This window comes from Lontra canadensis, unplaced genomic scaffold (assembly GCF_010015895.1).
Source record: "Lontra canadensis isolate GAN:19392208 unplaced genomic scaffold, GSC_riverotter_1.0 scaffold6, whole genome shotgun sequence".
Classification (NCBI taxonomy): Eukaryota; Metazoa; Chordata; class Mammalia; order Carnivora; family Mustelidae; genus Lontra; species Lontra canadensis.
In genome coordinates, this window is record NW_022631000.1 from 22657665 (window position 1) to 22729753 (window position 72089).

Consider the following 72089-nt stretch of genomic DNA (forward strand, 5'->3'; position numbering starts at 1 on the left):
TTTCTTTTTCTCTCTCTCTCTTCCTTTTTAAAAAGATTTTATTTATTTGAGAGAGAGAGAGAGAAAGAGAGAGAGCAGAAGCAGGTGGAGCAGCAGAGGGAGAGAGAGAAGCAGGCTCCTTGGAGCCTGATTCAGGAATCGGTATCAGAACCCTGGGATCATGACCTGAGCTGAAGGCAGATTCTTAATTGACTGAGCCACCCGGGCATCCCATGGACTTTCCCATTTTTCAAGAAACACTGGAAACCCTGAGCATAAAAACATAAAAATCTCTGAATTTTAAAATGCTAGCTCAAATTTAAAAAATAAAAAACCTTCCTGGTTGAACCAAACAAAAGCCTTTGTGGATCCCACCTGGCACTACTTTGCAATCCCTGTTGAACATAGCTGCAGGGAGAGCCCTTTAAAGCAGATGACAGGGACTAGAGAACCACCAGCACAGTGGGAGGAGAAAAAGAGCATGGTTTTAGTGTGATTGTAAAAAGTAATTCTAATTGTAGTAAATTGTATGATTTTCTTACTACTTATGTGTAGTCCCTTGGCCATAGTAATCGTGAATCTAATTAAAAATTTCAGATTGTGTCATATTCCATTTGGATGATTCATGCTATGCCATCCTCCTTAATTTGTGGTTTGAGTAATAGGGGCAAGATTTCATGACATATATGTGTTGAGGAGAGCTTTGCTTATATTCGTGATTGTGTTTTTAAATGTATACTTAATTAGGCCTTAATAAAAGCCTATGTATTACTTTTTGTCGGTCACATTTGTCCGGCTTTCTTTGGTACTTTACTGTATGAAAAAGAGAAAGAAGTGTGTGTTCCTTTATTCTAACTCTTTAGGGGTAAACATTTGGCGAAAATTATTTTTGTGAGCAGTAGAACTTTGGGGATTTGAATGAAAAGCATGCATTTATTCACTTTGTAGACAAAATCAGCTTGCAGCGTTGCAGGAACATGACGAGGCACAGCCAGTCCCACCCTCCTTCTTCCTTTATCTCAGCTGATGATTTCACTTTCTTTCTTTCTTTCTTTTTTTTTTTAAGATTTTATTTATTTATTTGACAGAGAAACAATGACAGAGGGAACACAGGCAGAGGGAGTGGGACAGGGAGAAGCAGGCTTCCCGCTGAGCAGGAAGCCCAATACAGGGCTCCATCCCAGAACCCTGGGATCTCAACCTGAACCGAAGGCAGACTCTTAACAACTGAACCACTCAGGCACCCCAGTGATTTCACTTTCTCACCCTAGATTGTAAACAATTGAGGTCCAGTCTGATGAGCATTTTGAGTGGGAAAGTGTTAGGTTCCTATGGAAACAGAAGCAGAGTCTCTATCTTAGGCTTGTTGGGGGATCTCCCTCCTGTCAGCTTTAAGGCTTCCTGGAGAAAGTGATATCTTCGGTAAGAACGTAAAATTGATTTACTTTTCAATTAAAGACCAGAATGAGGGTGGGAGAAAAAGCCCGGAAGTGAAAAAGTGTGATAAAACCTGAGACTGGAAATAAATTCAATTGGACTGGAGAATGCAAAGCATCATTCCAATTTAATTTTAATGCATGGCACTTGTCACTTTCTGATCATTTCTTGTTTGCTTATTTGTCTGTTCTTCCATCCCCATTTGCTCACACAGAAGCCTTAAATTGCTGATTCCTCATTGCCAGGTACATATGAGTGTTCACCTTTACTGAGGACCTGCCATGGATCAGATCCTGTAATTAGTGCTTTGCTCATGGCCACCCAAACTCCCTTCCTTCCCCAACACCCCCCCTCCCCACCGGCAGACGACAGTTTATTTCCTCAGAGTTGGCTCAAATGCTCCCCTCTCTGTGAAACCTCCCCATCTCTTTACCCAACGCTTACTCTCAGAATTACTTCTTTCAGGGTCCTCCCCCTCTTTGGTTTCTCTTTGCAGCATCAATTTAATTCTGGTTTTCTTTCCCCCATTCTTAAATTCTAAATCACAGGAAGGCAGTGATTTTTTATTTGTCTCTGTAAGGCTCTCAACACGTTGGACAGGATTTTATACACAAAACAGGGCTCAAAAATATTTTGAATAGATGAATTTTTCTTCCCTTCCTACAGTCCTGAGAGCAATCTTTTAAAACTTCAAGTCTGACATCACAGACCTATTTAACCCTGTTGAAGGCCACTATTCATCTCAGACTAGGATTCTAATTCCTAAGCACCTGCTCACTTCAGGGCCCTATGTGAACTTGCTCCCATCCATCTCTCCAGCCACAACTCTCTCTGTATCTCTTCTAATAAAACTTGTCTGTGTATGGTGACTGCACAAGCAGCCGTACTGATTCATGTTACTAGGCTCCCCCCCACCCCCCAGGCTTTTATTTCAACTACTCCCTCTATCTGGAATGCCCTTTCCACTTTCCTTGCCTGGCTCAGTTCAGGCACGATCTTCTCAAGCAAATTTTCCTTTTTTTTTTTTTTTTTTTTTTTTTTTAAAGTAGGCTTCATGCCCAGTGTGAAGCCCAATGCCAGGCTTGAACCCACAACCATGCGATCAAGACCTATGCTGAGATGGAGTTAGATGCGCTTAACCCATTGGGTCATCCAGGCACCCCAAGCTTTCCTCCTTTGAATACAGATCCCATTAAGAACTTTAAAAAGGTGGTTGGTAAGTAAAGTTTATGGTGCACCTCTCCATTTATGTGATTAAAAATGAAACCACTAAGGCAGGAAATGTAATTTTAAATGGTACACACCTTACTTGTATGCTAGATTTAGAATACGGTCTATGATTTTCTCTCCATCTCCCTCTCTCTGCATGTACCCACTTTGTAGACACCCTAACAGTGTATCGGATAACTCCATGGCCGGATTCTCAGGTTGGGTCAATGCTTATTTTCTCCACTCTCCAGGTACTGGTTTGTCTAAAACTAACTTGAGCAAATTCCAGGTTTGCCTTTCACATTAAGGCGTAAGCCCGGGAGCTGGCGCGAACGCCGTCTTTGGACATGGAGCGCGGGGCCCCCAATCAGCTCCCTAGCCGACCGGTCCGTATTATCTTTAAGGAGTCGTTCACTCCTCACCCAGGTAATTCAACTGGCTCGCACCTATCAACGGCGGGCACTGGGGAAAAAAGTGAAATATCAGCCCGCCCTGAAAGTCAGCACAAGGAGATTCTCCAAATTCTAGGACGTAAGACAGCCAGGTTAAACACCCACTAAACCCTGCGAACTCGTCTAGGTCGGGGAAACTACCGCCACCGGAAGTCACGTGGCACAGCTCCACCCGAATTCCCTATCTCGGCAGTCGACTATTCAGTCTTGCAGGCGCCTCTGGCGGGCTCCACTGAGATCCACTCTTTCGGTGCTCGACTCGCCCGTGCTGCTGCGGCCGCCGAAGGAGGGGCAAAGCTCAAGATGGCGGACAAAACGCCAGGCGGATCTCAGAAGGCCAGTTCGAAGGTAATTTCTTAGAGGACTTCGTAAGTCAGTGAGTTTATCACTGTCATCTGGGGCCTACAGGCGCTTCTGGCCAGCGGGAGGAGGTTGGGGTGGGATTCCATGTTCTGGTCACGACTGTAGGCCCGGGGCCCGACGCACTGTGGTGCGCAGGTTGAGAGGCCTGGTGTCTCCCTTTAGTCCCAGCCTGGATTCGGCTCGAGACTGGCGGACCCGGGGTGGGTGGCCTGATTAGTTCGGCCTGCGTTTGGCATTGGAGTGAAGTCAGGGATTTAGACTGAGGTTTGAAGCCGTGAAAACGCGCCCCTGTATTTGTTGATCTCTGAGGCCGCCGGACAGCACTTGGGAGAGGCGGGAATCGCTTCCCTGTGTTTAAGTGTTTGCCTCTCTTTCCTCGGTTCTTTGGTTTTAGATCTCACACGCTTCCGGTGTCCCTCAGTTTCCTCTTGCCCTCCGGGGAGTAAATAACATCTAGGGCTGCAAGTTGTGAGGGGAGGACCAATGGTGGAGGGACGCGGGGTGGGAAGTGCAGAGGCGGGAGCAGCTCTCCTTTGCAGAGCTGCATCACCAAGGTTATTGCTACGCTCTACACGTGGTCTTACCTCACTTAAGAGGAAGTATAAAATGAGCACTTTTTTTTTTTTTTTTGAGTGTTCGATTTCAAGGACTCAGGGTTTCCTGCATCTCCATGTTGTGTGTTCCACTGAAAAGAGAACTTACAAAGACTTGGAAGCCACTCAAAACTGTTAAATTAATTTTGAGTTAACAGGGAACCGTGTGCACGTAATTGTGAAACCACTGAGCTGTAGAAGTAGTTTAACAGTAGTTAGGTGGTGGTTAGCATCAGGTCTTAGTTGCCATCTCGGGCCGGTCATTTAATCTTTTTTTTTTTTTTTTCTTTTAACTTCTAGTTTCTCATCTTGAACACGATATTAAAAGTAATAGGTATTGCCTGAAGTAGTTATTAAGCTTTTTATGCTAATGCAAGAAGTTGTGTAACACTTAAAGGCTTTAGGGACTGTTAAATCTTGCAGAGTGATTATAAATCGGTTATTAGGAAGTTTAGGGTGGACAGGGCGAGTCCTGCGATTAGTTTGTTCTGAGAAACAACCCATTTTATATTTGTTTTATGTCTAATCACAACCCATTTTATATTTGGTTTATGTCTAATAAATCATAATCTTTATATTTTGTGAATGATGTTCATAATTAGTTTGTAATTAGCAATGTCTTTACCCCTCATCCTTTAATTTTGTAGAAACTGTGGTAGAGGGCCAGTTTTGGCTGTTTTTACATCCTACTTTTACTCCTTGTCAGTTTCTTCCCTCTCCAGTACCTTTCCCTTGGTGTTGAGCGGAATGGTTGGGTACATCGCTCAGGTCACTACCTCACAGAGCCACAAAAACAGCCCTGCTTGCTGCTGTTAGGGAACTGTTGATAATGCTACTACACCCTTAATAATTTGCACAAAAGTTTCACAGCTTTAGTTTCTTTCAAAGTAATATTTTAAGTATCTCCTACTTGACCCCTTGGATACATGGAAAACATTTCAATGTATATGTTCAGGTTTCCTTCTAAAATACTATTTCTCATGGTTTTGTGTGGTTGTTCCTATAAGTAAATTGTTGGATCTTCCAATAATAAATCTTTTCAGTTTATATATTGCTTTAGATTATCATCCGTTCGCGCTATTAAGAGATTGCTTACTGATGTCTGTAAAAGGAATCAGAGTATCTCAGGACTCAAATGATGTTGATGTGATTTTTTCATTAATATGAAGAGCTGCATGATACAGTTGAAGATTATAGATTTTGATGACAAACAAAAGACATTTGGATTCAAATCCTGAATTGGTAATTGACTATATTTGTGGTAATAAGGCAGATTGCTTAAACTCTCAAACCTCAGTTTTCTCATTTGTAATATGGGTGTAATCTCTTTTTTACAGGGTTGATGTAAGGATTAAATGAATAAATGTCTATGAAGTACATAATCTTTGTTCCTTTTCCCTCTACTTTTTGTCCTTACAGGAATTAAAAAGTACTAACTTTTCAAAATTGTGGATAAATTCTAATCCTAAGGTTTAGAATCTAAGTCATCAACTATCATATAATGACTGCCCGCATTGCTGCTTTGTTTCTCACACAAGTCCAGAATTTATTGGAGAGAGTATCAGATCTTTTTGGCTAATACTACAATATTTGGAATTTCTAGCCTTTGATCTTTGTGGTTTGATTTTCTTTCCTCTGGGAGATCAGATGAGTGATGTATTCTATAGTACAGATGGAATGAACAGATTCTTTTGTTTCATGCTCACTCTTCTTTGGTAGTTAAATTCCCATTGATATAGGTTGGGATGCTTTTTAATCATATTTCTGCACATTGAGGAAAATGTTAATTTAAAAATGTACAGGGGAATGTAATGTACAGCATGGTGACTATAGTTAATACTGTATTGCATATTTGAAAGTTACTAAGAGAGTTGATGTTGAAAGCTCTCATCACAAGAAAAAAATTTCTGCATAGTGAAATATGTTAACTAGGCTTACTGTGGTGATCATTTCATAATCTATACAGATACTAAATCATGTTGTGTACCTGAAACTAATATAATTTTGTCGATTGTACTTCAATAAAAATAAATTAAAAATAAAATGTTCAGTATTCAGGATTTCTTTATTGATAATGGCAAAATTATTTGATGTGTCTTAATTGTAATTATTTTCTATTCATTTATTTATTACCAGATTAAAGTATTGCTTTAGAATAGGAGAGGGCTGTTGGTGCCATGTTGTAGCATTGATTTTGGGAGGAGAATAATTGTTTCCTTAGAAAATTGTTAAACATATTTCCTTAGAATTTAATTTATAAAGATTAGTTTATTATTTTGATTTTAAGAATTTTGTTTGCTGGCACAGAAAATGAGGATATGAAGTAAATGTGGTAGTTTCTTTTTACATTTTCTGTATGGGATATACTGTGATCATAATGGAGTTATGTGTCCTGTTATTTCTCTCTGTGACAATATTTCTTTTTTGCCATATTGTCAGAAATTGGGCTAGGTATATGAACAGGTAGAAGATATTGCTGGCTTCCTTAGACATTTAGTGCTGAATTGGTTAGGGAACTGTTTTGATTGCTGATTAATGAAAGTATTTTACTTCTAAGAAACAAGTAAAATGAGGATACATTCAAGGCTTCTGATCCTTAGGTATTTATTACTGCTTGTGTATATTCTTTTGTTGGTACCTAAAGATACGTAAGATTTAAATATCGTAAAATACTCTATTTTTAAATTTTATTTTTATTTTATTTTATTTTGGGGGGGGCAATAAAACAAGGTTTATTGAGTGACAGCAGAGTGATAGTACAGAGCTCCCAAGGAGGGAGGGGACCTGAGATGGTTGTCCTAAATATGATAAAATACTCTAAATGAAACAAATCTTGAAAATTAGGTTCTTCATGGGTTGCTAGTTTTAGTTTAGATTAAAAGTTTGTTATGATATGATTGTAATTTTATCTTAAAATATAAGGTAGATAGTTTTGTGGGTGGAAGTTTGTTTTTTTGGGTGGAGAGTTGAATTATGAACTTCTGTTTTCTTGATTGATACTCTTTTAGAGTATTTACAGCACTGGTGCTTGAATGTAACTTTTTTTTTTTTTTAAGATTTTATTTATTTGATAGAGACACAGCGAGAGAGGGAACACAGCAGAGGTGGTGGGAGAGGGAGTAGCTTCCTGCTGAGCAGGGAGCCCAATGGAGGGCTCCATCCCCAGGACCCTGGGGTCATGACCTGAGCCTAAGGCAAACACTTAAGGACTGAGCCACCCAGGCACCTCTTGAATGTCACACTTGATATGGTTTTTAAAAATTCCCATCTTACTAGATTAATTGTTTTCTGAAAGTCCAGTTTTTCTTTTCTTTTTTTATTCCTGAAGATTTTTTTTCTTCCTGGAAACTAAATCCATGGAACATTCTCCTTTACCTTAGTGGCATATGAAAGAGGGGTTCATTTGGTGTGCAACTTGAAGACTGCTGCCTCTCTACCACTTTTTCACAAAGAGCATTGCTTTTTAAAAATAAAATAAAAACTTGGCTACAGGATATTAAACTCGAAAACATTAATATTACAAATAACTTGCCTCATTCTATTTTTAAGTAGTTTTAATATTGCAGATCAGACATGTGTTAGATATTGTGCTGAAATAATTTTTCAAAAAGCAAGATGCGTTTGCCAGTAGCACTCAAGGCTGTTTGGTACTGTTAGCTGTCTCTTCCTTTAGGAGTTAAATTTTTTCACTAGACTTTCCTCAGTTTATATTAACTATGGGATATTCAAATGTACTTACAACTTTTCGTGTATTGGTTGTGTTTTGAATATAACTTTAAAAGTAATTTCGGGTTTTTATTTAACTTTATGTTACATGGTACATGTCTTAGTGATCTATAAAGTTTTTTTTGAGAGGTGACCCTTGGTTTGCCTTGGAGAGTGATATTAAAGTAGGTGGCTGCCACTTGTTAGTGAGTGGAAAGCAAAGTATGTTGATAGTGGAGTGTAACAATTTTGTTGGGTAGGTACTTGTTCTAGTAGGTAAAGTCAACCAATATATAGAGGCTCCATCACTTGGCAGATCTTGTGCTTGACTTTGAGAAGAAAATATTAAATGAGACTATACAAATTGGGGAGTGTGCTGTCTAGTGGAAGAAAAGTCAACAGATAATAGCATGAAGTAGAGGTATCTAAAAGTTTAGAGAGAAGTGACAGCTGGTTAAATGGAGGGTGGGAAGGAGAAGGCTTTAAGAATAGAGGAATTTGGGTGCCTGGGTGACTCAGTTGGTTAAATGGCTTCCTTCGGCTCCGGTCATGATCCCAGGGTCCTGGGATCCAGCCTCTGCTCAGCAGAGAGCCTGCTTCTCCCTCTTCCTCTGCCTGCCTCTCTGCCTACTTGTACTCTCTATCTCTCCGTCAAAAAAAAAAAAAAAAAAGGAATTTGAGTTCTCAACAATGAGCAGAGGTTTGAAGGATAGAGATAGGGATATAAAAAGAGATGGGTGAGGTAAAGAAAAATAAATCTGGGAAATGGATAGGTAAGTGATCTCATTTAGTCAGTGCATAGATCACTTGCATAGGGAATACAAGTTGCTGAGATGGAAAGATAAGTTTGAGATAAATTGTGGAGATTTTGAATGCTGTGGAGTAAAATTAGAGAGCCATGGAAAATTTGAGGTAGGAAAGTCCTTTAGGAAAGAATTCTTGGGGGTATACTTCAGGAAGAATTTGGGAGTGAGGAGGACCACTTGGAAGATTATTGTAGTGCTCCAGATAGATAGTGCTCCAGATTGAGGATTGTTGCAGAAATCTCACCTCAGATCTTCTCTGGGAAGCTTTCTTAACTTCTTCCCCACTCCCATTAAGATTTGCCTTTCTCCTCTTCTCTAGTGACCATTGTTTTACTTTACTCTATTATTAGCTCTTAAAGGCAGGAGGTATGTCTTATTTTACTTTATATATCTAATGTAAGTCATAGTACCAGTAAATGGTTGAATTAAGGGAAGAGCTGGGCCACAGTTGTGTCTTTAGAAAGGAAGAGAAGAGTCCCCATAGAAGAGCTGTATTAGAGGCAGGATGAACAGAATTTGACTTACGTCATTATGAGGGGATACAGGGGTCCAGGATGATCCTGTTATAAGGCTGTTGCTGGCTAACACTTATTGAGTAGTTATTATGTGCTAGACACTTTTCTAAGTGCTTTACCTGTTTCTGTCCTTCACAATAATCCTATAGGCAGGGTGCTATTCAGCTTTACAGATGAAGGAAATAGGGCCAAGTTTACAAAACTGGTAAGTGCTAAAACCAGGAAGTCTGATTCCAGAATCTGTGCTCTTAAAAACGTTTTACTGCTTCCATATTATGAGTGAGTGAGAGATACAATCCACTGTCAGAAATAAAGTCAATAGGAGAAGCTTTTGGAAGGAGTTTTAAATATGTTGAGTTTGAGGAGCTTGCAGATATTCGGGTGAAGATGTTCAGGAGGTAGTTTGAAAGCAGATTAGAACCTAGGAGAGGGACTAAGGTTGAAAATAAAGAATTAGAAGTCATCTCAGTAAAATAAAGGTGTTGATGTGCTTCCTGTGGGAGAGATTGTTAAACTTGTGGACATGTAAGTTGATGCTTCAGAGGACACTACATCTCTACTGTCTGCTTTTTCTATCCTGAGATAAATTTGTCGTGTGTCTACTTCTTCTTCTTCTTCTTCTTTTTTTTTTTTTTTTAAGATTTTTATTTATTTGAGAGAGAGTGAGAGAGAGCATGAGAGGGGAGAAGGTCAGAGGGAGAAGCAGACTCCCTGCAGAGCTGGGAGCCAGAAGCAGGACTTGATCCCAGGACTCCGAGATCATGACCTGAGCTGAAGGCAGTAGCTTAACTAATTGAGCCATTCAGGTGTCCCTTGTGTCTGCTTCTTATTGTCCTAAGCTTCCCTTAATTCTGCGGATTCATTTCTTTTGGGTCTTTTCTTATGGATGAAGAACTGTGCTCTAGACTTCAAAAGATCTGAAAGCATCATTAATTTGTTGTTCTTTAGTTAAAAAAACGTAAAAACCAAACCCAAGACAAATAATATAGTCAGTTCTAGGTTACGAAGAGGGAGAGGTTCAGCTTCTGAAGTAGTGTTATATTTACTGTTTACTTGGACCATTGGTTTTAGAAGTTGGTTATTTTAAAAATCTTAGTACTATTTTCATCTCTCTAACTCTTAGGCTTAAAGAGTTCCCGTTTTAAACGCTGTGTAATTATAGCTGCTAATCAGTGGAAAACGTCTGGTTTGTAGTAAATGTGACCAGGGTGCCATCTTAGGTTAATTGAAATCAGCTGTGCATCTTCATAAGCTGTTTTTATTGTTATTTATTTTTTTAAAGATTTTATTTATTTGACAGGCAGAGGTCATAAGTAGGGCAGAGAGGCAGGCAGAGGGAGAAGGGGAAGCAGGCTCCCTGCCAAGCAGAGAGACCGATGTGGGGCTCGATCCCAGCACCCTGAAATCATGACCTGAGCTGAAGACAGAGGCTTTAACTCACTGAGCCACCCAGGCGCCCCCTGTTATTTTTAAATCCTAGAGATGATGATTTGGATATGGTGACCTAGAAGAAAGACCAGCACTGTTTTAGCTGCTCTTGCAGGCTTATTCTTCCGGGTGAACTTTAGAATTATTTTTGGCAACCCCTATGCCCCCTTGGAAAGATTTTCCTTTGGGGGGTATCGAGCTGTTGAATGAAATTGCATTAAATATGTAAATAAATTTGGGTATAATTGACATTGTCTTAATAATGGATTTTCCCATCCAGTAGTATGATGGGTCTTTTCAAAAGGTGACTTGAATAACCGAATCCTTCTGTAAAGTTTGTGTTTTCTTCACCCGGGTTGTGTACATTTTTTTTTGTTGTTGGTTTCTAGATGTTTTATACTTCTTGTGACTATTGCAGTTAGGGTATCATTTTTGTAACTTAGCAGGTTTATACTAGTATATTGGCAAGCAGTTGATTTTTTTTTTCTCAATCTGTTCAGTGCCTTGACTGAATTTTTTTTCTTTTTAAGAGTAGTTATTCTCTTTGATTTTCTAATTTCTAAGTGTGTGCAAATAGGCACATTTCAAACTGTTTCACAGTGTGTTTCAGAGAATTAAAGTTAAATATTAAACAATTTCTTCTTGGGTTAGATGTGAGGAGGAAGTAAATGAGGAAGCATACAATAAAGTTGGATATAGAAAAAGATAGAATAGTGATGGAAGGTATGTCAGTGCTTGGTTGTCTTGAGTTTATTTTGCTTAGGGCCCAGCACAGTGGAGTTCAGAGGAACAAATTGATTCAGAGTGAAAATCTGACCAGCTTTTCTTAGCCTTAAGTTTAGAGAAGGTAAGTAAAGCAATAATGTGTAGACTTACATGAGTTTTGCTGTATTTGGTCTTTTATATATCTTACAAATCTTCAATTTTCTTTTAAAAATTAATATAATGTTTTGTGCATTTTACTTGAAATCTAGAACTTGGAGGTAGTGTCAGATATTTGTGGTGTTAAGATTCTTGGTTTCACTTTTAATATTTGACTATACATAAAAATAAGTAAAATCTCACTACCCAATACTTTGCAAAATATAAACAACTCAGTGACAGTTAAATTCTGGGACTGCCAAGTAAAAATTTGGGACAGATGCCACATGTTATTTAGTTAATAGTCTTGCAGCTTGGCTTCTTTGTCTGCATAGTGAAAAAAACAAAATATTGCGTGCCATATGTAATTTGATCTGTAGATCAATTAAGAAAAATAAGATGAGATTTTAACAGTTGACATTGTTGGAAAGTACCATTATTTGAAGACAACTTTTTCTGTGCAACAGTCAGCAGTAATGGCATGCTGAATTAGAAGCAGTCTCCTTAAAACAACTTGTAAATGGTAATCAGCAGTCGATTTGATAAAAGCCTTTTCTTTCTCTTGAACTATTTCTGCAGTAGCATTTGTACCTTTTACATTGACGGTTTACGTGTGGATTTTCTTGTTACTAGAATCGGTTTCTTATATGACTGGGTAGTTGGAAGAAGGAAGGGAAGTTTCTTTGCTGCATAACAAGAGTTGCTGCTCTGTCAGTGTTGTGGCAGTAAACAGTGTATCTTAGGACTTGGAAAGAGCTTTTGCAGGAAAATCTGTCATAAAAATAGTGGTTAAGTTTCCAGATTACAGTTTAAAAAGTTGATTCCTCAAATATCTCCCACTCTCATTTGTATCATATTTTGGCACATAGGCATTCTGAATTTTAAAGAATTGACTTGCACATTTATTTTAGATCACAATTTTTTTTCTAAGTTCTAGATTTCCTTTGTCCGGTTTTATTAGCTGAGGCGAAATTGCTTCGAGTTTGGGAAGATTAAGTTGTGTAACTTGAGACATACTTGTTTTGTTAGCACAATATATTTTCAGATCATTTAAATATTGACTTTTTAATAATTGCAGACCAGATCATCAGATGTTCATTCATCTGGGTCTTCAGATGCACATGTGAGTATAAAAGGCAATCTGTATCTTTCTTCTTTTTTTTAAAAGTAATCTGTACAACCATTGTGGGGCTCCAACTCATGTCTCCCAGATCAAGAGGTGTATGCTACATGGACCGAGCCAGCCAGCTATCTTTCGTTTTTTTCTCTAACATTTAGTTTCTCTCTGTATCTCTACATTTATGATTTTACTTGCTAAATAAATACTATTATATTGTCTCTGTTTTCTACCATGTTTTTAGCTAGGTGCCCTCTTTTTTTGTGTGTGTTCTATTTGTATAAGTTTGCCCCCTCAGACCATATTAGTAACCAAGTATGTATGTATCTTTGTTTTTTTATTGTGCTTATAAAGTTCTGTACATATACAAGTGTTTATACTTGTACATTGGTTATGGTTTGTGTTATATGCACTCATTCTTTTTTCACTGCATGATATACCTGTTGGAAATCCGTCAACAGTTAAGGCTCTAATATAGTCTTTCTGCTGGCATTGTAATATTCCATAGGGAGAAGTACACATGATTTTTTAAGTTGTATCTCTTTTGATGGGCATATACTTGCTTAAAGCTTTTTGACATTTGAACAGTTCTTCAGTAAACATTCCTTTGCATGTTATTAAAGCAGTGCTGAAAGTATGGCTTTCAGACTCTTAGGGGTTACTGAGAATTTTTCCTGGGTTTTGTGAGTTCAGCTATTTTATAATAATAAAAAGACATTTGGCTGTTTGATCAGGTTGACATTTGCATTCGTGGTGAAAAGGCAGTCTATGGGTAAACTGTTAGCATCTAACATGAATCAAGCCAGTGTTGTCAAAATGCATTAGTAGTCATTGTGTTCTTCCCCACCTGGCACAGTAAAAGTAAAAATATGCTAGTTTCACTTAAAACTGTTCTTGATGAAGCAGTAACAGGTATTAATGCTTAATTTTATCCTTGTGTGTGGGTCTTTTTTATGTTTTGTGTGTTGAAATGGGAAGTATGTATAAGGCACTACTTCTCAAAGTATGTTTGTCTTGAGGAAAGGTGCTTGGTGGATTATTTAAGTTGAGAAATGAAAACTGGCCCCTTTTTTGCTGGCATACCATTTTTACTTGAAGAAACAACTGACAGACTGGTAAATCAGACTTGGGTATTTGGCAGATGTTCCTTTAAAAATGAAGAAAACAGACCTGTTACTTCAAAGAAAACAATATTTGTTACTGATATAAAATTCGAGCTTTCAGGTACAAGTTAGAATTATTAAAGACTTTACCTGTACTGAATAACTTTTCTGATGAAATCATTGGTGATATTAAGGGATGAGAGTTTTGATAGTGTATAGTGAAATTTGTCACTATTTGGACATTTGGGTTATTTGTGATTTTAGTACTACGTAAGTGATTTTAAAAACTTGTTTCACTTTTCCTGAAGATGGATGCATCTGGACCCTCAGAGAGTGACATGCCAAGTCGGACACGACCTAAGAGCCCAAGAAAACATAATTATAGAAATGAGAGTACCCGTGAAAGCCTTTGTGATTCTCCTCATCAGAATCTCTCAAGAGTGAGTGTTGATAAAGATAAGAAAGGATTAATGATTTTAATCTGTCCTTGATAGAACTTGGTGATTGGTATTTTGGTTTTGTACTGTTTGTTCCATCATGTACTATTTGAAAATAGCATTCTTTTTTGTATTTGGGTTAATGATGGACTCAAGTTCATGTAAGGAAATTTTTTTTTTTTTTTAAGATTTTATCTATTTATTTGACACAGAGAGAGAGAGATCACAAACAGTCAGAGAGGCAGGCAGAAAGAGAGGGAAACAGGCTCCCTGCTGAGCAGAGAGCCCGATATGGGGCTTGATCCCAGGACTCTGAGATCATGACCTGAGCCGAAGGCAGAGGCTTAACCCACTGAGCCACTCAGGCACACCACCCCCCCCCGCCTTTTTTTGTTTATATATGAGATAGGATTCTTGCAAAATTTAAAATTTTATTTAAAAACCAAGGAGTGGGACGCCTGGGTGGCTCATTCAGTTAGGCCGCTGCCTTCGGCTCAGGCCATGATCCCAGAGTTCCACATCGGTCTCCCTGCTCCTTGGGGAGCCTGCTTCTTCTCTTGGCCTCTGCCTGCCACTGTGCCTGCTGTGTTTATGCACGCTCGCGCGCTCTCTCTATCTCTCTCTCTCTCTCTCTCTCTCTCTCTGTGTCTGGCAAATAAATAAATAAATGAAATCTTGGAAAAAAAAAGTAAAAATATTAAAAAACAACAACAAAAAACCAAGGAGTGTTTTGGATATGAAATGGTTAATGGTCAGATTTATTGTTCCTCCCTTATACCAAACACTTACTGAACCAAGTACCACATGCCAGTCACGAGAAATAAATAGATGGGTAAAACGCAGTTCTTGCTCTTAGAGAGCTTATAGTCTCACTGTGGGATTTAAAGAGGGATAGGTACTATTCAGTATGGTTAGTATGGTGCCCAGGGCAGTATGAGAACCCAGAGAAGGAGCTTCTTTACTACGTGTATCTGCAAAGGGTTCTCATGCTCTTTTAGTCTTTTTTTCTTTTTCATATACTTTTTCTTGTGATTAAATTTGGGGAATTAATAAATTAATAAAAATTAAATTTGGAAATATAAAGAAGGCAGTCATCACCAGCCAGTATTAACATTGATAGCACTTTATTTTTATGGTATAATATTCTAAGCATAAATATATTTTTACTTTACTAAGATCCATTTTACAAGAATACATTTTATTTATCTATTTATTTTTAAAGGATTTTATTTATTTATTTGACAGACAGAGATCACAAGTAGGCAGAGAGGCAGAGGGAGAATCAGGCTCCCTGCTGAGCAGAGAGGCCAATGCAGGGCTCGATCCCAGGATCCTGAAACCATGACCCGAGCCGGAGGCAGAGGCCCAACCCACTGAGCCACACAGGCACCCCAGGAATACATTTTAAAATACTCTTTTCAAAAAACAACAACAACAAAAAAAAACCTCTTTTCAGTTTTTTTTAATTTTAGCAAAAATTCTTTGAAACTTTTTATTTATTTATTTTTTTAAAATTTATTTGACAGACAGAGATCACAAGTAGGCAGAGAGGCAGGCAGAGAGAGAGGGAGGAAGCAGGCTCCTTGCTGAGCAGAGAGCCAGCCCCATGCGGGGCTCAATCCCAGGACCCTGGGATCATGACCTGAGCCGAAGGCAGAGGCTTTAACCCACTGAGCCACCCAGGCGCCCCTCTTTGAAACTTTTTAATGGATGATTGTATTTCTTTATGTAAACATTCTGTAATTTCCTTAACCATTTTTCTCTTTGGTGTGTAAGTTTACCTCTTAGAATATAGATAAATAAAATTTGAACCCTTCTGATTTTGTTTTGTAAAACTATGTTTTTCATTGAATTTATATGTAATATTACCATTTGCTTAAAGATGCTGAATGATGACCAAAGATTTTTCTTTCTACTTTGGGGAAAAAATTTACTTTGACTCTATTTGTAAAACCTCATTTTGGGTTATAAACTTATTTTTTCAAAGTAATTTTCTTTAAAATAATTTGTAGCAGTGTTAGTCTTCTGTTCTGCTTCTCTCTGGGGCAGGCCTATTTAAAAACCAGGGGATTGGGGCACCTGGGTGGCTCAGTGGGTTAAAACCTCTGCCTTTGGCTCAGGTCATGATCCCAGGGTCCTGGGATCGAGCCCCACATCGGGCTCTCTGCTCGGCAGGGAACCTGCTTCCTCCTCTCTCTCTCTGCCTGCCTCTCTGCCTACTTGTGATATCTCTGTCTGTCAAATAAATAAATCTTAAAAAAAAAAACGGGATTGATAAAGCCTGATCTTTAATTGGTTAACTTCTTTTTTTGGTAGGCAAGAGCAAAACCTTCGGATTTCAACTACAGATTAATATTTTAGGGTGTATTTAATAGACATTACTCTCTTAAGTTTATGAATCAAAATCTAACATTTAAATGAATAACTGAACAACTAAAGATCTATGGATGATTTTACTTCTGCTGAAACCTGAAATATTACTATTATGTTCATAAACATCACTATTGTTGATGAAGAATGAGTTAATTTACTGAATTATAGAAGGAAGTGATGTGATTTGTGGTACCTGAAATGGAGGTTATAGATGGCATTTAGATTCCTGCTACTGAACTTGGAAATAAATGCTGCCTTTTCCCTATTTGAATGTCTGTTTTCCACCACTGCTTCTTTTGCCCAGAACCATCTTTACTTTTTCTCAAGTGCTTTTATTCTTGCTGCCGGCACGTTGGTTGAATGAGTTCTAAACCTTGGCATCTCTCTCTCTGGTTTTTAACCTTTTTTATAAAGATAATGGTTTTTGTATGTTACCGGCCTTGAGCTAGCAAATGAAGACATTCTTTAAGGAAGATTTAGAATCAAGCCCAAGGTAGGCACTTGATGCTTAAGAGTAGTCTCAGTTTCTCTGCTTTACAGTGAAATTTCTTTTAAAAAGTCATCTAATCTGAATACTTGGTTATCATTTGAGCTGTACCAGTTAATAGATAGTATTAAGTATAATAGATATTAAGTATTAATAGATAGTATTAAGAATGTGTTTGTAAAGGTATGCTTTTTATTTCTTTTCATAGCCTCTTCTAGAAAACAAACTTAAAGCCTTCAGTATTGGAAAAATGAGTACGGCTAAGCGAACTTTAAGTAAGAAGGAGCAAGAAGAATTAAAGAAAAAGGTAATGTTTAAATTGTATTTTCAGTTATCCTTGGAAATGTGTTCTCTGCTGCACGGACAGTAGAGAAATGGCTTTTTGTTCTTTTTTTTTTTTTTTTTAAAGATTTTATTTATTTATTTGAAAGAGAGAGAGATCACAAGTAGGCAGAGAGGCAGGCAGAGAGAGGGGATAAGCAGGCTCCCCGCTGAGCAGTGAGCCCGATGTGGGTCTCTATCCCAGGACCCTGAGATCATGACCTGAGCCACCCAGGTGCCCATTTTCAAAGGTTCTTGACCAGGGTATTCTCAGCTCCCAACACTAAGTCAAATCTGTAACACAAGGTACATTTCGAGGAGTTCAGTTTGTATCCCTGTCTCCTCCACTGTCTCTTCTGTGTAAGATTTGGCTCTTTTCTGGTCTGTTCTTTTTGTATAAGCAAATGTGTGTAAATAGATATTATACTCCTCTTTCTTAGGTGATCAGTAATATGCTATATCCACTGTACTTTTCTCCATCTTTCTTTTTACACTTAACATTGTATCTCAGAGATTACTGCAGGTATAATGAAATATTCCTTGTGTTTTTAAATAGCTGTGTAGACATAGTAATTTTTCACTAAAATTCTATTAAGGGCATTTTTGTTTTGGTCTTTTGCCATTACGGATAGTGTTGTTAATGGATAGTGTTAATGGATAGTGTTATGCACATGGTTTTTTTTTTTTTTTTTTTTTTTTTTTTTGCTAATTTGTCTTTGGGATATATTCCTGTAAGTGAGATTATGGGGTTGAATGGTAAATGTATAAATGTAGCTCTGTTAGATATTGTCAAATTGCTCTCTATAAGGGCAGGGACATTTTGCATCTCTCTCAGTAATGTATGAGAGGTTGTTTCCATATAGCTTTGCCACAGAGGATGTTTTTGAAGTTTTGGCAGTCTGCTCAGTGAAAAATGGTATCTCAGTGCAGTTTTAAATTTGCATTTCTTTTGTAAGTAAGGTTGAACAGCCTTTATGTTTGTTTCTGTGAGCTGTCTGCTTTTATGTAAACCATTTTTTCTAGAATTTAGTAGTACTATTTTTTAAAGAAACTTTGTATATTAAGTATATTAATACTTTGTCTTTGTATGACGCAAGGTGCAGTGTTTTTTCCCAGTCTGTCAGTTGTCTTTTTATTTGCTTATGGTGTTTTTTCCCATGCAGAAACTGTTTATTGTTATGTAATCATATTTATCAGTTTTCCCTTATGATTTCTAGTTTTCAGTGTTTTTCTTACTCCTAGCTTATAAAGGAATTTCCTTATGTTTTTTCTAATACTTCAGTAGTTTCTTTTTTTTTTTTTTTTTAAGATTTTTATTTATTTATTTGACAGAGAGATCACAAGTAGGCAGAGAGGCAGGCAGAGAGAGAGGAAGGGAAGCAGGCTCCCTGCCAAGCAGAGAGCCCGATGTGGGGCTCGATCCCAGGACCCCAGGATCATGACCTGAGCCGAAGGCAGAAGCTTAACCCACTGAGCCTCCCAGGCGCCCCTGTAGTTTCTTTTTTTTAAGATTTTTATTTATTTATTTGTCAGAGAGAGTGTGTGCAAGAAAGAGAGCACAGGCAGGGAGAATGGCAGGCAGAGGGAGAAGCGGGCTCCTAGCTGAGCAAGGAGCCTGATGTGGGACTCGATCCCAGGACTCTGGTCATCACCCCAGCCAAAGGCAGATAGATGCTTAACCAATTGAGCCACCCAGGCGTCCCTTAAAGAGTTTCAGGTTAAAAAATTAAATTTGATTCATTTGCTGTTTCTCTTGGTATGTGATGTGAAGAATTGGTTCATTTTTATCTTTTTTTCAAATAGTCATCCTGACATCATTCATTGAAAAGTCGTTCTATTCTCCATTGATTTGAGATGCTTCTGTTATTGAATACTGAATTTCCAAGTGTTTTTGGATTTACGTCTCTATTTTCTGTCTGTTCCATTGGCCTTTTATGCATACATGTTTTGGGGACATTGTGAAGAGTTAACAATGAAATTGTTAAGGTTCTTTTGAGCTTTTTTCCTAATGCAAACTGTGGAATTAATTGCTGCTCAACTTCTGATATTCATGTCTTTGGTTTGTGAAGGAAATCTTTATTATCACTGAATTAAATCATCATGCTTTGGAAACATCAAAAACCTTAAAAGAGTAATGTATTACATAGTTGTCCTGTAGTTTGATTCTTGATGTCTCTAAACAAATTTACTTGGTGGTTCCTTTTCTAGTTCCATAAATTGCCAATAGAGGATCAAAGTGTCTCTTAGTTTCAAGGTTAATTAGTATCTAACATCTGCTAAAGATTAGATATTACCTATTAGGACTGCCTAACCTGCTTTTCCCAGTGAAGGGAAAGATTTTGTTTATTTATTCCTTAATGAGTTTTGCCTTGTTTACAATAATATTTTTCGTACGAAGGGTATTAATATTTTCATATGTTTTTAGGAAGATGAAAAGGCAGCTGCTGAGATTTATGAGGAATTTCTTGCCGCTTTTGAAGGAAGTGATGGTAATAAAGTGAAGACATTTGTGCGTGGAGGTGTTGTTAATGCAGCTAAAGGTTAGTGTGACTATCATAGTCCTTGAGCAAACCCAAAATGTCTTAGTAGAATGATTGTAGGTAATTATGAAAGATGTTTGTTGTCTTTTGAATTTCACATTTCCTTTCTATCAGCACCCTCTAGTGTTGATACTAATTATTAATTAGTAGGATAAGTAGCCAGATGTATATTAATGAGAAATTCGAACCAGATAAGTTTTGAAGATAGTACCTTTCATTGTTGAATACAGCAAAACACTTTGCAAAAATTTTAATATATTTCATAGTTTTATTAGTATTTTTGAGAGTTAAGGTGGTAATATGAATTTAACTTTATATTTTGTCAGTAGTGATATAGCTTAGTGCTTAAAGCATTTTACTAATTTCTGTTTATTTTTAAATAAAAATGATAAATAATAGGAAATTATTTTTGAAAATTAGTCTTGAAACTTAACTATTTTAAATTTCAGAAGAACATGAAACAGATGAAAAAAGAGGTAAAATTTATAAGCCCTCTTCAAGATTTGCAGATCAAAAAAATCCTCCAAATCAGTCATCCAATGAAAGACCACCATCTCTTCTTGTGATAGAAACCAAAAAACCTGTAAGTCATACCCAGATAAGTGACTTTTTATGTTCAGAGATGATAGTGCCAATGATTTTTTAGTACTTCACTGTAAGCAGGACTTTGGTTTCTTGTTTTAATTATTTTGGGAGTAGATGTTGAGTTTTGGTATTTAATCTTCCTAGAGAATTGATAATAAGTTAGAGTACAGCATGTAGACAGTATTCTTTTCATGTTCTTTGAACAGTGAACTACTGGTGTTTTAGTCATAATAAGTAAAATGTTGATTATATTTTAGGTATAAATATAATGGGATTGTCTTTTTAAGCAATTCTGAACTGAGGTATTTAAATAATATCAACATGTGTAGTGGCAGTTATCTTGGAAGACTATATGTATTCCAATAATGTATCTTTTGCCTACAACATTTTTGGAATTAGTGTCAACTAGTGGTACTTTCTTTTAAATATTCTCAGTGTCAGAAAATGGTGGGGATTTTTCATGGGGGTTAGAAGGTAGATGTGAGTCATCTCATTTGGATCCACACTCGGTGAAGAAATATGATTACACTGAATGGTGAGACTGACTTTTCTTTTTGTGACTTTTAAAATAGCTCTGAAAGCAGTGGAAAAAAGCAGTTTTATTGGGATGTAATTCACATACCATAAAATTTACTCTTTTAAAATACAGTTTTATTTTAAGGTGTGTTCACAGTTGTGCAACAATCACTAATCTCTAATTTCAGAATGTTTTTATTTTCCCAGAAAGAAACGTTACAACTATTTTTAGTCATCCCCTACCTCTGACAACCACTAATCTACTTTTTGTCTGTTTGGATATGCATATTTGGGACATTTCATGCAGATGGAATCATATAACATGTGGCCTTCTGTTTCTGACTTCTTAGCATAATATTTCAAGGTTCATCTGTATTCTAGCATATAGTAGTATTTCGTTCCTTTTTTAGATGCATAATACTCTGTTTTATGGGTATAGCACATACTGTTTATCCATTTATCACTTGACATTTGGGTTGTCTCCACTTTTTAGCCATTATGAGTAATGTTGCTATAAACATTTGTGCGTAGGCCTTTTTTGTGGACTTATGTATTCAGTTCTCTTACATATACCTAGAAGTGGAATTGCTGGGTCAAATGGTCGACTATTTGTTGAACCTTTTGAGAAACTGCCAAAACTCATTTCCAGATTAGCTGTACCATTTTACAGTCCCATCAGCATCCTTACGAGGGTTCTAATTTTTACATGTCTTTACCAACACTTGTTAAAATTGTCTGTTTTTAAAATTTTAGTTATCTTAGTGAGTATGAATTTGTACCTAATTGTGGTCTTGATTTGCAGTTCCCTAATGATGTCAGACATCTTTTTATGTGTTTATCATCCATTTGTAGTCTTCTGTGGAGAAATGTCTTTCAGATCCTTGGCCCATTTTTTAGTTGGGCTATTTGTTGTCTTTTCTGTTGCATTTTACACTTCCTAGAGTCAAGTCTCTTATCAACTATATGATTTGCACATGTTTTCTCCCATTCTGTGAGTTGTCTTTGTCCTTTATTGATAGTATCCTTTGAAACACAAAAGTTTTTAATTGTGATGCAGTTGAGTTTATCAGTTTTTTTCTTATGTCAGGTGTGCTTTTGATGTCATATCTAAGAAACCATGCCTCTTTCAAAGTCAGGAAGAGTTATTCTTATGTTTTTCTCCTAGAGTTTTATAGTTTTTGTGCTTAAATTTAGGTGTATGAATCATTTGAGTTAATTTTTTATGTGTGGTGTGGAGAAGAGTACCAACTTCAGTTATTCTTGCATGTGGATATTCGATTGTTCTCACATTGTCCCTGGAAAAGGCTGTTTTTCCCCATTGAATTATTTTGGCACTTCTAAGAAAGGGATCTCAAAAGCAGTTTTAAAAGAGGCGTTCCAAGATGTTATTGATTATTTTAATAATTCATAGTCCTCCTAAGGTGACTGTTTTGAAGAAGTGCATATTTTTGATGGTTGCTCATGGCAGTCACTTGTCAGTTCAGTTACTTTATGTTCTTTAGTTTTGCTCCCTCTAACAGTGTTGAGGCCTAAGTATCACAGGCGTTTGGGAGATAGTTTGTGGCTCCTTTACTTTAAGACTACTGGTTGTCATTTTCTTTAATTGCCTTAATAATTGAATTGTTAAATTCTTAATTGAAGAGAAAAGGAAGTACAGTGAGAACAGAGACATTCTTTTTAATTTAAATAATTAGAACATAATTGGTACTCAAAAATTATTTAAAATGATCTGATTATTGAACCATTAGTTTTGTTTGACCATGTTTTGTTTGGAGTATAACTTGTCATATCCTTCATAGCCACTGAAGAAAGGGGAGAAGGAAAAGAAAAAAAGCAATTTGGAACTCTTCAAAGAAGAATTGAAACAGTAAGTTTTATAGTGCGGAGAATGGCTGTCATAGGTATATTGAGCTGATACTTAGAGATGCAGGTATGAAGAATGTAGAGTACCAGTTAGTTATCACTAAAGGCCTTAACCTATGATGAGGTTGTTTTAGAAATTGTAGTGATTTCTTTTTGTAGGGTATGTTTGAAAATGAATTAGCATTCCATTCAGCATCTAGGTTGGTAGCATAATATGGATGCAATTCAGTTGATTTATCTAATGTCCGGAGTCCTGTTTGCAGTGGAAACAATGTGGTTACTGAGGAGTGAGCAGACTTAACCAAGAAAGAACAAATTTTGTTTTAATGTTTTATTGTTGAATTTTCTTCTCACCTTAGAAGTGAGCTTTGTATTCTAATGCTTGCATGACATACCAAAAATTTGCTTATGATTGTTATAGCTGAGGGACTCTTTCATCTTGGTTATTGGTACTGGCATTTAATTACTCAAAAGTATTTCAAGTTATATGAACATAGTACCTGGATAAATTGTATTCTTAATAAATGTGAATGAATAACTTTTGCCTCATTATTAGTGATTATAAATGTTTTCAACAGAATTCAGGAAGAGCGTGATGAGAGACATAAAACAAAAGGCAGGTTAAGCCGATTTGAGCCACCTCAGTCAGATTCTGATGGTCAGCGTCGTTCTAGTAAGTGGCATTTATTTTAATGTTTATATTTGTGATTAACTATTCTAAACACTAAGACTTGTTTGCTTTTCCCTCTTTTAAAGTGGATGCGCCTTCAAGAAGAAATAGATCATCTGGTGGTAATACAGTTTTTTGCTTTTTTAATTAATAGAAATTGTCCAAACCTTGTATTTTGCAGGTTATAATTTTTTTATCCCTCTTTGTCCTAGTTCTTGATGATTATGCACCTGGCTCACATGATGTAGGAGATCCAAGCACTACTAATTTATATCTTGGAAACATTAATCCACAGGTAATATTAGAAAAGTTAGATGAATGTTGGCTCATATTCTTTATAATTATGGAAGAAAACTACTTTGTCAGTAAAAAAATAAAGTCAAGAATCTGAAGTAAGCAAGTTTGGTGAAACCTAAAGGCTACTGAAGTCTCAAAAATTATCTTACAAAATTGAGCCTTAGTGGTATGGACTGGTATTGTTTTGCTACAATTCTTAAGGGCTTATCTCCCCTTTCTGTAACTAGACTATCTGAATTTGAAATGTCTTACTGTATACTGATTTTATTTATCAAATCAGGATGTGACCAGTGGTGGACAGTGTTCTTTTGAGACTACCCTCTTATGCATAGCTTGCTTCCTTAATGGACGTCTTTTTTCTAGTTTTCTCTTCATCGTAGCAGACTAGTATTTTGTACTTCTTTTATATTTGAATTCTTTTTTCCTTACTTCAGTGTTGCTTGTGTTATGGGGAAAGTGGTGGTTGTTATACATAGTATGCTCTTTTTTAAAAATTTCGGGTTCCCCCTCCCCGCAAAGATTTGAGAGAGAGTATGTGTGTGCACACATGCAGTGGGGAGGGTCAGAGGCAGAGGGGGAAGCAGGCTCCCTGGTGAGCAAGAAGTCCGACATGGGGCTCCATCCCAGGACCCTGGGATCGTGACCTGAGGCTGAAGGCAGATGCCCAACTACTGAGCTACCCAGGCACCCATAATTGTACATGTTTTGGACCTCATTGGGTATTTACTGTTTTCTCTTTTCTCTCTTCTTAATTATGTTGGGTGCTGGGGGGAAAAAAGTGATTAGGTGCTTTTTTTTTTTTTTTTTACTTTCATCAGCAACATATACTTTCTCTTTGCTTTAATTGGGATAATCAGAGCTGACTGAAACAAACCACTGGTGAAGAACAGCTTATTTTAGATGCAGGATCTCAGAAGGAGCAGGAGGGGATATAGAGGTGTACTTTTTCTTTTGCCACCCAGCCTCTTCACCTTGAACACTTACTTGTGTTTCTAGTATGAAAATATTTGTTAATGTCCCCTGAGGGCAAGGTTTTTACCTATATAGGGTCCTAGTACTTGAATGGAAAATTGTAGCATTAATATATCTCACTCTTCATTTTGTAAAAATTTGCTTTCTGTTGCATAGATTTTCCCCTTTTTTTCTGCATATCAAAAAACCTCTTATGCCTTTTATTTTTATTTATGTATTTTTTTTTTAATGCCTTTAAATAGATGAATGAAGAAATGCTTTGTCAAGAATTTGGAAGATTTGGACCATTAGCCAGTGTGAAAATTATGTGGCCTAGAACTGATGAAGAAAGAGCAAGAGAGAGAAATTGTGGCTTTGTGGCTTTTATGAATAGAAGAGATGCTGAAAGAGCTTTAAAAAATTTAAATGGTAAGAAAGTTTCTGTTTCTTTACTATAGAATTCAGACTTTTTTTCTGGTTCTGAAAAGTATAAAAACTCTAGGGAAAAAATGGACCAAAAATGGAAAGGTTAAACATGGGAATTAATTCAAGTTAACAGAAGTCTTATATTTTCTTTTGAGAATTACCAGGGTGACCTTTCTTTTCTTTTTTGCAGGAAAGATGATTATGTCATTTGAAATGAAGTTAGGTTGGGGTAAAGCTGTGCCTATTCCTCCACATCCGATATACATTCCGCCTTCTATGATGGAACATACGCTTCCCCCACCTCCATCAGGACTGCCTTTTAATGCGCAGCCTAGAGAGAGGTTAAAAAACCCCAATGCTCCAATGTTACCGCCACCTAAAAACAAGGAGGATTTTGAGAAGGTAATTAAAAAAATGTACATAGGGCCGCATCTAATTTGTAAATACTAAATCTGTGGTAGTATTTCTTTTCAATAATTTTATAGAAAATGTGTGTGTAATTCTGTTTGACAACTCTTAAAGAAATAAGTAGATGTGTTCCCTGCCTTAGCCCATGGAAACCCTGTATCGAAATACTAGGTCATATTTTTATTTGTGGCTACCATTCCTTTTTTGACCACTTAAGTTTTTTTTCTCTTTGTCCACTATTGTATCCAGGTTTGCTTAAGTGCAGTATCTAAATTTACTTTGTTCTGAGAAAGTGTTACTTTGTATTTGGTTAAGTGACTTTTCATTTAGAAAGACCTAAATAGTTAAACTGTTTGGATGGCTGCTAGCTAACTTAGTTCTCAAGATCTGAGGTATTAGAGTATTTGAGAGCATATGTGGTTTTTTTAAAAAGCAGTTAACTACTCTAGTAAAAGCAAAGGGTGAGTATTTTCTTTTTATTAAACACAAAACCAACTTAATTTCAAGTTTGTAAGAATTTGTTGGTTCTGTTATGAAATAATTACACTTAAAATGACAGGGCTGGTTTTAAAGGCTTGGGAACAAAGTAGCAAACTGTATGGTCAGAGGCAAACAGTTAATTATTTCACAAATTAAAATCTTTATCTGATAATTCTCAGTGTAGTACCTATTTCAGTGCATTGATGTGCATTCTGGCAGGAATGTTCTGATTCTTTGCATTTGGTGAACATTTATTGTTCACTGAACACATCCATTTGCATTTATGTAATTGCTTAGTGTATAATTACTTCAAATGCAGTGATTGCCTGCAAAACTTGTGATTAGATGTGTAGTGTTTTCAATGCATTATGTATATTTTTGCTTGTTACTTGTTAACAATACTCACATATTCTATGTTTATTATCTGATGTGACTTCATATACAGACTCTGTCGCAAGCCATAGTCAAAGTGGTTATCCCAACAGAAAGGTACATGTTTTTCTTTATTATTACTGATCTAAATATAGACAATATCCCCTTCTGAATTAAAAAAAAAAATGGTGTTGAGGAAAAGGTAATATCTTGACTGAGCAATGGTTCCTTCCCAGTACTTTTTGGGGGGGATATTTGACTAACTCTAGTATATTGCAATTTTATGTCATTATCTTTTTGTTTTTATTGTTACCAAAGTAGGGATTTTTATAGCAAGTTAGTAGTTAGAATGTGTTTGATAGATTTAATCTGGAGTTGTTAGTCTAATAATATTAGACTATTGTGCTGGGAAAATAGGTGTTTTAAATGTATCTTAAATTGTATGTAATGTTGCAATTTGACCCAGTCTTTTTTTTTTTTTTTTTTTTTTGGTGTGTGTGTCTTGGTTCCTGAATGATCTGTGTTTAATATGCAACCTTAGTTTGAGTTCTCCTTACTGAAGGGCATAGCTTTGTTTTTTTTCTAATTGATTAGGAATTCTTATTATCCTTATGAACACTGAACATGGCTAGAAATTTTTTTTCATGGTAACAAAAGGTATTTGGAATTCTTTTATTTTCCTTTTTTTTCTTTTTCAACGTAATGATAAAGCAGAAGAATTCATGCTCTAGGTATGCTCTTGCTCAGTCAAGCTAAGCCTTTTCCCAAACACAGGAACACAACACTGGTTGAATAATAAATGAACACAAAAGAATACCAAATTCTCTTTGACATTGGCCTTGGTGAACAACACCAGCTGAACTGTCTGCGGCAGCGGGGGACCAGGAAAACATCATGGGATGGATTGGGAAAGTATACAGTTTTTGACCAGACATTGGTACGATCGACTCCAATAAATGTGGTTTATTATAACTGAGAGACAATTTTTTGGTTTTTTTTTTTTTTTTTTTGTTATTGTTGCCCAGAGTAAGATAATTGCCATTTTAAAATAAAATAATGCACTTTAAAATATATCATCTTTTTGTACTACACTGTTTCATTCTGGTAGAAAAGTCACCCTTTTAAGAATGATGTTAAATACACAATCTTTAGGAAAAAATTGTGATTACAATTCTTTTAATAATCTTGAATTCAGGTTAGCAACAACTAATTGTCAGATTTTGATTTTAAATAATCACATGAAAAACTTTAAATATTCTAAAAATACATTTTATCAGTTTACAAGCCTGTTTAAAACTATAGTGGGTTATTTTTCCACTGATAAAGCCTTCACAGGAAAGTATTTTTGTAGTATTCAAAAAGCATATTCCATAGTAGCTTTACATGTGGCTCAGCTTATTTCTAAACTATTGAAAAGTCTTAACTCACCATTACAGTGAATCCTTTGTTTTAAACTTGCTAAACCATTTTTAATTTATAATATTCAAGTCAAGTTGCATTTGACTTAATTCATACAAGTTTCTGGATGATAGTATTTGTTCTCCAGTAATTCATTTTATATATTACGATATTTATATAAAATTTCCCTTCACTTTAATTTGACACATACCAGTGGGAGTTTTGGAACTGAATCATAACTTACCTTTATCTCCCTTCCCTCAAAATAGTATCATTAACTATATGGATGCTCAGAATACATTGTCATTTGGTAACAAGAACTGCATATTTGCAGAATAATTAGTACTTCTGTGAAAGAAAAGTAATTTTTAGGTATAAAATTAAGTGTTGCTTTTGGTTTTTTGTCTTAAAAATTTGAGGTTGAATTAATAATTTTAAATATATAGTTTCCCCTATATTAAAGATTTAAACTTTCATATAATTTTTTTGACCTAAAGAAGGTCAAAAAAATTAATTTTTTTCACTAGAGATTTTTGTGTCCATTTAAGTAGGTTTGTTTGAAATGGGAGAAAACTACAATGACCATGAAATAAATTATTTTATTGTTTATGTACTCTGAAGCAGGGCATTATAGAGCCAAAACAATGTCTTATTCTATAACTATATATTTATTTATATTCTAGCAATTACATGAACTTAATTTGAGCTGGGAATGCTAAAGGTGTAATTTAGTGTGTGCCTTGTACCAAGAGCCAATATCCTTTTGCTTTTCCCAATTGCTATTTGCCTAGTCTATATGCTGGGGGACTGGTGAAGTGAGAAATCAAAAGCAGCTTATAATAAGCTGAGTCATTTTTGCTTGATATTGTAATCAGTATCTAAAATAGTGTTTAAATCACATGATTTTAGGACCTAGATTTTAAAAATAAAGATTTTCTATGAGCCCAACCAATAAAATGACTGTACTAAAAAGTTACAGGTTTCTTCTTGGCTTAAATATTGGAAAGTAATTGTTATGGAAAATGGGAGAGGCATCTCACCATGTCCCTTATTTTGGAATATTTTGGAAAGAGGACTCCATTTAAGGCCTTGGCAATATAATTGCTTCATTGAGTCATAGTATGCAGGCAGAATTATACATGTGATGAGTTGTGTGAACCAGTTTGAAGTGTGATCCAAAGGGATGTTGCCTCATTAAAGGTCAGATTCAATAAAAACTCCATCTGCTGTATGTGTACCAGAAAAGCACAAGAGTTGGATGGATTTTTTATTAAATCAGGCCTTAAACTTGTTAAATAGTTTTGCATTTTTTCTAAATTATAGTAATGTATATAACATTTCAATACCACCACAAAAGTGCTTGGTTTAGGAATATTTTCTTTTAAAACTGAGATAGTGTGTATGTTTTTAGATGGCTTTGATAACATGTAAGCTCTAAGTTTACTCATTTTATATATTTGCAGCTTTCCAATTAGTTGTGATTCATAATTTAATGTTTTGCATTTGGAAAATAAAATTAAGTGGCATTTAGAAAAAAATCTTTATTGCTATGAAGCTGTGTTGTGGTTTCCCTCCCTCCCTTCATTTTCCCTTCCCCTCCCACTACCTTATCCCCATTGACCCACTCCCTTTTAATGCACAAGGCATTAACATATGCTCCAGGTATAAAACTTTGTATTAGTCAGCAGAATAATCTTTTTCTGCACAATTATAGTAATTTAGGTCAAGTATAGTTGTATATAGTGGTAGGTCTGAATCCATTTTCTTTAACTGTGTTGTTGTTGTAGGAATTTGCTCGCCCTGATACACCGAATGATAGAGTTTGTTGTACGTGAAGGGCCAATGTTTGAAGCTATGATTATGAACAGAGAAATCAACAATCCTATGTTCAGGTGTGCATTTTTTTATTGTGGTAAAATATACATGTAATAGAAAATGTACTGTTTTTGCCATTTTAACAGGTATCGTTGAGTGGCATCAAGTGCATTCACATTTTTGTGAAAATCACCACCATTGTCTATCTCCAGAAATTTTCTCATCTCCCTTAACTGAAATTGTACCCCTTGAACAATAACTCACCATTCCCTGGGTCCTCCAGCTTCTGGTAGCCCCCATTCTACTTTCTGTCTCTTGTAATTTGTTTACTCTAGTTACCTCATATAAGTGAAATCATTTAGTACTTTGAGACTTGTTTATTTCAATTAACATAATATCTTCAATGTTCGTCCATGTTGAAGAGTGTGTCAGAATTTCCTTACCTTTTAAAGCTGAATAATAGTCCATTACATGTATTTACCACAATTTTTTTATCCTCAGGTTTGCATTTAAGAAATACTTTTTACTTATTTTTTGGAGCTGAAAATATTTCGGAGAATAAAGTTCTAAAAGTATGGAGTTGTTTTTGCAATGGAATGAGAAGGAAGTTTTAGTAATTAGACTAGGATGTACTTGGGTCAGTTTTCTGTCCGATTTTGATTTAGGCTACTTAAATAACATTGTTTTTAGCAGTCTCTAGGAGGAAGACACTACTCTTCATGTTTTTCACTGACTCATTCTTAGTAGAACAATAGAGCTTTGTAGAAAATTGGTTATCTTCTGAACAGATACGGTGTCTAAGACATTCATTTAGCACTACTAAGTCATTTAAAAACCACTGCTTTTGAAATGTCTATCTTGGGAAAATCTATTGCCAGGTATAATATCTGACTTATAAGCATTCAATAAAATTGATTTAAGACTCAATAAGATGCATACATACCTTCTGAGTGTTAATGTCAGTCACAAAGGCAGTGTAGGGGCTAGGGTGAGGAAGAGGATTGATGGCAGAAGGCAGTGGATGAGGATTTTTCTTCAGTGATCTTTGCTTTTGGTTTTATTTCAAATGAGGTAGGCAAATAGTATTTCTTATTTGTTTATGTTTAATTGAAGACACTTCTTTGTTAAAGAATATATTTATTTTTTGTTTGTTTTGTTTTAGGTTCTTATTTGAAAACCAGACACCAGCCCATGTTTACTATAGGTGGAAGCTTTATTCTATTCTGCAGGCAAGTGGAATCAATTACTTTGTTAATTTTGACTCTGAGGTATTTTGCCTAATAACATTCTGGACATTTATTAGGGAGATTCTCCAACTAAGTGGCGGACAGAAGATTTTCGTATGTTCAAAAATGGATCTTTTTGGAGGCCACCACCATTAAATCCATACCTGCATGGGATGTCAGAAGAGCAAGAAACAGAAGCTTTTGTAGAGGAGCCAAGTAAAAAGGGAGCACTTAAGGAAGAGTAAGAATTTTTTTCTTTTCCTGTTACATATTAAGAAAAGTTGCTTTAAAAATTGTGTTAATTAGTGATCTTATTACTAAGATGTTAACCCTAAAATAAAATGTTTTTTCTTGTGACTGTTTTTAAAATACATGTGTTTAGTTATTTTAAACATCTTGGCAAGTGTAAGTATGTGTCCTATTGACCTCTGTCTCTTCCTGCAGATAAAAGACCCTGATAATCTCTTAAGTAGTGATTCTCTAGCAGTAGAATACTTGTGACTCTTACAGAAATTATCTTGGGATCTTTAGAATTCTGGCCTCCCTGAATGCAACATTAAAGAGGAAAAAATTACCGTGGAGCTTTGTGAAGTCAGATGGTTGATTATGCAGTCTTTCCCCAAGTTGGCCACCATGCGAACATACTTACTAGTGTTCAGTCAGTATGGGTACAGTGAAGTTAGTCTGGTTTAAGAAGCAGAAATGGATATAACTATTAAATATTAAAAGGAAGTTCTGTATACCTCATGGGGAGAAATTGGCTAAAAGATCATGGCATGTAGGATTATGTACTCCACTTCGTAGTCTAAATTTAGTATTAGTTTCACTGGTGCATTGTTTGTGAGAGCCTTTGCTAATGGAGAGCTGTATATATTTGAAGCATATTTGCTTCTGAAGATGTATTTTCATCATTACTTTTGCCCAGGTCTTCAAGCTCAGTCTGTAGGCTAAATCTGGCTGCCTCCTGTTTTTGTAGTTTTATTGGATCACAGTCATGCTCTACACTTCTTGCGTCCCCCCGCCAGCCCCCCCAACTGCCTTTTATATGTGGTTTATGGCTGCTTTGGTGTTAATAGCAGTGGAGTCAAGTAACTACGAGTCAGTATGACCTGCAAAGCCTAAAATATTTACTGTTTGATTCTTTGCAAAGTTTGCCACCACTGGCTTTAGCCTGTTTCTGATCTGATGCAGAAGTGCTAAAGTAACTGACTTCCTTCAAAAGAGAGTAAAAAACATGAAGGCTTCCCCTCCGCCCCCACTGTAATGGGATAATAGGACTAGGACACTCAAATACTCTTGAAAATCAGACTTCATACAATTTAGTCTTCAGAATTTTATCCAAGTGGGTTTTAAGGAAATTAGTTTGTGAGCAGAAACTATAATGACATTTGAAGTTTCTATCTGTAAATGTTTGTAAGTTAAAAACATTTGTATTCAGACAGAGGGACAAATTAGAAGAAATCCTGCGGGGGTTAACTCCAAGGAAAAATGATATTGGAGATGCAATGGTTTTCTGTCTTAATAATGCTGAAGCTGCCGAAGAAATAGTGGATTGCATTACTGAGTCATTGTCCATCTTAAAGACACCCCTCCCCAAAAAGGTATGGGAATGATTTCTCTTTCTGGAACATTTATTTAAGTAAAAGAGAGATAACAGTTGACTTCTTTTTTATTGAAATTGGTGTTTTTTAATTTTGTTTTTGCATGAAGAACTTGACTGAAGAGATCTTTCCCATGTGGTCTAATTTTCCTCCGTCTGGGGAAACTTGTTATGTTAATCAGTACACAGGTTATCAACAGGTTGAAACATATTTTATCCTTGTCAAAGTAGTGGCTTTGGTAATGTTGAATTTCTTAACTCTTGTAATTAACTGTTATTATTATAGCTAAACATTAGCTGTATGCCACTGATTGCAAAATATTTCAATATGGAATTTTTTCTAGATACATTATTTGCTACTGGTTTTTATTTTTAATCTCTTATGTTATCTTTTGGTATTCTAGATTGCCAGATTATATTTGGTTTCTGATGTTTTGTATAATTCTTCAGCCAAAGTTGCCAATGCTTCATATTATAGAAAATTGTAAGTATAACGGTGTAAGATGATATTCCTGAAATAAAACATTAAGGGTAAGGAATTCAGAGAAGAGGATTTTTTTGGTTAATTGATAGTTTCAATGATAAGAAATAATTTGTGTTTCTTCTTAGTTTAATAGAATTTTCTGAAAAATGGGGTTGCATTCATTGAACCACTTTAAGCTAAATGTTTAGAAAGTTTTCATACCAGTTTCTTGATAAATTACAACAAATAAGGGTTAAAAAACTTTATTTTTATTGCATATTTAGCCACTTGTGTAGTAAATAAACTGAAACAATAGAAATAATGGCAAGCATAAGGGAAGAGACCAAAGATAGAATATAAACCGTTTATAGAATCTGTGTTCTCTTTTGATCATTTTGTAGTTCACAGTGATTGTTTTCCTAGTCAATAGGAAATTATGTTGCTGTATTGTAATTAATATATAATTCTTCTTCAGAGTTTGTTTTTGGTTTTTATTTTATGAATCTGGGAAACCTTCCTCTAAGCTGATTCTGAAATGAAATTTGGAGATCTGGATCCTAAGCTTAGCTGTTATTAGGTTTTTGTTTTTTTTTGTTTGTTTGTTTGTTTGTTTTTTCTTTTTCTTTTGCCTTGGACAAGTCACTTTTCCTAGCATAAAGAGATCAGTTTAGGTCGCATAAAGTATCCAAAATGTAGTTTCTTGTTAATCGAGGAAACTAATTCTTTGCAGGAGAATAACTCAGAATAAAGAGTTCAGTTACAATTTTAAGAGTTTAGGTACCTAGTTCTTTATTTTTAAAGAATTACTTGATTAATTTATTTATACTTTTTTAAGTTCAGGAGAGGTTTTCATTGGATAGCATGCTGAAGTAGATAGAGGTTTTTAAATAAACTCTGTTAAATATGTATTATTTGAATTTCAGTTTTGAAACAAAGCTATGTCAGATATTTTCAGACCTCAATGCTACCTATCGTACAATTCAAGGCCATTTACAGTCTGAAAACTTTAAGGTATGTTTATTGTTTTTTTTCCCTAGTGTGAAATGTGGTAGGGGCTGGCAAGCATATTGGAGGGCTAGAAAAGTACATAGGACAAGTATAAGACATAACATGAATCTTTCAGAAATTACTGCTTTAAAATTTACTGCCATTTCATCTTCAGTACCAAAAAGCCTGAAAGCTTGAAATATGTTATGTAGTGTTATTTTGTTGGGTGTTTTAGTTTGAAGTCTTATATTTAAATGTTTTACATACTAGTTTTTTCACAAAAAACCATTCAGAACATCACTTGTTTTGTAATGGTATGTATAATTAGGCTGGAGTAGAAACACAATTTTAGTTATTCATGTTTAGAAGATACCTTCAGTTACTTTTTATAATCTCTTAGCTGTGGACCAACGTTAAGAAAAGCTAAACAAAGTACCTTGCATATAATGGAATAAATAGATACTACTTTCATGAGAGGAAGAATTCTATTAATGAAATTTTTAGACTGGGAAGATGCCTAATGACCCCACCATTTAGAGAATTTCAACAACTCCTTTTAAAAATTTTTTGACCTTAAATTTTGACCATAAATCAGAGCTTATAGAAAAGTTTAGGGATGGGACAGAGAAAAAGTCTTAGCCAGAATCAGGAAAGTACATCATTGGACCATAAAAGAATTTGGGTCAGAACTACCTTAGTACCAATTTTAATAAATTTCTAAGTTATTATTCCCAGATGGGGCCTCTTGTACCACTAGTGGTAGGGGACATTGATCTTAGGTGGTTAGGAGCAAAACAGTTATTGTTGCTTTCTTGTTATATTTATTTCTGATTTTATTCCCATTTAGTTAGAAGGTGACTTTGTGATTTTTTTTAAAATATGATAGTTATTTTCTATCAAGAATTTGGTTTAAAGGAAAATTCAGCAAATTGTCATGGCTCTTCTCATGAGATGAAGTTTGAGACGTGTTTTCCTAATTAATATTTGTTGTCTCTTTCCTACTTATTTAGCAACGGGTAATGACCTGCTTCAGAGCATGGGAGGATTGGGCAATTTATCCAGAACCATTTTTGATCAAACTACAAAATATTTTCTTAGGACTTGTAAATATTATTGAAGAAAAGGAAACAGAGGTATGTACTCAGTGTCTTTGTGTGATTATTTTAGAATTTATTTCTGGAGATGCTATGGGGGTGTGGTATGTTATGGATGTAACATTTCTTTATGAAAAATACCTACTGTTTATCACTAACTTGTGGATTTTTGTTTCTGGAATTGCTAGAGCCCGGGAGATAGAATGATGTATAATAGGAATTCTGTTTTGTGACCTTATGTGAAAACTGGGTGACTGGGTTTCTTTCCCCTAATACCTGCATTTTTTTTTTTTTTAAATTGAAGTATAGTTGACATTCAGTGTTCTGTTAGTTTCAGGTGTATAGCATAGTGATTCAGCAGTTCTGTGCATTATTTGATGCTCACCATGATAAGTATAGTTACCATACAGTGTTATTACAGTATTGTTGACTATGTTCCTCATGCTGTTTTTTTTTTAATCTCTGTGATTTATTTGCTTTGTAACAGGAGTTTGTACATCTTAATCCTCTTCACCTATTTTGCTCCCTTCTGACAACTACCAGTTCTCTGTGTTTAAGAGTCGGGGTTTTTTTTTTTTTTTTTTTTTTTTTGGTCTGTTTGTTTTGGTTTTTAGATTCCATGTATAAGGGAAATCATACTGTCTTTCTCTGATATATTTCATTTAGCATAATACTCTCTAGATCCATCTCTGTTGTCATAAATGGCAAGAATCCATTCTTTTTGATGACAACGATTTGTGTATGTGTGTGTACATCACATCTGATCCATTCATCTATCAGTAGACACTCGGGTTATCTTCATATCTTGGCTATTATTATAAATAATGCTGAAATAAAAATCAGGGTGCATGTATTTTTTTGAATTAGTGTTTTTGTTTTATTTGGGTAGATACCCACCAGTGGAATTATTGGGCCATATAGTATTTCTGTTTTTAGTTTTTTGAGGAATCTGCATACTGTCTTCCATAGTGGTTGCATCAGTTTACATTCTCACCAACAAACAGTACATGCTGGTTCCCTTTTCTCCACATCCTTGCCAACACTTGTTATTTCTTCTCTTTCTGATACTAGCCATTCTGGTTTGAGGTGATACATCTTCTTGTGGTTTTGATATGCATTTCCCTGATAATTAGTGATTTTGAGTCTCTTTTCATGTGTCTGTTGGCAATCTCTGTTGTCTTTTGAAAAAATGTGTGCTCAGCTTCTTCACCCATTTGTTTATCAGATTATTTGTTTTATTTTGGTGTTGAGTTGTATAAGTTCTTTATATATTTTGGATATTAACCCCTTACTGGGTATATCATTCGCAAACATCATCTCCCTTTGGTAGCTTGCCTCTTTGTTTTGTTGATAGTTTCCTTTTCTGTGCAAAAGCTTTATTTTGGTATAGTCCCAGTAGTTGATTTTCACTTTTGTTTCCCTTGCGTGGGAAGACATATCCATAAATACATTGCTAAGGCTGGTGCCCCAGAGATTACTGCCTGTGTTCCATGGTTTCAGGTCTTAAATTTAGGTATTTAATCCACTTTGAGTTGACTTTTGTGTATGGTGTACTAAAGCAGTTCGGTTTTGTTTTGTTGTGTTTTTGCATTGTAGCTATTCAGTTTTCTCAGGTTCATTTGTTGAAGAGACTGTCTTTTCCTCATTATATGTTCTTGCCTCCTTTGTGGTTGATTAATTGACCATATAAGTGTGGGTTTACTTCTGGGTATTTATCCTGTTCTATTGATCTGTGCATCTGTTTTTGTGCCAGTACCATCTTCCTTTTTTTTAAATAAATTTTTAAAAATTTATTTCAGAGAGCAAAGAGCATGAGCAGGGGGAGGAGCAAAGGGAGAGGGACAAACAGACTCCCTGCTGAGCATGGAGCCTGATGCCAGGCTCAGTCCCACAATCACAACCTGAACTCAAACCTAGAGTCAGATGCTTAACTGCCTGAGCAACCCAGGCACCCCAGTACCATCTTGATTTGATTACTATAGCTTTGTATATCTTGAAATCTGGGATTGTGATACCTCCACCTTGTTCTTATATTGCTGTGGCTATTTGAGGTCTTTTGTGGTTCCATAAGAATTTTAGGATTATTCTAGTTCTGTGAAAAATGCTATTGTTTTTTTTTTTTTTTTAAAGATTTTATTTATTTATTTGACACAGAGAGCACAAGCAGGGGGAGCAGCAGGCAGAGGGAGAGGGAGAAGCAGGCTCCCAGCTGAGCAAGGAGCCGGATGTGGGACTCAATCCCAGGACTTAGGGATCATGACCCGAGACGAAGGCAGCAGCCCAATCAATTGAGCCACCCAGGCGTCCCGATGCTATTGGTTTTCTGATAGAGATTACATTGCATCTGTAGATTAAAATCACCTAGAAAGCCACCTGGCCCTAGACTTTTGTTTATTTGGAGGCTTTTGATTGCTGATTCCAGTTTTGGAAGGTTGTATGTTTCTAGGAAGTTATCCATTTCTTCTCTGTTGTCCAGTTTGTTGGCAGATGATTTTTCATCTTATAATGCTTTGATTATAATGCTTTGATTTCTTTGGTGTTGGTTGTTACTTCTCTTTTTTGATTTTATTTATTTGAATCCTTTCTTTTTTCTAGATGAGTAGCTAAAGGTTTATCAGTTCTGTTTATCTTTTCTAAGAACTGGCACTTGGTTTAATTGATTTTTTTAATTTTTCTTTTTGTTTCTGTTTTATTTCTACTTGTCTTTATTATTCCTTCTGCTAGCTTTGGGCTTTGTTTTTCTTTTTCCAATTCTTTCACATGTAAGGTTAGATAGTATATTTGAGACTTTTCTTGTTTTTTTTTGAGGTAGGCCTGTATTGATACAAACTTCCCTCTTCAAACTGCCTTTGCTATGTCCTAAAGATTTTGGACTTTTTTTTTTTTTTAATTTTCATTTGGTCTCCATGTATTGATTTCTAACAACTGGTGTTTTATTTAATGACATGAAAAGATAGATAATGTATTAGTAGAAAAAAGAAGTGGTAGAGCATTGTATACAGCACAATTTAATTTTATTAAAGTAGCTATATAAATAAATATGTACATGAAGAGATGTACCACAATGGTAGCAGATTCTGTTCATTGTGATTCTGTTGGCTTTCCATGTCCTCAGTATTTCGTGAATCCTTTATATTCATTTCTATCATCCTAATCCAATTGTATTTTCACTTTCACTCCTGTAAGATCCTCCTAATTGGCCCCCCTATTCCAAGCACATGGTCCTCATTTCAGTTTCTTATATATGTTTCCTTCTACCATAGACCTTTGTAAATTTTCCTCCCTTTCTCTAAAATATCTCCTGTTTATCTGAGATCCTTCAGATGTCAGTTAAGCATAACCTCATTGAGCCTTCTCAGACCTCTTTAGGTGAAACATACTTATCACACACTTGAATACTATGATATACTTCTTTGTTGTAGCAGTCACCATAGTGGTTCTTTGCATATTGTGATTATATATATACCTGCTTCTCCCCGCCCGCCCCCGCAAAAAATATTCTAGTAAGCCCTATTATAGGAACAACCAAGGGAACAAACTCATTTTTGTTTATCATTGTATGTCAGTCCCTTACATGGTATACCTGGTTTCGGTAAACACTTGATAGATATTTCATAAATAATGAAAGAATGACTGCTTCTTTGTCAGGAGGATAAATCATATCCTAGATATGTCCTCACTTTGTACCTGGGAATGTTGGTATCCAGCTGGTTGGTTTGTATTGGATTGCAAATTAATCTTTTTAAAAAAAATTTTTTATTAACATATAATGTATTATTAGCCCCAGGGGTACAGGTCTGTGAATTGCCAGGTTTGCACACTTCACAGCACTCACCATAGCACATACCTTCCCCAATGTCCATAACCCAACCACCCTCTCCCTACCCCCCTACCACAACCCTCAGTTTGTTTTGTGAGATTAAGAGTCTGTTATGGTTTGTCTCCCTCCCGATCCCATCTTGTTTCATTTATTCTTTTCCTACCTCCCAAAACCCCCATGTTGCCTCTCAGCTTCCTTATATTGCAAATTAATCTTATAGCATTATGACTAGTAAGCAAAGGAAAATGTTATAATAGTGTGTATGTTTCTGTAGGATGTACCAGATGACCTTGATGGTGCCCCCATTGAGGAAGAGCTTGATGGTGCACCTCTAGAAGATGTGGATGGAATTCCTATTGATGCTACTCCCATTGATGATCTTGATGGGGTCCCTATAAAGAGCCTTGATGATGATCTTGATGGAGTGCCTTGTAAGTTCAGATTTCAAACTGATGATCTAATAAGTTGGATTCCAAAACTCTTTAATTTCCACACATGTCGATGAAGTTTAAGTTGCCATTTTTTTCTGTCTCTTATTTCTGACTTTTCAAAATTCAAATACCCAATAATACATTTGACCCTGTCAAGAAAAGAAATTTTCTTGTCACATTTCTTTTTGTTGGGATAGTCAACATCGTATAGTATTAGTAAGTTTCTCTTTTTATCTTAACTGTCAGGAAAACTGTAGGCAAAATATTGTGCTCAGTTTTATTTATCATCCCAGATTCCTTGTTTCTTCAGTTCTCTTTTTGTTCATAGTTTATGGGTTCAGTTTTCCTAGTTGCCTAAAAGCATTTTTGGAAATAGGAAGTGTACATAATCTTTAGTACATTTGAATTACATGAAAAGATTGAACAGTGTAGGAATTGTATAGTTTAAACAGTAATTAGGTAGAGATAATAAAGATTTTTTTATGCCACAACTTCCCCATTTGCTTGAAATCATAATAACTTGTATATTCTGAATTGACACATAACATGTTCAAAATTTGGACCTCAGGTGCAGAGGTCATTAGTCATAATTCTTGACACTAGCATTATTAGTCCATGTGTGGCCTTATTTTACTTTCCAGTAATATAGTGAATGCTCATGAACTACTTAGTCATCCCCTAGTTGTCAGGGTTAATGGCTTATCTTTCCTCAATAGTGGATGCAACTGAGGACTCAAAGAAGAATGAGCCCATATTTAAAGTTGCCCCATCAAAATGGGAAGCTGTAGATGAATCTGAATTGGAAGCACAAGGTGAGTAAAAGTACAATAAATATTAGGTTTAAAAAATGGAGTGCTTAAAATTATTGGTGTGTGGGTTTTTGGTTTTGTTTTGTCTTTTGTATTTTATAATGTTTCAACCTTAAGACCCACAGTTATTTATTTTATGTCTAGTGGCCTAGTTTTCATTATGGTTGCTGTTACAATTTTCTTAGATCTTTTAGTTTGGATGCTTTGGGAGTAATCAGAGAAATCACTAAAACCTTTCAGTTAAGGCATTTCAATAGAAAATATAGATGGGAGGTAATACCTACTTAGAAATCTATTTAGAGGTCACTTTAGAGAAACCAGGCTTTGATCTTCCTATAATGCTTGACTTACTAGTTGCAGTTTAGACCTGCTTTTCATACTTACTTTGGACATGTGTCCTTAGTATTTATATCTGTAATTGTTAACATTTGTAGGTTCTAATGAAATAAATGTTACCACCTAGCACAGTAATAAGAATGATAACCTTATTTGTCACTTCATGAATTTGAATAAAATTATAGCCTGGGTGTGAGGAAAGAAATAAATTTAGCACATAGAAGAGGCTATTCAAAGAATAGATAATTGTAAATAACTTTTTACAAACTTATATAAACTTCCAATTCTAATGCTTCTGTAATATAAATTTTCAATTCTAAAGTTTCAATTCTAAAACTTTTCAATTTTGGCCTTCTGTGCTACTGCAAAAATGCTAATTTACCTTTTGGAATTACACCCTTTTTTTTTTTTTCCTTCCACTCAGCTGTAACAACTTCTAAGTGGGAGTTATTTGACCAGCATGAAGAATCAGAAGAAGAAGAAAATCAAAAGTAAGAATCTAAGTTTCAAACATACTTAGTTTCTTATTGCACATATGCTCCCTTTTTAATTAAGAGATATGCTTGAAATAATAGTGAAGAGGACAACTTCACTCTTAAACTTGTTGAAAGGATCATTTTTAGTTGTCATTGTTTTTCCAGTGAGCGAAGAGCTTTTGGCTTCTGGTCTTGATGGATCTGGTTTCACTTTGTTTCTGAGTTGATTTTTCTATGGTAGGTATATATATATTCTCAGTTGGTAGTTACTAAATTGTCAACTGCATTTATTTCAAATCTTTGTCATCAGGTATTGTTTTGACTCCACAAAAAGTGATTTTTAAAATGTGAATGGGAAAGTTATGCTGCTTTTTATTTGAATTGTACATTGCTAAGCATTGCATTATGGCCATTCTGTTATTTATATGTAAACATGTCAAAAGAACTAAGAATAAATAACAGAAAAAAAGCTTTCCTTTAACATGTAGAGAAATTTTGCTCTTGGGTGATCACCCCAGGATTGTTTTTGCATTAACATTGAATGTGACTCTAGGAATACTGCTCCCAGTTTCTCCTGGCATGTTTGTCTTGGTAGTTTTTAGGTAGAACTTGACACCTTTTTAAATCATTGCAAGGAAGTTGATTTTATTAAATAGAACAGATGACCTCAAGAACACAAAGCAGAGGTTTCTATTTTAAAAAACAAAACAAAACATTTTTTAATGATTCTCAAATTGAAGAGTGAACTAAGGAGAAAATCTGTTTTGTGTCCCAGCACAGTTTAGGTATTTGTATGGATTCAGAAAGTGGGTATTAGTAGCATTTAGATTGTTAAGGAAATATGATTGATCAGCATATGTGGGAGCACAGTTGATATGCTGAGGAAAACTTGGCAACAGTGATGTCTTTCCAGAAATATTGGGATGATCAGAACTAGTCAGCAGTGATTGTGACAAAATACTTACAAAATGTAGATGTGGTTTCTTGGTGGAAATACCTTTCTAGGGCTGTTTAGTAGGAGTACAGGAATTGAGACAGTCCAGTTTGCTTTAAAATAATGCTTTAACCTTTTTTTTTAATGTCTGTAATACATCATTATTAACATCTCACCATTGTAACATCACTGGTGTAAAATAATTATGTGTATTCATGAGATAATTATTTAATTTAGGGGGAAGGAAGGGTAGAAAAGGCCATTGGATATTTCTTCAGTTTGTTTTGTTTCTAAAAGTATTAACTTTTTTTTGCATAAATTTGATATTTAAAGTTTGGAATGTGACTGCATTTTAGTGTTGACAGTAGAATAATCATGTTTATACAGCGAGGCCTGGATCACAGGAAATAAAATTTTTATTTTTGGTTTTTCTTAAGAGCTCCAAATAAATCACAATAACATAAAAATAACTTTATGAAAGTACAAAGCAAGGAAAAGATATTTTTTTTGCATACAACTTTTTGGTCCTTGAAATTTTCTTATGCATCACTACTGCTCTCTAGTGGCTGAATCCAAAATGCCATTTTGAAACTAGTAATTTTTTATGGCAGAAAGGTGATTAAAAGAAAATATAGCCCTACTGTTGTTTTGTAGAAAACTTCCAAGTAGTAACTTAATTTCATTTATAGTGAATTATGTATGGTTTTATAGACTTGAATTTTCATTTCTTTAAAAGAGTAAGATGAAACTATGATGAGATCTGAACCAAGCACTGGTAACTAAGAGCTAAAGTCAAAGCCAATGAGAACAGACTGCTTGGGCCCTGAAAAATTAAAATAGTAATTGTAAAATGAATATGTATTTCAGGTTGTCAAGTGTAGCTTACTTTGAAAGTAAGTAATGTGGTTAATGTGTGGTGCCTTGCCATCTAGATCCTTTCTCTGTATACATAAAACATGTATAACTATTTTATTTATTTATTTATATTTTTAAGGATTTTATTTATTTTTTTGACAGAGATACAGGGAGAGAGAGGGAACACAAGCAGGGGGAGTGGGAGAGGGAGAAGCAGGCTCCTCGCTGAGCAGGAAGCCCAATATGGGGCTCGATCCCAGGACCCTGGGATCATCATGACCTTAGCCAAAGGCATACGCTTAATGACAGAGCCACCCAGGCGCCCCCATGTATATCTATTTTAAGCATGAATTATATAATAACATACTGCACATACTATTCTCTGACCCCATTTTTCACTTAAGTGTCATGGGCATTTTTCTTTGTCAATCCATATAGTTATCTGCTCTGTATTTGTCTTTAATTGAAAGCATTCAGATAAATGTTAAAGGATGTTTAAGGAATATTTGAATTTGCAAAAAAATTACTGAAAATTTGTAAATAACAGGCTGGAATTGGCTAAGTAATTTCCATTGCTTAGATACCACAATTTAATTGTGTCTCGTCCTTTTTGAGTGACCCTTTCTGGAATAATCACAGCAAACCTCTGTATTTACACATACTCAGGCCTATAGTTTAACCATTTAAAAGCATCTGAAACACTTGTAAAGCATTTATGCACCATAAAACAAGAAATTCTTATGTTTAAAAAAACATTTTTTTTTTAAGATTTTTATTAATTTATTTGACAGAGGTCACATGTAGGCAGAGAGGCAGACAGAGACAGAGGAAGGGAAGCAGACTCCCTGCCGAGCAGAGAGCCCAGCATGGGGCTCGATCCCAGGACCCCGAGATCATGACCTGAGCTGAAGACAGAGGCTTTAACCCACTGAGCCACCCAGGCGCCCCTTTATGTTTAAAAAAAATTAACTAAAAACTGCATTTAGGAAGTTTCTGACAAATGAATGAGAAGTGTTAAGTTAAAGATTTATTTCCAAAAAGAATATTGTTTTTTTAGAAATAGTTTCCTTTTACTGTCTTCTTTAAGTATTGTAGTGAGTTGTATCTTTATGTGGTACTAATGATTTGTGGGGCTCTTAGAGTATAAAGTTTGTAAAACATTTTAGTAATGTTCAGGAAAGGACATTTGGGTAAGGTATTACAAAGCTAGTAGCATAGTCTTAATACCAGATTTCTGATTCTGAATTGCGAACACTTTCTTTTTATCTGCCTTCCTTACATTTTCCTTGTCATTCTGTGAGTTCTGTTATCAGTCTCTCACATTATTTTTATTTAGAACAAATTTGGTTGTAACTACTTTCATATTATTATGAATAGCTTTAAATATATACTGAAAGGACTCCTGCTTATATGTCGTAATCAATATTGTTTATAAAAGGAATTTTGTTTGTATATACATAAACATTCTGAGTTTGTGTGTGGATGACATGTTTTGCCCAGATTTGACATATATGTACACAACAAAGCCCTGTCCCAGAGCATACAGCTTTTTTGGGGGGCCCCTTCAGTTGTGTTTCAAGAACATTTTTGTCAGTCTCCGTCCAGCAGTGAGGACCAACTTTGCACATAGTTGCTTGCCTATCTGTTTCCACTATATTGTTTGTGAAGGGTAGATTATATTCTTCTTTGTATCTTTACCCTTAGCAATCACTTAGTTTTTCATTTTCTTCTTGGCTGACGTAGAACCAGTATAGTTTTCAAAATCAACTCTGACATGAGTACTAATGTGTGATAATACTTAAAATTTATACTTTGCTTTATTTCTAGGGTTATGTGCTAATCAGATAAGGTCTTTACATGGTACATTATTTTATAGTTAACTGTGTGACACAAACTCATGTATTTTCCAATGTATAGCCTCTGCTGAAGAAAAGGTAAATACATTTGGCTTTTTTAACGTTAGGCTTCCCAAACTCATGCTTAACTGGAAAACTTGGGGAATCATTGCCTGATTATTCATTTCACTTAACACTGCAAGAAAAGTTTGTTGCAGAATGAAAGGCACACAGATAACATTTAACACACACAGAATTTCTTAAAGTGATTATGCTGAAGCTAAAAATTTTTATGTGGAAGAAACGTAAGTTTTATAAAATTGTAGTATTTGGTAAAATATTTTCTAGAAATGTTTTAGTAATGAATTGGCCTCTTACAGAGGTTTTGTTAACATTATTTACAGGTTGAGACAGTGAAAAATAAAAAAGCCAGACTGTAAAATTTAACATTTTTTTTCCTGCCTTGACATATGATATATTCTGCTTATTTCCAGTCAAGAAGAAGAAAGTGAAGATGAAGAAGATACTCAGAGTTCCAAATCAGAAGAACATCATTTGTACTCTAATCCAATCAAAGAAGAAATGACCGAGTCCAAGTTCTCTAAGTACTCTGAAATGAGTGAGGAAAAACGAGCTAAACTTCGTGAAATTGAAGTTAGTATGGCAATGAGGTTGAAACTATGCTTCACTGGCCTTCTTTCTCTTTTCCACCGACCTAGGTTCCCTCTTGGCATCATTCCTTTGTATACTATGTTCTCTGTGCCTGGAAACCTTCATACCACCTGACTTACTGTAGGCCTCTTGGTTCAAGCATCCCTTCTCTCCTGCTATCCTTTTTTTTACACTTCAGCATTTGCTTACTTCTCCCTATTTATTTCTCTTGTGATTTTACATGTGTTGTGGTATGTGTTTTATTTAATTTTGTTTTCTTAGCTTGCTTGTTTAATGTCTCTATTCCCGACGAGGCTGTGATTTACGTGAGGGGAAAGGGCTGTGGCTCTTGTCTGTTCATCATCTTAAAATCTAGTGCCTGGCACAGAGGAGATCCTTTTAAGATACTGATTCTTCCAATGAGTACATTACATTTGGCATTATGAAGTCCATAACGTTTGAGTGCACATAGTATATAACAAGGAAAAGAGAGATTTTCTGGCACATTCAAGTTATGTGATCATTTTAAGTATCTGCATCCTTTTGTGGTGGGGAGAGTAGACATTAAGTGGGACTTAACAGTAAGAAGGGGGAAAACTTAAGACAATGAGTCCGAACAATCTCAAGCAGATTTTTCCCTCCCTCAATACCCTCTCCTTTTTTAATGCCTTTTTTATTACCAAAACTAGTAAGACATATCAGAGAAGGAAGGGTGTTGTAATGGGAACCTTTCCTCATTCCTTGCCCCAAGGAGATGAAACATTCCCAGTAAACTCTTGTGTAGCACTCAGCCGAGGCTCAGAAGTGTATATGAAAGTGTATTTTTAATTCTTTATCCGTTAATTTAACTAACAGTATCTTGCATGCCTACTGTGTGTCAGCACTGTTCCTCTTACTACTTTATAATATCTGCCATAGTGGTTTCCTTGTTTCCAGTTCTCTAATCACTGTTGCACTGGTACAAGTTTTTGCCAAACTCTTTCTTGGATATCACCAAGCCAGAATGTTAACAGGGAAAGTATTTTGTTTTAACCTTACACGGAATCAGTATATTGTATTATAAGTGAAGAGGAGAGATTTTCAGAGTTAACATGTTGATTTATTTTTCCTGGGATGTATTTATATACATTCCTTATAAATTTTTTAGGGGCAGAAATGTATCAGTGAATATATTCCATCTGTGGTTTTTTCCAAGTTGCACATGCCCCTTCTTAACTCTCAGAATTCTTCCCAACCTTACTGAACTCTGCCTTGCTGGGGTTGAATAAAAATACATTTTCTTGATAGTGAAGTTATCCCTTATAAATGCCAAAACTGACTGTTGGATAGTTTTTAAACACTCTATTTCCTTATTGGCTTAAATTGGAGAAGAAAACCACATAATTTACTTTTTGGTAACTTGGATGGTTTTTATGAACATTTTTATTTCCACACTGTATCTGTCTCTATGTTTGTGTGTGTGTGTGTGGTTACATACATCCATTTCCATACTTCCTGTGTTCTTTGATTGTCTGGCCTTTCCGTTGTTAATATACTCTCATTGTTTCTCCTGTTCATGTAGTGCCTACTTCTCACAACTTACTACCCTTTTGAGATTTAACTTGTGAACCACATTCCTAATTTTAAAATAATTCTTCTCCATTGTTTAAGATTTAGTTGTATGGAATAAAGATTCACAATTGGTGGCAAATTTGAACTAGAACTCAGGGCTCATGAGATTTATTCCTGTCCTCTTTTCTGCCCCTAAATTTGATCCAGGTTCTGTGTGCTTTCCACCTCCACCTCCAGCATTCTCTAAGTTCTTATGCTTTTCAACTTTTATGTCCTTCCTTAGTTCAATAGGGATATATATATATATATATATATATATATATATAGCGCCATTATTATAGTGTTCTGTGTTGTTATATTACTATATATTATTATAACAAAATTATTTTTTTTGAAAACTTTTCAAATATATTGTAATAAAGATATCTATAGCTGAACATTTTTTAAGTTTTTATTTAAATTCCAGTTAGATAACACACAGTGTAATATTTGTTTCAGGCATACAGTGCAGTAATTCAGCAGTGCCATACCAGCTGGTGCTCATCATAGGTGTACTCCTTAATCCCCATCACCTATTTCACCTATCCCTCCCTTCCACCTCCCCTCTGATAACTGTCGGTTTGTCAGTTTGTTCTCTATGGTTAAGAGTCTTTTTTAGTTTGCGTCTCTTTCCCTTCCTCCTGGCTTTGTTCATTTGTTTTGTTTCTTAGATTCCACGTATGAGTGAAAACATATGGTATTTGTCTTTGACTGGTTTCGCTTATATAGCTGAACATTTTTTAGTATGGGATTAATAAAACCAAAGAATTTGTGTTATAAAATACTGACATTCTTCACAAAGCACTTAGAAAACATGCAGGCATAGAGTATTACTGGTGTTGGCTGGAAGGAAGTTCTTAATCTTTCAGATAACTGCTTAGAGCCTGACCTGTGTTGGAGTTGTCTTTTCTTATTCTGTTTGCATCCCCCCTTCTACCAACAAGGTTGGAGGTGTGGAACGCATGGGTTGGTTGGTGGTGTGTGGGGGGGTGTCTTCTTTGTTGTTGGAGCAGAAAGGCCTTTTTTTGCCTTGGTCCCAGAGGAAAAAGTAGGGTAGTTGAGTTGGAAGGTGATTGTCCCAGGGCAACAGGGAGATAGCTAGCTGGCAATCAAGCCATTACCTGGGCTGTTCTCGTTTGAGTTGGGACCTTTTGTCACCTGTTTTCTGGGTGCCCTGGACTTGTGTTTTTCCTGAGTTAGGCCACATGAGCGGGTACTATAAGGATTTTATAATGATTTTTAAAAAGATTTTTAAGGAATGCCTTTCATTCTCCAAAGTAGCACTGGGGTCTGTTTGACCTTTGGGTGCTTAGCTCTTAAACTGATTTGCTGCAAATGCATTCTGTAGAACGGAGTCACTTTAGTCATAGGAGGCTACACGCAGTGGTGAGGTGAGACATTTACATTTCTTCCCCCCCTTTCCCCTCTCTCTTACCCTTATGTCTTTGTTTTAAAATGTAGTCCTCATTAAAACAACAAAATGGAAAGATTTTTTAAGCATTTTGAAGGAGGCAGGAACTTCAAATCTCTGATTATAAATGACCCTGATTATAGAAGTGGAAGGAGAAAAAGGGCAAAAATTGGGAAATGTATGAGAAATGTTCATGAAGTCAAAAATAGTGAAAGTAACACTTTGAATGGAAGAAAGTTTTTGTAACTTGTTGCCATTCTGTTGGAAAATCTCATTTGTAGTGGGGGGGGAGGGACCTAAAACAAATGAGGTCTTGTTTCCAAATAAAAATGAAACATTTATAGTAACATTTAGTCCATTTAAAGGACCTATCAGTGCTTAATAAAATAGGTTAAGATGTTTGCATATACAATAATTCTGTTAGACGAGAGTGTTTTCTTCCCCTCTTTGAGTGAAACAAGGTGGACAGGTTTGGCACTATAATTCAGTGGATCTGTATGTGCTTTCTGTGTCCACCTCCAACATCCTCTGAGTTCTCATGCATTTCATCTTACTTGTTCTCCCTTAGTTCAGTAAAGATGCATATGTATCTTTAGATTATAATTTAAATATATATTTTTATAATATGTATTATATAATTATGTTTATATTAATATAACAGATAATAAAGTATATATTTATATATGTAACATAAGTGAACCTATAGAGAATATGTATTAACATAACAATATGTATTAAAATAATCAAAATATATAATACATGTGCAAACAGTGGTGAATTGAATAGTTTTGAGCTCATATGGATAAATGACAAGAAACAGAATTGGAAGGTTTTCTAATCTTTTTTTTTTATTAGTATGTACTCTATATTTCTACTGTGGTTTAACCTTTTCTTAACGTCTTGATGTTCAGTGATTGCACTATACTGTAAATAGAGTGAAACCTTCAAACTCTACAGCTCTGTGTTTGGTCCTACATGAACTGTAAAGAATGCTTCTTTTAAAAAAAATGGTTATGTATCTTGTGTTGTGCCTGCTGTCCTATCTTGTAGAAAGTAGGTTGTGCTGAGCCTTGCCTTTCACATTTGGGGAGCCAGATAGCAAATTCATTATCTTTGTGCTGAGATAATAAGTAGATTCTTAAGGGCATGAACTATAGTAGTTCATGGGTTTTTGAGTCATCTCATGTGGCTGTATAGAGAGCATGTGGGCCCACATGTGATCACTTGAATTCTGCATGGTTGAGCTCTCTAACAAGTGGCTTTCAGATAAGGGAGCTTTATGTTGATGTTATATTTTTTACTGAGTTCTAATCAGTTACTACTTTGTGCTGTGTTTCTGTTTTTTTCTTTTTACACACTTATTTCAAAGGAAAAACATTTTTTTAAGAAGTAAAGCACTACTTAAAAAACTATAGTGATGAAAAGATTTATTTTTAAAACATCTTCTTTCACAGCTCAAAGTTATGAAGTTTCAGGATGAATTGGAATCTGGAAAAAGACCTAAAAAACCAGGCCAAAGCTTTCAGGAGCAAGTAGAACATTACAGAGATAAACTTCTTCAACGAGTAAGGAATAAGTATATTCAATAATATGCATTTTCCAAAGTTATTTGTTTGACTACTAGGATATTGGTATATTGGTATACTTAAGGAAATGTATATCTCAAATTACATCATTTCATGTGTAAATGCTGAATACTGGTAGACAGGAACATTTGAAATTTGATGTTTTGCAATTATTTCAACTTGGAAAAAAGTCTCAGGGCAACAGCACACTACTTTATTATTCTGGATATGCTACCTGTGAACTAGAAAATCTGCGAAGAGCATGCTTTTAAAACTGGAAGACTGTATATTATGAAACTTCAACATTTGTGACAGTGAAATGCCAGCAACCCTCAGCAGTGGCACAAAGACAAAGATGGAATTAGTTTGGGAAGTTGATTTAGGACTCCTTTTCCATTGTTTCCAAAGAGGGACACCAAGTAGTAGAATACCTCATCAGTGAATTGTAAGCCTTGAATTCTTTTTTTTTTTTTAAGATTTTATTTATTTATTTGACAGACAGAGATCACCAGTAGGCAGACAGGCAGGCAGAGAGAGAGAGAGGAAGAAGCAGGCTCCCCGCTAAGCAGAGAGCCCGATGTGGGGCTCGATCCCAGGACCCTGGGATCATGACCCGAGACGAAGGCAGAGGCTTTAACCCACTGAGCCACCCAGGCGCCCCAAGCCTTGAATTCTTTATGCGTAAAAAATATGTGGCTATATACAGAGAATTTTAGAATGCATGTTAATTGTTGAAAGAACCCTGGAATTTTATTGGGACTGCTATTAATTTTTACCCATATCTTGACTATCATTGCAAAAAGACTAGAGAGAGAGAGAGAGAGAGAAATAAGAACAAGCTAGAACAGAGTTAGACTCACTAAAGCTATTGATGGCAGAGTACTGGTGATGGGAGCAGCAGTGTAGTCAGATAGCTTTAGTGCTGCACACACCTGTGTGGTCTTGGTGCCCCCCTTCCCTGTGTGCCTTCACTATGTGCTCCTAGGCAAGTTGCTGAGGCCTGCTGTTCTCTGTGAAACTAGATCAATAGCCCCAATTTTGTAGGACTGTGAGATAATAGCTAATGTTACTCTTTTATAGGATTAAATTGTTTAAAATATTTTAAGTATTTTACCTAGTTTGATTCCTATAAAATTATCAATTAGGAAAATAGTTCCTACAGATCACCAGAGGAAGATGGCATCCCCTGCATTACTTTTAAATCTGTACTTTAAATCTTGTATTTCAAAAAAAGAAAAATCACATTTTTAAAAAGGTGTATCTGTACTCCCTGAGTCTTTTTGGAGTTGGTGGCAGGTGCCTGATCTGCATGGAAGACTAAACCTTGAGATACTCACTGGTCCTGATGATTGTAATGCATGTAATGTCATTTTAATCTCTTTGCATTCCATGGTTGTAACTGGAGAGGAGGATGTGTTTCTTGAAGGTATATACCAAGGGTCAGGAGACTCATCACTTCACAGACCATCACCTCATTTTAAATAAGCTTATTAGAACATAGCCATGTGCCTTCACTTACGTATTATCGATAGTGGCTTTTGGACTGTTATGAGAGAGTTGAATCCTGGGACAGAAAATGTATGTGGCCCACAGAGCAGAAAGTATTTACTATCTGGTTGTTGTTAAGAGTATTTCTGTTTGCAGTGTCTGCTATAGGCTGTTTATCAGCAACCAGATAGCTTTCTTGATGCATATAAATCATAGAGAAATTAAATTCCTATTAATGAAGAGCTAAGTTGGCTTTATGGGTTTATTTTCTGTAGCCACTCCCTTAATTATATTATCAACAAATAATTTCAACTGAGAAGTGGCGATTGTAGCAGTGGGAAAAAGCAGATAGGTCATCTTTCTGGTTTACATAATTGTATAGTCATGTAGTCAGTTTGCACTTTTATAAATTAGGATATAAAATTTCCATTAAAAATGGTACTTGTTATTAAGATTTTCTGAAGGGCGATTATTGGGAATAACTTTTTCTTTTCAGCCTGTTGCTTTGGAAAGAGCTCTCTTAGATTAAATCAACTTGTTAAAGAATCACAACTGACTTTTATGGTAGTTTAAGATAGAAGGGGCAGTGTATTGTTGGCATTTTCCTTTTTTTTTTTTAAGTGGAGGGACAGAGGAAGTAGTTAAGAATCCTGCTCTAGAGCTTGGACTCAAATCCTGACTTCACCATCCAGTGTGACTATGAAATGGTACTTAACCTTTCTGAGTCTCATTTTTCATCTCTTGAATGAGGATATTAGTAATATTCCTAAGGATGTTTTGAAGTATTACATGCAATGGTATATGGAAAGTTGTTTAGTAATTATTTGGTCTATGGTAGGGACTCAGTAACTGGTCAGCATAAGTAGAAAAAATAACTAGTTTTCCTGGAAGAGTAGGTATTTTTTTTAAAAAAATGGCATTATACCTTCAGTAGTGATTTAAAAAGTAAAACATTATTGCATAAATGAGATTAACCCAGATTGGTATTTTTTAATGACTAAATATTCTTTCTTTAAAAAAATAAAACAGGAGAAAGAGAAAGAATTAGAAAGAGAACGAGAAAGAGATAAAAAGGATAAAGAAAAATTGGAATCTCGATCCAAAGACAAGAAGGAAAAAGATGAATGTACTCCAACAAGGAAAGAAAGGTATACATTTCTCATTTAATGCCTGTATTGCTTTTTGAACACTACATCAAAAACTAATAATATATACTATATGTTGGCTAATTGAACATAAGAAAAAAAATAAATGACATTACTACGTGCCTTCTCTCCCCCCTGCCCCCCAAATAAATTAAGTTCTGGGATGATGTTTCATTTTGTAATGTTTTCATCACTGATGCCAACAAACTTGAAAAGTATTTTTTTTCATGATAAATAGGTTTGGCTCCTACCTGTAGGAGGCAGAATTAACTGAGAAATGGGGCAGTTGGTTGGCACTTGGCTTGGTTAATTAGGACATAATCCCATTGCATGGTTCAAATGGTACCTTAGCCTTAGTTAAGTACAAGAATTCAGTTACCATATTAGGTATCAACCCTAAGGTTTAAATAACTAAACAGGCTTGCTACATCTTCCTTGTTGCCTCTAGTATAAGCTTTTCTTCTGTGCTGTGCTGAGGCTGCTACCTTTGTAGCAGAAACTTGAGTCTCCCAGTCCTGTGTAAATGGAGTTTGTGTACATAGGCCATAGGGACCCACTCCTCACTTTGTCTTCATTCTAATCAAAATCATTTTCTCTTTTAGTTTTTATTTTACTTTCACAGTTCCTAAATCTCTCATTTAATAGAGAAAATTGCTTTAGTTAACTGAGATTTTTCTAATATCCCAGTGAACGCAAATAAATTAATTCTGGCTTAGTTACTTTATAGATAATTACAAATAACATAGTATTTGTAAAATACTGTAATACTATTATACTATAATACTGTTGTAAAATTAAGTACAAATAAAATAGTACATTGACTGGCTAAATGCTAAATTTACCACTTGTTTATCTGGTTTTTATTATTTTGATATACTTTCAGATTTATAGAAAAGTTACAAAGATAATGTAAAGAATTCCCCGATATCCTTCACCCATATTCTCCAACAAATGTTGAAATAGTTCTACTTTTGCATAAATTTTTCTCCCTTCCTTTCCCTCCTCCCAGCCATTTAAGAGCAAACTTGCCAACATGATGCCCCATTTTCTTACATAAGCACAATAAAAGTTTCAAGTTTGGAGGATTAACATTAAAAAAAAAATACTGTTATCTAACCAGAGACTTTAATGAAATTTTATCCATTGTCCCAGTCTTGTATAGCAAAAGAAACTCCAATTTAGTTGATTCAGTTTTTGTTTTGATCAAAATGTCTTTGAGACTTTCTTGTTCTTTATAAAGGGCTTTGGATGTTGTTGGAAAATAACATTAACAAGGTTAGTGAAAATAGTTAGTGTAAACTGATAGGAATTAATAGCTAATTCAGTAGAAGGAAAATGAATACCTGATCCTTTACTCACTTATGGAATATTTTGGGGGCTTTGTTCCTTAGGAAGAGGCGACACAGCACATCCCCTAGCCCATCTCGCAGTAGCAGTGGTAGACGAGTGAAATCCCCTTCACCCAAATCGGAGCGATCAGAGCGTTCAGAAAGATCTCATAAAGAGAGCTCACGATCCAGGTCATCTCACAAAGATTCTCCTAGAGATGTTAGCAAAAAGGCCAAAAGGTAAATGCAAGTTATTTTTTTGTAATATTTCAAATGCCAGTTTCCTTGTCATTTTTACCAGTTTTTGAAAATAATTTGGCTGGCAGCCATTTTAAAAGGGCTTTAGAAAACCAGAGAAGTACACTTCCATTTTAGATTATTCCTTCCCACCTCCCCACCCCAGTCTCCTCATGACTAAAGCACAAGAAGGCTTCCAACAAGTAAAGACCAGCCAAGAATTTTAAACATTATATCCAGTGTTTTCTGTGGACTAAGGGGAGCTGCTTTACTTTTCATTCTGTTCTTCAGTTTCTATAGAATATTCTTCGGTTTTGTCAAGGTTGAAAGGAAAATACGTTACCCCCTCCCTCCTGCCCCTGCATCTTATTAGCAAGTTCTTGGGTAGAGATTTGTGGAAATAAATACCCTTCTTCAGTGGGTACTTTAAATGTGTGTTACGTACTTTTTTTTTTTTTCCTTATAGTTCCAGAAAAGTGGTTAAGAAATGTTTTATTCATTTGGTGCTATATATTGGAATTTTCCTGAGAACTAAAACTGCTTTATAGCCTAAAAATTTATTTTTGTGACCATTTTTAGTAAAATTTTTATGAAAGATAAGTTTTTCCTTTTCTAAATGGCACTTGCACATATATAAAAAGCGTATTTATTTGTGTTGGTAATCTTCATGAACTGCACTTAACAGAATTATGGTATCTTAAAAGATTCCCTTGAAAGATACGTAGTAGTTGGTGCTTTTTCCTTCAGGAAGATAGGCTGCAACACTGTTGTGTTGAAAAAAATTTTGTGAATGATCTCAGATGCCGTTTTGAACTTTACCTTGTAGAAGAGGTTTGGACTTCGGGGTTTATCAATAACCTGTGGAGCTTGTTAAAAATGCAAATTCCCAGTCCTTACTTCTTGGGATTTTGATTAAATAGAGCAGTGGTAGGGCTCAGGAATGAGTCTTTTTTAAGCAAGCACACCACTGATTGATGCAGTGCACAGAAGGTATAAAATTGTGTGTGTGTGTATGTATAAAGTAGGCAAAGTATAAATTTGGGAAATTTACAGCCTTTTTTATTTCTGACTTTCATTTTGCTCTGTTCAGGATTATTTTAGACAATTGAAGGATGGTCCATTTTGATCATATGAGTACTTTGATAAATTGTTTCTGTTTGTTTCCTCAGATCACCATCTGGTTCGAGGACACCTAAAAGGTCTAGGCGATCACGGTCTAGATCCCCTAAAAAGTCAGGGAAGAAATCCAGATCCCAGTCCCGATCTCCACACAGGTCTCATAAAAAGTCAAAGAAAAACAAACACTGACATAAATTTTTAAGATGCTGTCACTTATTGGAAATGCAATTTTGTTTTGTGCCTGAATGGTCTGTTTTTTTAAAAAAAAAAAATAACAAAAAATCAAATGAAAGAGCATTCCTGGATTTTTTGTTTATTTGTTTGTGAATGCATGTGTAAACTCATGAGTAACTGCATCTGTAGACCTGTCCTTGTTTTATATTGTATAAATTACTTTCATTGTGGCTGTTTCTCAAGATGAAATTTTTATTGTGCTAATGAATTTCATCAGAAATGTGTATAATGGATCTGCTGGCAGTAGTAGTATTTTGTTTTAGGATGTTGTGACTTAGCAAAAATAATACAGATGTCTTCCCCCCTTTTGTAGCTTTGACAATTTGAATTAGATTTCAAATAAAATCTGAACAGAAAACTATAATGTTGTTTTTTTGCCCTATTGGTGACATCAAGGCCCTTAAAGTCCTACTAAGTGAGTTTAGCACTTCTGTTGTGTTTCTTATACTTAATGCACTTTATAAGCTCCATTGTTCAAGTAGCTAAAGTTTTATATTTACTAAGATGACTATCAAAATTAAGGGACCTGAGATTCCTATTTGGTAGGTTTGCCAACCAACTTCTTCAATAAGGCTATCTTGGGTAATACTAGTACCCAGAGATCAAAAATCTAAGGAAAGGTGGCATGGTCTTTTTGTTAATGGAATGCCTGGCTAAAATATTTTTTCTTTTATCAAAGAAGTACTATGATTTCAGTGTACTCAGCCTGTGTCCTGAGCAACTGTTTATTTTTAGGGAAAAATTAACTCTCCATCTTTTGGTTTCATCTTCTATCATGAAAGAAGTTTATTTATAAAATAAATTTTCTAACAAGAGTTGGCCGTAGAAGTTTTTTGTATGATAATTGCCCTTTTATAGCCCTGTGTAGGTTATCTTTCAAACACTGGTATCAGTATATTTCTACAAAGTTCTATTTAAAGCAGCTTAGTTGGTTTTTTTTTGTTTGTTTTTTAAGAATTGAGTTTTAGCTTTACCTTTAAGTAAAGCTTAAAAGTAAAATAGTTTTCAGGAAACTTAACATCCAGTGGTTTGTAAATTCAAGGTGCAAAAAGTTGATTTAAACAATTTGCAGAGTTAAAATCTGTTACACAATGGGAATAAAATTGCTGCAGTATGAGGAAGAAATAAGAAAACTTGTATAATGTTGATCATAATATTGCTACAATATAATGTAATAAAGGGTTATGTAGTCTTGAACTGACACTACTACTATTTGTGAATCTTTCAGTTTTTTTGGACACGTTATGCAGTGGCTTTGATGTTTTGGTTTTTCCCCCCTTAATAGCATAGAAAACCATTCTAATAATGGATTGTTTTGAGTTACCTTTTTAAAAACTATATTTTCAAGTTGCTTTATTTAATGTTGCCTAGTTATAAAATAAAATAAGCTGCACAGATGATGTGGGAAGTAGGTATATTAGCTGGTGGTGAGGTGTGCTATTTCCAAACTGGGCAAACCTACAGCAGCTTTATAAATGAGCCAATCCGGTTATTGGACTGAATGGTTCTTACCAACATGCAATATTGCTTCAAGGTTATTCCCTTATTGTTCACTCTTTTGTTTGTTCATAATGTTAGGGAATGTTAATTCCTAAATGTTGCTTAGAATAATTAAATGTGAACATTTGGTGCTGGTTTTTAAAAACCTACAGATACAGCCATTTTTAAAGGTTTTTAAAAACCTACAGATATAGCCATTTTTCAAGTGTTTTTTCTCCCCTGTTGCTAGCCTGGGGGGAGGAAATTTTATATATACCTTTCTTTGCAAAAAAAAAAAAAATAAAAAATAACAATAATGTTGAGTTCCTGGTGATTTGGGCATTCCATAATTAGTTGGTATCTAGTATAGGCTTAGACACAATATGGCAGGTCATGATTTTTGCAGTCAAATTACAAGGAATGCTTATTTCTCTCTCTCAAAAAAAAATATCCTGAAGAAGGAGGAGTGAGTAGAAATTCTTAGGTCAGTTTTGGGTGCTTATTTGTAGTATTTTTCCTACTGCAGTGGAATTAGCAGTTCTTTTAATGTGGATCCAGGTACAGCGAATATTTTAAGGAGGATTAGATTGGCTTCCTTTGGGGGGGGTGGGTGGGGATTGCTTAGGCTTGATAGAGTATGTGTTCTGTAAAGTTTACTAATGTGTGTATTAGATTGTATTGGATTTTTTTTTTCTGGAATTGCAAATGGTTACTTCCAATTTTACTTAGAAAATATCTAGAATAAGCCTGTTTAATTCTTCATGGATGAAAGTTTAACAAGATCAGAAATTGGTGAATTCTAAGGAGAGAGATACTTTACCATTTTTTTAAAAAATAGCGTATTATTCATGTTTCACATCTAAAGAGCACTCTTCATTAGATAGCAGAATTTCTTCAGGTTGACTAAAACGTTTATAGGATAACTTTCTAGTCACAGGAAATAACCTGGTCCAGCTCTGTAGTAGACGGTTTTGCTCTATCATAGCTACGAGTAAGAGGAAATCCTCGGTTACCTACTCTTTTCACAAAGAGTGTGGCTTAAACTCTTTACCCTCTAACATTTATACACAGGGATTTCTTACCAGGTTAATACCATTTAATCTCCTCCTACACTGAGAGAAAGTAAATAAATGGTGGTCTATTTCTTACCAAAGAGAGACCTATGATTGAAAAGGATCATGTTTGTGGATCTTTTCTGTGACATTGTATTTCCTTATTCCCATTAGTTAAGCATATGGGCATTTCTAAACTGTAACATGTTGAGAAGTTAAAAGATTAAAGAACTAAAACAACAAAAAGCCCTGACCCAAAAGAATGCTTTTATGATGCTCAGAATGTTCTTGGCTTTTCTGCTAAAGTTTGCAGAAATTATTAGATTTTGATGACCTAATTTTTCTTTATTGCAGACCATTCCTATGAGCTAACCCTGAGACTTTTATCCCAATTAAAGAATCTTAGAAGAAATACTTGCTTATGACTTCTGTATTTTCCCCCCAGATTTTAATAGTCTTGAAAATATTTTTAAGAGGTTCCAACCATGATTTAATTTATTAGCTGTGTTCTACTCATTTGCCTTTGCAATCACATAATTCTGAATTTATGTGGCCCTGATAATAGCCTATCATTATGATTATTAAAAAATAAGAGCAAATAAATCCCTGTATTGCCAAAGTGGCTTAAGCTATTCTGATGACCCCAACAGTGTGATCTCTTCAACAGAGAAGGTTGTTTTGTTTTTTTGTTTTTTTTTTTAATAAATAGTACCACTTTTCTAAGACAGTACATTTATGAAATTTGGGCTTTTTTCTTTGTCGTTTTCCTTTTATACTTTGATGGAAAAGCAAATTACAGAAAATTCAGATAGTAATGAAGACACTAGTCTTAAGTTGAAAAGAACACATGACTGTAAAAGCTCTCAAAGTGCTTGGTTTCTTCCTATTTCACATGCAGGTTTTAGACAGATTGTAGGGGGTATTTAATTTGTTGCCTTTTGGCTTTCTTTCTTCATTTTTGTTATCAACTTCCCAGGATTTAGATAATCCCCAAATGCAGATCCCAGGGGAAGTGTTGTGACAATAGACTAAAAGGTGGGAATGTGCTGCTGTTCAGAGTGAGCCATGTTCCATTGTTGAAAATTCAATGCCTCAGTGTTTACTCAGTACCACCTCATGGAGCTTTGGTGTAAATGGATTATGTGTATCATTGGTTATTTATATAGTTTTGTAGCTCTATAGATAAAATGCCCTCATTCATTTTCACATGTAATTGTGCTTGGAGTATTTGTTTTCTCCTTTTACTTCAACAGGCTCTTGTACGTTACATCTCTGGTGATTCGAAATATCAGGAAAGACAATTTTTCAGGAATGAGAATAATATAGTTGAAATCAGCTCAGCTGAAATATTTTACAGCAAGACAGTTTCTTTTGGGTGAACGGATTCCATAATTTAGTTACTCTTGATGTAAGGATTAAGTTTATTGTGGAGCTGCTTTCCAGACTGTCACTTTATAGTTTTTCTACATAAAGATTATATAGTTGCAAAGGTTGTGGAATTTCCCTTTTGTTGTTGTTTTTTGACTTTTAATTACTTTAATAAAAATACATTGTTTTCATAGCAAACTAGCCTGTTCATGTAATTTTCTCCATGTAGTTTTTCGTGAGCCCAGTAAACCATGTCTGGTTTTCAGCAGCTTTCTGTCAAGTCAAATAAGTTATGTGTCACATTTATCAGTTCTAGCTAAAATGTTACATTTTATATGTTTAAACTCTAATAAAATATTTTCATGATAGATGATTCTCTTGATTAGGAAATTTTATTATTGGTTCCCCCTTCTATGAAGGGTCATTTTGTTCCTTTTTATTTCACTGGGCAAGATTAGGACAAACATCCCAAATACCAATCAACTTGCATATATGTATCTCTAAATGTTTTCTTTTTAAAATCTGCCATAACCACAATATCATTATTACATTAAAAATAATCCATTGGTTTCTTTTAAAATTAAATTTTTAATTATGGTAGAATAGTCATAACAAAATATACCATCTTAGCCATTTTTAGGTGAATAATCCAGGAAGATTAAGTGTGTGTACATTGTGCAGTCTCCAGACCTTTTCATTTTACAAAATTGAAACTATAACAATTAAGCAACTCCTCATCCCCACCCCGTAAATATTTTACTTTTTATTTCTGGGAGTTTGACTACTCCAGATAAACAAGTGGACTCAGGCAGTATTCATCTTTTTGTGACTGGCATAATTCACTTAGCGTAATGTCCTCAAGGTTCATCCATGTGGTAGCATGTGCCTTGGTCCTTTTTTAAAACTTTTTCTTTAAAGTTTCTCTATCTCCTTAGAGAATTTGAAAAGGATTTTCCCCAAATGGCACATTAGCATTTTCTATTTTGAGCAAAAACTTCAAAAGAAAACAAAGTAATACCAAGTATATGGGCCAGCTACTCCACACCACTTTCTTTACCATTTTTGCAACTTTTTATGCTGTGTCCTCTTTTAATGGTTATGGGTAATTTTACATCAGCACTTAATAGCATGGGGCACAAAGTATACTTTCAAAGCAAGCTATGTAATTTTGGAATTGTATTAATATTAATGACTATATTCAAGCCTTTTTTTTTCCTAGTTACCACCTGATGAAAAGGAAACAAACTTTGGCACTTAGTAAATGTAGTATTTGGATTAGGTATTCATTTGCCACGAAGAAAAGAAGAAAAGCCCCATTCTCTCTTATTTTACCCTAAGAAAACATAGAATTTCAGTTTAGCGTAAGAAACTTGCTTTTTGATTTTTTTAATTTTTTTTTTAATTTTTTAATTTTTTAAAAATTTTATTTATTTGACAGAGATCACAAGTAGGCAGAGAGGCAGGCAGAGAGAAAGGGGGAAGCAGGCTCCCTGCTGAGCAGAGAGCCCAATGTGGTGCTTGATCCCAGGACCCTGAGATCATGACCTGAGCCAAAGGCAGAGAAGGCTTAACCCACTGAGCCACCCAGGCGCCCTGATGTTTTTTAATGTTCAGTGATTTGTTAGTTGCATGTATGCTTTTTGATTTTGATTTTTTTATCTTAAAGATTTTATTGATTTACCAATGAGAGAGAGAGAGCCAGCACATAAGCCAAGCCTCTCCGTGTAGCAGCGAACTCAATGTGGGACTTGATTCCAGGACTCTGGAATCATGACCTGAACCAAAGGGAGACGTTTAACCAACTGAGCCACTCAGACATCCCTGCATTTTGATTTTGAAATGAGACTGAGCCACCTGGGCGTCCCTGCATTTTGAGTTTTAAATGAGATGTGGTATAGCCTAGTGTGGAGGGAGAGGAAGAGCCTGGGCTCTGGAGTCCTACTTGGACTGGAATACCAGCGCTTCTCTACTACTAGCTGTGTCATGTTTCAGAATCTAATTTTCTGAAAATCATATGTGAGTATATAAAATGGGTAATAACCTTGGGTGTTTATCATAAGGGTGAGATCACTTGTAAATCATGGACACATAGTTGTCAGCAGTATTTAATGACAGTATTCCTGAAAGCAAGCTTAACTAAAAACAGTAACACAACAATTACATAGCACTGTAATAGAATTTATAAACTCACATTGGGGTTATGTTGGTTTATTGCACGCTGAATATCAGTACATATTCTGCTGTCCCAGTCATACATACGACTTTCAATTGTTAATCTCCTTTAAGAAAATTTTTTTTATTAACCAGATTTTTAAGAACACTTATCTGTTGCCATTTATTATTGTAGAACCCCATGATCAGATTTTCTAAAAGGAAGCCCATAAAGGAAAATCTGAGTGAACAACTTGAATAGAGTATATGGGGAAGGAGCCTGGAGAATAGTATGGAGTATGATGAGCACTGGATTTTTTGCTTAAGTTCAAAGTAAAAACAGAAATAACAAATCACAAATTACTAGAACTGAGCATCCAGCTGTGAAAATTGGGAATTTTCACAAAATGGTTAGGCGGAGGACAGTATCCTGAGAGGAGGTGAAGAAGAGGGCTAGTGATGTGAGTGGACTTGGACTCTTGTATTTGGTGTGTATTTGTGTGTTACAGCTGGTGTTTTCAGATTATGCAGAAATACGTAATACACCCTAAACAAGACTGGAGAGCTGAGACTATAGAATTTGAAAAGGAAATTACACTTTAAATTCTGCTCAAAAATAATGGCTTTGTAGTAATGTCCTCAGGACATTTGTAAAACTCTTTGAAGTTCTTGCAACCGCACAAACACGAATCTGGAAAAGCAAAACTGATTCCAAAGCATTGTTTGGTCCTCCATAAAGATGAAACATTGAAATTGAAAAGGATAAGCGCCTCACTATACATTGGTTACCTTAGCAGCTGAAGAGTCCTATCACAGGAAGTGCTGTTAGGTGATTTTTCTTGTGTCAGCGTATTTTGATTTATTGCATTGCAATAGCTGTTAGGTGTGAGCAGTTTGCTAACATTTTATTAAAGGATCTGTCAAACTGTTCACTTACTTCTGGAAAAGCAAACTATTTGAGTCTAATATAGGCCTCCCGCACAGAGTGTAGTGAGGTATCAAAACTCAAGAGGTGTTTGAAGTGAAATTTTATCTTTATGTTCTCCAATCATAACATTCGGCTAATGTGAATTTGAGTTCTCAAGATCACATACTATGTGTGCCCTTGGGTGCTATTTCATAGGGTGCTTCTTCACAACTTCTGATATATCCCATCTTATTTTAAGAATCTGTCCTCCCCAGAAAAATCTGCAGCGTGTCCAACTCTGTGCCAAATACTATATATGTGTAAGTGCCACCAAGCAGAAATACCACTCATCAAGTACTTAAGAGGCATCAACCTCTAAAAATACTGGTTTAATTCTGAATTGATTGCCTTAAAAGCATGATTTATTTTACTTAAATAGCAGGTGTAAAGTCTTCAAGCAGGGAATGATCTGTTTACCTGTTTGTTCTCTTGACTCACATGGAAATTGTCAAAACCTCTTGGAATATTCTTTATTTGCATGTATTTTGTAATGAAACAGTGTATTCTTTACTTTGCCTATTATATAATAAAACCATGGCTAACAATGTATGAAGAATGAGAGAAAGGTTTGGTGCTGAGAAAGAATCTCTCTCTCCCTGCTGTGTATTTCAGAGCTTATAGTACTATTGGTGATAAGGTGCGGAATTCCACTATCTAGTCTGTTTAGTATTTCTGGAACAGCTTATCTTACAATATTCTTCATGATTAATCATGGTACATACACTGATAGTTGTCCTACCCAGTGAGGAGTTTGGCACTCTTTGAGTGCCATAGCCTATCACAGTGGAATTCATAGCTACACAGATCACCACCTCCTCATAGCTTTCTTTGTACCTCATCTGTCCTTATATAACTGGGGTTATAGGAAAAAAATCCTTCCATTTATTTTTAGTGCCTGAGTACGCTAATGGCTACATGGCTTTATCCTTGACTTTGACCTTTTGTCAGTTTATCTTGATGTGTCCTTACATGCACCTATTGGGGGTCCAAAGGCCCTTGAGGACCATGCAAAGCTTTCTGTGTGTGGAAGATGGTTTACCTCTGTTGAAACAGACCCTTTTGATGAAAATTAAGGAGGCTCTAATGTGCTTTTGGCAGAAGTAGAGGACTTGTCTTGCCCTCCTTACCTGCTCTGGTTGACTTGTGCTTTTTGTTTCCTCCCCATTTTCTTTCAAGCTTTTAGTTCTTTCCTTGCAGGATGTGTTGCTGACAACAAAGTATGGTAAAGTACCTGATTTTGGCAAAAGTGATACGTCCTGCTGATTAATTTGTGCAGATCCTTATCTTTGACCAAAACACTGTCCAATGCCAGAAGAAAGATCGAGGCAAGGGCATGAAATATTAATGAGTCCAGCTGTCAAACCCCAAGACCAGAGAGCTCTTTGGATATTTTGGGAGAACATGATTTCTAAAGATGAATTTCTGACCTTGATCATCTGTAACAAATCTAGATTAGTTCCTACAGGGCTTGACAGGCAGAAAGTTTACAGAAGTGGAGGGCTTCCTGGAAAATCTAGCTCTTGGTATTCTGTGACTCAGCAGGACTTGGCCAACCATACACCGTAAGTGGACTCCAAAGATCCAAAGACTCTCTTCAGCCTTCCACCATCACAAAGCATGGGTTCTGATCATTTTCCAGCTGTGTGGCCTTGGTCAAGATGCGTACCCACGGCATTTCAGGCCCATTTCCTCATCTGCTGCATGAGTGTGCCGGTCACTTGTTACAGAGATCAGCGAGCTGAGCATTTACTGTGCACCGGGCACTGTTCTAGGCACCAATGATAAATGGTGAGGAATAGGGCAGACAAGGTCTTTTGGAATTTACATACTAGTGGGAGGCATTAAAAAAAAAAAAAAAAGATCATTTCAAATAGTAAAATGTCCTGAAAAACAACACTGCGGTGAGATAGAAAGTGGGTGAGAGGTACTCTTACAGATAGGGTGGTCAGAGGGCCTCCCAGTGGTGCTGACGTTCGAGCTGAGGCCTGAGTGATAAGGTGGAGCCAGCTACGGAAGACGGCATTGAGTGCTCCGTGCCCAGGGAGCTGCAAGTATGGAACTTTGAGGGGGCCGGGGGGCGGGGTTGGGGTGGGGACACAATGCTGGAGAAGAATAGCAGTTGAGTAAAGCAGTCAGTGTGGCTTGAGGGCAGTGGGGAAAGGAAGGTGTGGCTTGAAAGGAGGTTTGATAGAACTTGATGGTTTATGCAAGGAGTGCCCCGATGTAGTTTCCAGTTTCCGAAAATCACTCTGGTCACTACACAAAAAGAATGGAAGAAGAGCAAGGGGAGAAGCAGGGAAGCCAGTAGGAGGTTCTTGGCTGTGAAGATTAAAGGTTGTCATCAGTAATAAGTGTTCAGCATTGCCCCCCAGCAAACAGCAGCTTCCTGATAAATAATTCAGCAGCTCTTCTCATCATTTTCTTGGATCTTGTGATTTTTTTTCCCCAGCAGAGGCTAAGTATTCACCCTGAGATTAACACCGCTTGGCCTCCCTTAAACCAACCCAGCTAGAGCAGGAAGCTGGATCAGGATGTAGCACCTCTGTCGCTCTGGAGCTGGTAGACCAGGAAATTTTAAGTCATGAGGACTGCATAAGCTTTCTTTCACACATTCCGTGCACTTGCCACCCCCACCCCCAACCCCAGCTGCTGCTGGTCCTGGGCTTGCTGCAGGGTGTTACTAGGTGTTACCTAGGAAAAAGAGTTGCATGGTCAAGTCCATTGGGAAGCCCTGGGCTAATAGGCTTTTCAGCAGTACTTCTCAGAAAGTACTGGGACTGTGCACTCTGGACCCCCAGGCAGGAGACATTATGTCATGTTGCCTCAACTGTTCTGATCTCAGAAGGCTCAAAGCTCCACTGAACAGACTCGAAAACACTTCCAAGCTGTGATTGGGCAACTATTTTTCAGAGTCTGATGATCTGATTAATGGGTTAGATGTGTCAGTGTCCTTTGGCACAAACAACAGAGAACATCTCTAGCTAAGTTAAGCCAAAAGGAATTCAGTGGAAGCCTATGGAATCTCAGAGAATTGACAGGGTAGCTGGCAAGCCCAATGTGGGAATCAGCAGGACAGGAGAATGCAGCGGGCTGAGGAAGCCAGAATCCAGTGGGGGGCTATCTGGCCAGGCTCCCCACCCCGAAGACCACAGCTCCAGCCTTCTGCACCCCCTTGGTCCTTCTGTTAGAGGTTCCAATTCCCAGAAGGCAGCACCAGATGGACCTAGCTTCCCAAGTTATCACTTTGTAGAAAATAAAACTCTAATGGCGACCAACAATCATTTACTGTAGCTTGCCAAGACCCTATTGTTAGAAACATGGGTTGGTTTCTACCTTTTTCTAGTCTCAATTATGCCGTGACGAATATCACAAAATGCATGATATTTTTGTTTTCATTCTTTTAAACCAGTTTTAGATTATTCTCAGATATGGAATTATTGGGTCAAAGAACATAAACATTTTGAAGCTCATGTGTTTCATGTTGCCAACTTTCTTTCCAAAAGTGTACCATTTTAGCCCTTCTGTGATGTTGGGGGGTGGGTATTTCACGCATCTTTGCCAAGACTGGGAGTTGGTGACATACTACTTTAAAAGAAGTTAAAAATTGGATGAAATTATTTGCTCCCAGCTGGGGAGATTTCTGGAATCTATAAAACAGAGGGTGATTTTGGCAGGCTGTATGGATGAGTGAGGTAACTAGTCTAGTCATCTATAGGAATGTGTGGGTCTAAAGCAATCCCATTTGCATCAACCACACTGAGTGACAGCACATCCTCAGATCCACACTAATGTCCTCTGTCAGCTGAGGCAAAGGGCCAAAGACTCCCAATATGAATCGATTATAACTTAGTTTTTTTAAAATCACATTTTATACTATTTCTGGATGAGAGATCATATAATAAGTGCAAGTTTTGGGGTGACCTTAGCTGTTTTTGAATTTTTTTTTTTTTTTTAGATTTTTAAAAAAATTTATTTGAGAGAGAGACAGAGAGTGAGATAGAGTGAAAGCATGAGAAGGGGGGAGGGTCAGAGGGATAAGCAGACTCCCTGCTGAGCAGGGAGCCTGATGTGGGACTGATCCCAGGATTCCAGGATCATGACCTGAGCCAAAGGCAGTCGCTTAACCAACTGAGCCACCCAGGTGCCCTGCTGTTCTTTGAATTTTTATGTGTGATTTTTTTTTTTTTTCGAATTAGCTTTTCATGTGTGTAAGTATAGGCCTGTGGTTGTGGTGTTGCAGGGTGAGGATTGGGGGTGATAGAGAGGAATATATTTCTGGTGCATTAAAAAATAAAAAATCAAGCAATACTGTGTTCCCTCCTCCCCTTTTTTTAAGAGAGAGAGAGAGAGAGCTCGAGTAGGTGGGGAGGGGCAGAAGGAGAGAGAGAATCTTAAGCAGGCTCCATGCCCAGCATGGAGCCTGATATGGGGCTCGATCTCACCACCCTGAGATCATGACCTGAGCTGAAATCAAGAGTTGGATGTTAACAGACTGAGCCACCCTGGCACCCCTGCATCCTTTTTTTCTACACCAGGGACCACCTAGACAGGTATCTGTTTTTCTACTATATCCTGGTATATACTTAGGGGCCATCTTCTGCTCCCAAATGACTATTGAGATGGAATGCTGTCAAGTCTTCCTGCACTAAGAGTTTAAAAATTGCACCTGAAGGTTCTTATCCTCCAAATCTTATCTTGTGTTTGATTAAAACAGTATCAATATTGAACATGAGATGTGGTAGCAAGGTAGGTGAGTGGGACATATCTCTCCTAAACTTCCTACCCCCCATCATCATGGATGATGAGATACCCCCAGCTTCTGGGCCAGGAATGACCCAGCACTTTTGGCATGGGTTTGCCCCTTTAACAACAGAGGTCAGATTAGGAGTGAACCTCCCTTAAGCATCCATCCCCATGCTCAAAGGTCAAGAAGAAGTCCTCATATTAAACAGTGATCAGCAGAAAATCACAGACACCTCTCCTTTCTCTTCCCTGAAGCTTCTCACAATCACTCTTACCATTGTTTTTCTTTAATACACCAAGACTGAATTTATCCAATTCTTTATCCCAGGTGCTGTCAGCTCTCATGAGAAGCCCCAGACTCCCACACCACCTCTAACACTGAATACATGTCAGGCTGAATGCCCCCACTTTCTGTCCGGGATTTCCAGTCCAACAGAAGCAAAATTCCCTATGTCCACAACCTCCTTTCTGAATGTTCCTTTTGTCTTCAGGTTTCCATTTAGAAAAGAAGTTGAAGCTCCAGGGGACTATGCCACTATTGGACTGTGAATCCTGGAGGACAGCTGGGGAAGGTTTGTGACCTCTGTGTATGATCTCATTTGGAAATAACATTGGAGATCTTAAGTTTGTGTTCCTCTGTGCAGGTGCAGCTCAAAAGTCTCCCTTTTTTTTTGTAATAGACTGTGAGATCTCATGGGTAGCCCCATGGAACTATGACTTTGAAGAGATAAAAGATCCTAGACAGCTCCCAGGGTGCCTTTTGGACACATGCCTTCAAACTGGGCCAGAGTATCATGTCTCCTAAAAGGGGAGCACGTTCTGGACCCAGGGTGTTGGTATTCAAGAGGATGTCTTATATCTTGAAAAGGACTGTGGGCTAGGGTTCTTCCATGAGCTGGGTCTGTGAGCTTGGGCAAGAAATGCACTGTCTTTGGGCCTTGGTTTCCTTGTGGGTTCAATCATTGTTTCCTGAACACTAGTCCATAGACCAGCCACATCAGAATCGCACGGGGGCTCTCAGAACTCAGAGTCCTGGTTCCTGTATCTGAGATCCTGGTCCAGCAGGTTGGGGTAGGGCCTTGCCCCTAAAACAGATGTCTTTACTTTTAATTATGGAAAATTCAAACGTACACGAAAATAGAGAAAGTAGCATAATGAACCTTCTTACATCTATCACCCAGCTTCAACCTTTAATTACTTGTATGTATTTTAGTATGTTTCTCTCCAAGATATTCTCTCCAGACATTAACATACTCACAATACCATTATGTACTAGAAAATGGACCAGAAAAATGAACAGTAACCCCTTAATGTCCATGTTCACAAATCCACAATTGTCTGACAGGAAGTGGTTCTTTTTTTCAGTTTGTTTGAATTGAGATTCCAATAAGGATCATGCATTATGATTGGTTAATATAGCTTTTAAGTAATTTTTAATCCATTGGTGTTCCCTAATTTAATTTTTTTCGCCTTTAAATCTTTTGTTCAGGAAACTGCTTTGTTTGTCCTGAGGACTTCCCCATAGTCTGGATTTTGCTGATTGCATCCCCTGTCTCCTATGTTTATTTTCTATAAAGCAGTAATTTGACCTACAGGTTCGATCTTAGGTTCAAACATTTTGGCAAGAGTACTTCATAAGAGGTGCTGTGCATTTTCACTACATCACATGATGTCCGGTAGTGTCTCTTTTTTTTACATCAGCAGCCGTTGGTGGTCATTGTCTTTGTCCATTAATTCATTATGGTTGCAAATGATGCTCTCCTAAATTTATCATTCCTTTTTTACTTTTTACCTGGAATAATACAGAGGAACTTCCCTTTACCTACTATTTACTTATTTCTCTGTTCAATGAGAAATATAGCCTACATTTTTTTTCCCTTTACTTTTAATTTTCAAAGTCATTCTGATGCTGAGATATCACTACTATCCTCCAAAAACAGCATTGAAATTTTATTATTTTTTGCATCACTCTAACCTCATGGATTTTAATGTATTTGATGGGCTTTTGTCCATTGCAATTCTTATTCCTAGAATTCCTGTCTTTGGCCAGTGGGAGCTTCTTCAAGTTGTCTCTTGAGTTCTTTTGACACAAGACAAAGGTCTTTTAGAGCTTCCTTGTTTTTGGAAATGACAAGTTCTTCAGGCTCATCTAGTCCATGATTTACTCCAGACTTAAAATATTTCTCAAGCTTTTGCGGAAGACATATTGTTAAAAGAATCCTCACTTAATTCTGATGTGCAGCCGAGTTTGGGAGCCACTGGGTTAAATCTGAGGTTCCTTCCAACAGCAAAATTCCGTTTTGTTGTCCTTTTGCCAATTAAAGTAGCAGAAATATATCTGAAGTGACTTTGAAATGTTTACATGAAGTAAAAATACACCTCAGTAACCGATATTGTTTTCCTTTGCTCTCTGCACTTTAAGTTGGTACAACTTTAAAAAATGCAGTTGATCAAATCTATCACTCCCTAAATATTTTCATACACTTTGACCTAGAAATCCTACTTTTAGAAATCTGGTCTAAGGAAATAATTTATAAAAATGGAAAAATGCATGCATTAAAGCTTTATTTGCAAACTGTTTAAGTTAGACATGGCTCAAGCATCCAAAAATAGGACAGTAGTTAGGTAGATTGCAGAGAATTTACTGGAAAGGATGTCATGAGGCCATTAAATGATGCCTGGGAGGACCATGAAGCCAGATGCAAAATTGTATTTATGACAGTATGTTAAAATACGCACATGAAAATGTTTAAAATGGAATATACCAAAATGATAGCAGTTGGTTAGTAGCTTAACGGGTGATTTCTCTCTTCCTGCGTCTTCTTCCAATTTTTTGTCTCCAAATGAGTTAAACCTATATTTGAAAATGCGATGTTACCTGATTAACTGACTTGCAGTCCCTTGTCATTTAGAAACAATAGGGCGTAGGGAGGAGGGACAACAAAGCATATGGGCGAGCCCAGAGTTTGGGGCATGATCCAGGGAGTCATGGAGGTGGTATGAGCAGCAGGCTGAGAAGGACCAGGGTGGAGGGGGTGGTGACAGTGGATGAGACCCTGCCTCCCCTTCAGTCTTACCTGAGCTTTGTCTTTGTGAGGCTCACAAAGAGTACACCTATAAGCACGAGGGGTCTTTAAAAGCTCTTTAGTCTCCTTGTTGGACGTCTCTGGTGTTTGCTCAATGGGAGTATGTGGATAGTTTCCACAGCAAGGAGTTCAAAGAATGTGGCTCGATGGCAAGGACAATTGTCCAGGCTGGCGTGCTGAGAAATTTGGTTTCAATGTATTCAAGTAACCAAGGGCATGAGAATTTGTTTGGAGCTTGCCCTTTTTGTGATATGACCTCAGAACAAGATCCTTTGGGTTGTATTTATTGGTATGTGAGGCACATTTTCTCAGCCCCCATTGCCCCCAACGCCTGGAAGACCTTGCCCTGGCTTTCTCTCTCTTGACAGGAGGTTGAACCTGAGGGGAAGCTGAGGCTGAGGAAGGGGATAAGCCCCATCCAGGCCTCTTTCACCCACATCTCTTGACAGCTACTCACAGGCACTTGTCAGTGTTTCCCCCTCATGGGAGAGAGGACTTTGTGAACGGTAAAATGGAAAGGCAGGTAGGAGCCACGTTACAGAGGACGTGGAATGCTGGGCTGAGACATTTGGATTTTCTCCTGTAGGAACTACCGGGGTTTTGAGCAAGAAAATGATACAATCTGACCTGAAATTTAGGAGAACCACTCTGGCAGCTGTGTAGGAAAGAGGTTGGCATGAGGTGAGGTAAGTGGGAGAGCAGCCAAAACTGCAGGTCAGGTGAAGAAAAGCCACAGGAGCTTGAAGAGAGGTGGCAGCAGCAGGAAGGGCAGGGTGACTTACCCACTGATGAAAAGGCCATTATTATTCACCAGAGCCTGTCTTTTCCTCCTTAGCACCCAGCCTAACCACTTGTATTGGTCCCACTGCTGCTGTAATGAATTTCCACAAACTTAGCATCTTAGAACAGTACAAACTTGTTATCTTATAATTCGGGGAGGTCAGAAGTCTAAAATCAAGGTGTTGGCTGGGCTTAGTTCCATCCGGGGCTTCTGGGGAGAATGCATTTCCTTGCCTTTTCTGGTGTCTAGAGGCTAGCTGTGTTCCTTGGCTTGGGCTCCTCCTGCCATTTTCGAGGACATCACTCCAAGCGCTGCTCGAATCCTCACATCTCCTTTTTCAGACTTTGACCCTCTGCCTCTCTCTTATTAGAGCACGGTGATTACATTGGTCCCACCCATATAAACCAAGACAATCTTCTCATCTCAAGATTCTTAGTCACATCTGCTAAGTCCTCTTTGGCAGGGAGCATGTAACACAGACTCTAGGGGCATCTTTGAGAACCATTCTTCCGCCTGCCGCACCACTCACGCTCGTCTCATATAGAGTCCCGGCTTATGAAGCCAAATCCTGACCTGTAGAATGTGACCAGAGGAATATGATTTTTTACTCTTCCCTTCTAGGCCTGGCCCAATGGATCTCCCTTGTGGTCCTCATGCTCTCCCCGTTCCCTGCACCAATGATACAAAGAAAGGCAGAGTCAGAAGGTGGAGGTGCCTGGGAGTGTGGATGACTAAGCAGAACACTTTGCCACTGGAACATTCCTCATTGGACCCAAGTGAGTGAAAAATAAACCTCTGTGTTCAGCCCCCAAACCTGGGAGTTTGTTGTTAGCTACCGTGACTCCCCCTGGTATCTCAACTGACTGATTATAGTTCAGGACAGAGAATGAGGAAGAGGATGGTTGAGCTTCAGGAGGTGGAGAGGCTGGAGGCTGTTAGTCAAGATACAAATTCAACCTGGGGTATACCTTGAGACCAGTTTGATGGCGGTTTTGGGTGGGTGGCATCCTGTTCTGTATCCAAACACAAAAATAAGAATAAATAAAAATCCATTACCTCAGAGTGAAAACTAAGTCAGAAAATAGTCTAAAAGATGTTTCATAAATGCTTCTCCTTTCCACAGTTTTATTAGGTTTTCACAGGAGACTATTTCCGGGGAGAACTGGATATATTTAGATGAACAGGTCCAGCGGTGGTCTCACTTTGATCAGGTAACTGAGAGGCTTCCTGGCAACAAATGTGGAGAGTTACAGGGATGGGGCATGTCACAGTGCTGGAGGGACAGAGCTGGGAGGACACAGGGCCGGGGCCGAGGGAGCAG

The 72089-nt window shown here is 36.4% G+C and overlaps 1 protein-coding gene across 3 annotated transcripts; it reads left to right on the forward strand.

The window, feature by feature from the left end:
* The first annotated feature begins 3302 nt into the window (after positions 1 to 3302).
* On the forward strand, positions 3303 to 56347 carry U2SURP (U2 snRNP associated SURP domain containing). Of its 3 annotated transcripts, none has more exons than XM_032852417.1 (28): positions 3303 to 3425; positions 12427 to 12471; positions 13877 to 14008; positions 17074 to 17172; positions 19612 to 19726; positions 20176 to 20309; positions 22627 to 22694; positions 23269 to 23363; positions 23447 to 23482; positions 23573 to 23655; positions 24872 to 25037; positions 25225 to 25436; positions 26368 to 26411; positions 29480 to 29584; positions 30670 to 30736; positions 30811 to 30974; positions 32172 to 32334; positions 32738 to 32817; positions 33720 to 33807; positions 34794 to 34916; positions 38972 to 39128; positions 39845 to 39940; positions 40698 to 40764; positions 44868 to 45027; positions 49480 to 49590; positions 52108 to 52226; positions 53615 to 53791; positions 54958 to 56347. In XM_032852417.1, the coding sequence occupies exons 1-28, from the start codon at positions 3381 to 3383 to the stop codon at positions 55094 to 55096; spliced, it is 3090 nt and encodes a 1029-aa protein (XP_032708308.1). In that variant the 5' UTR covers positions 3303 to 3380; the 3' UTR covers positions 55097 to 56347. The 3 variants fall into 3 exon arrangements, with proteins under 3 accessions (XP_032708308.1, XP_032708309.1, XP_032708310.1); XM_032852418.1 differs by having other exon boundaries at positions 23447 to 23479; XM_032852419.1 differs by lacking the exons at positions 3303 to 3425; positions 12427 to 12471; positions 13877 to 14008; ... (7 more) ...; positions 24872 to 25037; positions 26368 to 26411 and having other exon boundaries at positions 25275 to 25436.
* The last annotated feature ends 15742 nt before the right edge of the window (positions 56348 to 72089 follow it).

Excerpts from the sequence above, each read along its gene's own strand:
- U2SURP (XM_032852417.1), top strand. The coding sequence starts at position 3,381 with ATGGCGGACAAAACGCCAGGCGGATCTCAGAAGGCCAGTTCGAAG. Across the intron at positions 34,917-38,971 it reads TTGAAGAAAAGGAAACAGAG|GATGTACCAGATGACCTTGA; the intron begins GTATGTACTCAG and ends ATGTTTCTGTAG. Across the intron at positions 52,227-53,614 it reads ACTCCAACAAGGAAAGAAAG|GAAGAGGCGACACAGCACAT; the intron begins GTATACATTTCT and ends TTTGTTCCTTAG.